A 64,526-nucleotide genomic window follows, 5' to 3' on the forward strand; every position below is an offset into this window, starting at 1 on the left:
AGGACATTGGTCATAATATTTTGTTTGCTGACTGGGAAAAGTTGTGGACCACCGGGATGAAATTTACGGCATGTAATGCCTTAAGAGAAAATATTATGAAAATGATTTATAGGTGGTACATAACCCCAGTCAAGCTTGCAAAGATTTACCATTTGTCTGATAATAAATGTTGGAAATGTAAAGAAAAGGAAGGTACATTTTTTCACCTTTGGTGGACGTGCCCGAAGATTAAGGCATTCTGGGAAATGATCTATAATGAACTTAAAAAGGTATTTAAATACACCTTTACTAAGAAACCAGAGGCCTTTCTCTTGGGCATTGTCGGCCAAGGGGTGTTAAAGACGGATATAACTTTCTTTATGTACGCTACAACAGCAGCTAGAATACTCATTGCAAAGTACTGGAAGACACAGGATCTACCCACACTGGAAGAATGGCAGATGAAGGTGATGGACTATATGGGCCTGGCAGAAATGACGAGCAGAATCCGAAACCAGGGAAGAGAAGCGGCGGAAGAAGAATGGAAAAAGTTTAAGGACTATCTAAAGAAATATTACAAAATTAATGAAAGTTAGAATGATGTTGGACTGGAAAGTAAATGGTTACTATTAGCAATGGTTAAGACAAGGAGAATAAGGAAGATTAGCTTAAATTCAAAGTAAAATAAGGGAAGATTTGCTGAGTAATTGATTAGAATTTGGAATACAGAAAAGGGAGGCATGAGGAAGTCGAGGAAGAAAGGTTTAAGAAATTAGGATATGAAATGGTACTTGTTTTTTTTTTGTTTTTTTTTCGTTATTGTTTGTTTATGTATTTGTTGTTGTTATGTATTGTTTGTGTGATTATAAAAACTGTTTAATAAAAATTTTTTTTTTTTTAAAAAAAAGAGAATGTGGCCTCTCCCACGGTTTTTGTGGAGGCAGTCTTGGTTTGGGTTGTTTGGGTGCTTTGGAAAAATGAGAAATCATATGAGCAAGTATAATGCATGTCATCTAGTATTTAGGTGGATGACATCTTCAGTCAGACTGACATTTATTTTAACCTGGGGTGATTTCAGACCATTGCTATTGTCAAGTGGGATTCAATCGCGCCAACAAATTCAAGATGTGCAATTAAAGCTGATTTGGCGCTATTACACAACAAACTGGCTTCCTTCCAAAATCAACCTTTCCGTGATTAGGAAAAGTGACGGGGAAATGCACTGGAAAATGTGGGATAATATTTGTTTGACGCAATGTTGTCTATCCTCCCTGCAAACAGAATGAATGCACAATAAATAGGCAATGACATCTAACGTCCCCACAAACTTTGTGCAAACAAATCAGGATGAATGCTTGATGAACAGGATGCCTGGAACTGACTCTGGCCTCAGCCTGAGGTCATGTGAGGAGGGGCCTAGAGCTCAATCAATGGAAAAACACCTGCTTTGCATGTAGAAGGTCTCAGATTCGATCCCTGGCATCTCCAGTTTAGAAAAGGGTCATGTAGAAGATGAGGGGAAATATTTGTCTGTGACAGACTTAGGAAAGCTGCTGCCAGCAACGTAGACACCACTGGTCTAAATCAGGGGTGTCAAACTCAAATTCATCGGGGGGCCGCATCAGCAGTTTGGTCACCCTCAAAGGGCCGGTTGTATCTGTCACATCACAGGACGGCATGCGATCAATATAAAAACAAGTGGAGGTTTCCTGAATGCATGTAAAGTGGAGGTTTCCTGTGTAGAACGGCCGGCGCTACACGGGCCACATGACGAGGTCTGGCGGGCCGGATTCGGCCCGCGGGCCTTGTGTTTGACACCCGTGGTCTAAATGAACAAATAGCCTGATCTGTTACTAAGCAGCTGCCTCTATTCCTATGGACTATGGAGTGATAATAAAGAAAGGGCATCTGAATGCATGCTAAATGTCCCCCCCCCCCTTCTCAGCAGTGAATAATCATAGCCAGTGCCAACACAGTAGGCATTAGGGCAGTGCAGAGTGCTTTTTGAGACATGGAGTCTAAATTAAATGAAAGAGTGCCTAGGAAAAGGGTGCAGGTCCTCACTTTTATTATTTGCTAATTCATCCCATTTTTACCCTGCTTTGCCTCCCAAAGAAGCCCAGGGCTGTGTATAAAGGGGAATTTTGGCAGTTGCTGTTTTTCTAAACCCAGCAAGCCAATCAGCACTTGCCCCTTGCCTCCAGGAGTCCAGCCCTCCTTTGCACCAGGTCAGGGTTCAAAAGGAACAAAGCAGCTGCTGCCAGCTGCAATTCAAAACCGGAGGAAGGGGGCACTGGTTAAGGCAAATGTGGGGAACATCACACCCAGCAGCAGAAGGCAGCCCTCCGGTCTTCTCCATCCGGCCCCGGGGACTCTCCCCAGGCCACAGCCCTCCCTGGGTCCGCTCCACAACCTGAGTATTTTTGCCCGGCAGGATTCAGGAATGTGTCTTGCTTGCCTGGATGGAGGTCAGCGGAGATGCAGGCAAAAAAAATTACATTTGTTGCTCCTCCCGCTTTTGCTTCTGGTCCCGCCCCCCCTTGGCATGTGGCCCTCAGAAGGTTTCCCAGAAGGGAATGCAGCCCTTGTTCTGAAAAAGGTTCCACACCCGCGGGCGAAGACCAGCATGTTTGCTTCCACCTTAAGTCATCAGAACCCGCTCCACCTTAAAAGCTGTAGCATCCTGGCTCCAGCTGCCCATCCCTTTGCTCGCTGCTGATGCTGCCGATGCCTGCAGCAGGAAGGAGGGAGATACAGGCACTGCAAGCAGCATCCCAAGGTAACGCAGGCGCGGAGGACGCACCAGCCCAGCTGAGAGAGCCCCATTGCTCTGCTGCTGTGGGGTGACAATCCAGGGATCTCGCTCTCCCGTTCTGCAATCTGCTAAAGCCCGGTTGCACGCCGCCTTCACCTTTCTCTGCCTCTCGACTCCCCTGGGGAATTGCTTCTCCTCCACCTCTTCGCCACAAAGGCTGCCAGGACGAACAGGGAGCCCAATTGCCCAGCCAGCATGACGACAGAAGTCAATGAATGTAGCATCAAAGTGCTCTGTAGGTTCCGGCCCTTGAACCAGTCGGAGATAATACGGGGAGATAAATTCATCCCAGTTTTCCAGGGGGATGACACCGTCATCATTGGGGTAAGCAAATGCTGGGGGGGGGCTGGGGGAGCAGCTGCAGGGATGCTTCTCAAAAGAAGGGGCATCACCTCCTCCATCACTGCCCTCAGCCAGGCCTGTTCAATAAGGTGGGTCCATGTCCTTCAAAATCTCCCGGATTACAGCAAAGCCCACCTGTAAAATAACCAATAGCGTATCCATTTGCCTAGAAAATGGGTGCTGGTGATTGTGACTTTAGAGTTTATTTCAATTGTTTGGCTGCTACTGCTCCATCCTTAGTGCTGCAGCCTTAAAACCACTGGGTGTGGCTAGTTGAGCTGTTGGTCTGGTTACTCGGAAGAAAGGAGGGATCCCTTGGAGCTGGGAGGAAAACAGCAGCAACAACCATGTCTTCCCCCTCCTACACAAACCCTTTGTACCCCATGAATTTATCTTCTGTTCCCAAATTTTAAAACTTAAATCCTCTGAATCTGCACAAATTATGCTGCCTCCTCTGAGGTTATTCTCTTGAAGGGCTGCAAACTGACCGGTTGAGATAATCTCGTTTGATTCCCACCATCATCTGTTTTAAATCCAACCCCCACCGCCACCACAGTGAATTACACCATGTTAAGATACACCAGTGCAGTATAAGGAAGGGGGTTCAAAGTGATGCAGGTGGCTTGCTGAGGAGCCTGTAGGTTGTTTACTCAGAACTGGCAACGCCCCGTCCCCATAGTCTCTGTGTTCATCACTTGGTACAACGCTTGGCTTTTGACATCACGGTGCTCACTTCTTTCAATTGCTAAAGACACCCTCCATTTCAGGAGGGCAGGAAGCGGGAGCTGGTTCTCCTGAGGGGTGGCTAGTGACGTTCATGTCAGCCTCCCATGATGAGCCATGGCCACGGAGGTTTTTAAAATATCTATCAGTGGTTCGGTATCACGTGGGAGGTGTTGCACAGTCTTGGGTATGTGTTCAAAAGGGAGGGTGTTCATTTTGTGGGGGGCCCAACAGATGGCTACCTACCCAGTGGCGTAGCGTGGGGGGTGCAGGAGGGCTGGCTGCACCGGGCGCAACATCTGGGGGGGCGCTCGCACTCGCAGCTCTCTGCCCTACCTGTCTCCACGGGTTAGGGGGCGCAAATTACTTGCCTTGCCCCGGGTGCTGACAACCCACGCTACGCCACTGTACCTACCTCACCCATCATGTTTGAAGAGACTGATCTGCTAGTGCAGCCATGAGCAACTGACCCCATTGATTCTTGTCCATAAAGTGAAAAGGGTAGGTGTAGGACCTCCCCAAGGTGACCCCAGCTGTTGAAGGCATATGCGGGAATTAGAAACCACTTGCCCACTCCAAGTCTGTTGTACAACTCTCTGTGGTTTCTGGGTGCCTCTCAATCGCTCTGCTGCAGAGAAAGTTATTAATCTGTGCTAATGGGACTGCCTGACTCCTCTCTCACTGCACAGGCGAATGAAGCCCTGGGATATCAAGTTTATTTTCCACCTGGGCACCAAGGGCATCTTCTCATGCCTGGGCTTGGAACAAGACGGTATTTTGGAGAAGCCTCTTGATTTAGCACAGTTGTGCTGCAAAGTCATTCCTGCGGGTGTTTGAGCAGAGATTTTCCATGGAGCTTCTTAAATATCAGGGGCCTCTTTCCCCCAATTAGCATAGTTTATTTCTCTTTCTCTTGACAATTCCTGGGCTGCAGTTGCTACCTGGCCACTTCAACCCGGCTCAAACCATTTTGAATGGTTCCCCCATCCTGTCCACCCACCTGCTTTGTTTAAGGCCAGCCTCAACACCAGAGTGTTTAAAATCTGCTTATTTTAAGAGGAATTCAGGTGTGCAAATTAGCCACGGTTGGGTTTTTCTGCTTTTTACCCTGGGAAGCAGCAACCCTGTTCTCTTCTGCCTCTGGAACAAAGCGCCAGAAAGGCACAAAAGCCGCTGCAGGGAGCAGGCAGCAGGATGCGGTGCCGTCTTGCTTGCCTGCCTGGGCTCGGCTGCTTCGTCATCCCTCAGAGCAGTGACAGGGAAGGAACTGCCAGCTCCTTCCTAGGAACCACTCCCCTCCATTGTGCTTGACTGTGGTCCATCACTGGGCAGCCCGTTTCCATAAGGATCCCTTCCTTCAATGCCCTCAGAATCTGTACTCCTTCTGCCTTGCAGCACTCCCTTCCGGACTAGATTACACAAGCGATCTTGTATAAACTGCAACCTTTGGATGTGGTGGCAGCCGAAGCTGCTCGGTGTTTTGCAAACAATGGCTTCTCACTGGCTCCCAGCTCCATTACCAGCTTCGTACTTTAGGGTTCTTGTGATGGATGGGCTGGAAGGGAAAGTGTGGGGCGGGGGGAACATGCCATTCTCATCTGGTTGATCAGTGTTTCTTTTCCTTTTGTTTTGGCTGAACGATTTTATCCATCTGGTGCCAAACATATCCAGGCTGGAGGTGGCTCTTGCAGGGAACCACATCAGCTGGTGCTGTTATAACTGGAAAATGTATTATGGGGAACCTGAAAGCAGCTCACAATTTTGTGGCATTTCCTCTGACCCTAATATTTTCTAATGGACCAGCATAGCTACATGTCTCCTCCTGCCATCATGTATCAGGTTCGGGAGAACTGGCCTACAGCATCTAGACTGGGTTGGGAAGCCTGTGGTGGTTCTTACATTGCTGGACTAGAGCCTCCATCATCCTTGCCATGCTGGCTGGGACTGATGGGAGTAGGAGTCCAACAGCATCTGGAAGGCCACTAGTTCCCCACCCCTGACAGAACAGCTACAGTGGAATCATAGTTGGAAGGGACCCTGAGGGTCATCTAGTCCAACCCCTTGTAATGCAGGAATCTCAACTAAAGCATCCATAACCGATGGCCATCCAACTTCTGCTTAAAACCCTCCAAGGAAAGAGAGGGCCTGCTGCTTGCTTTGGAAGGGCAGCTCTGTTTCCAGAAGGAAACATTTTGGTTTCCTGGCTTGGCCTGGCTACATCAGCATCCAGTGGGACACAGTCATGATGTGGGAAAATATTGCATTCAGACAGGTGTGTGGTGGGGAAAAGGATTCTGGTCTGCTTTGCTATGGTACTTTTGGTATCTTACTCATTTCTCTACAGCTCTTTATATACAAAACACTTTCACAACTCTCATCTTGTTTATCTTTGCAACAACCCTGTGAGGCTAGAAAGAAAATGAGGAATAGCCTGCCCAGCCAGAGTCTGTTAATTGGTCCTTATTTTATTCGTCCTCAGAGCAGCCATTTTAGGTAGGTTGCTTAATAGCCCCTTTTTACAGGCAGGCAACTAAGGGTGAGCTGAGAGTAAGAGTGTGACTAAGCCAGCAAGAGGTACCCAGTCTGCAGGTGGAACTACACATACACACAAGGTTCAGTGTAAAGATACTTGAAGAAGTCAGGCTTTGCAAATCCCTGCACAAACATCCTGAGCGTGGACTGGAGCTTACCTCTCCAAGAGACCTTTGTCTGTGTGGTAGGATCACTTGAAGACCCTTCCACTCTGAAACAGATGCCAGTCTTCCACTTTGTCCCTTTGATGGCATTCTTTGTGCACTCATTGATGTAACTGCCTAAAACCTACACTTCAGATTGCTTCGTGTTACACAGAGAGAGACCCTAACCTGGTGTGGAGTTAGCTAGGGAACAAAACCTCTGTAATCAGAATGGCAGGGCCTTTGACCAGCCTATGAGCCCATTTAATGACCCTAGATCATTAGTTTTCAACCAGTGTGCTGTGGCACCCTGGGGTGCTTTGAATGATGGTCATGGGTGCCACAGGCAACACTGGCCTCTGTCCCTCTTCCTTTCTCCCCCTTCTCTGATGCCCTCTTGCAAAGTCTTGCACAGCTGTTCGTTGCAGCAGCCCTGGCTACAAGCTCCCCAGGCCAATAGTGCCTCTGGGGCTGGCCAGGGGGGCTTCCCAGGCCCTTGTGGGGCAGTGTGAAGAGGCACCTCTCTTTGGGGGCAGGGTGGAAGCTCAGAGACCAGGGGCAGCAGCTGTGGCTGCCCAGACTGCAAAGGAGGCTGAGGGAACACTCACAAGGGATGGTGTTTGAAATGAGGTGAGGGGCTGCCAGCTCTGAAGGCAAAGGGTGACATAACTAGGCTCCTGAGCCCCACAGGGGTGCCCCAGAAAGAATGTAGTTGGTCAAGGGATCAATGGACTCAAAAAGGTTGAAAACCTCTGCCCTAGATCTGGGGATGGGGATGTGCTTTTGCAATAACAAGATTTCAGTATAAGTATGGCCTACTTCTCACAGGGCTAGTAAGCTTACATCTGGGCCATGTCATTGTAGCCTACAGGTGGGAGGGTTCTTTAATTTTAATTTTATTTCAACGTCTGTATCTTGCCTTTCTATTTAAAAAATAAAATTAAATTAAAGGCAGCAAACAAAACACACAAAGCAAAATAATTACCCAGAATCATTACAACTCACAGTAAAACAGCATAACAATTAATAAAAAATTAAAAATGGTTCTAACTTGAACAATCAGAATCTGGTTTAGAAAGTAGTGCTTTGCTTGGCTGCCTACCAAAAGGGGAGCAACAATGGGGCCAGTTTGGTACAAGATATTGCAAGATCTTGGTGCCTACCTTGAGTATTTCAGCTGGCAGGGGGCAGGGACAGAACTAAGAGGCAGAATCTTGGTGTTTCACATACTGAAATGATCCTGTGCACATATACAAATCCCTCCACATAGACTAGAACATTTCCACCTGATTCCTAGTTTTCTAACTTCCCCTTGACATGCTGGTTTTCACTGTGCAGGGATATGTACGTGTTTGTACGGAGGAACATTTTGGCAGAGGAGCTCTCAGTTGAAATCTGAAACAGCCCTGCTGCTTCAGACACAAATTGACCATACCGTAAGACGCCTAAAAACAAACAAATCCCAGCTCTACTACAGATTTTTCAGTCATTGCTCTTGTGCTATAAACTGCATGTGGGGTTGCAATTGTAATATCCGCTCTACAGAGTCCATAGGGGGGTTTTTTTTTGGGGGGGGGGGTTGGTGCTTACAGCATTCTGCTGTGTTTGCTCCAACTGCAATGGCAATAGTGACATACGTGGCAACGTATACATTCCTGATCACCTGCCTGATACATTGCTGGACACATCAATAACATCCTTCTTAGAGCCAAACCACCTTTGAGCTGTATGTAGCTGCTAATCCATCTGTCCTCCATTTGAATTAGACCAGAGTAGTCCACACCCACATGGATTTGAATTGTATGAGGAGCAACTTTGGTATTTCCCTCTTACTGGTAGGCCTCAGCCTTCCCTTTCTTATTTGTCTCTGCCATCTGATTGGTTGATTCTAACATGCCAGTTTTATGTTGAGTCTAACATGCCAGTTGCATAGGGATAGGGCATGTGTGCACACCTTGTTTTTTGTTGGTAAATCCTGACCAAGAAGTGTGTAAAAGCACACAGTGGGGTGTTGGAAATTTGCCTCTGCAGTTTTTTGGTTTTGTGCAAATCTGATAAAGAAAAAACCCAGATGTGCTGGAAGCAGTTATGTACATGGCAAGAAAATAAATAAGTATTTGAGGAAGGAGAATAGCAGAAAGTAACAATTGAGACACCTACACCAAAATGCCAAAACAACTTCTGTGATTCCAAGTGCAGTGGTTTGGAGCCCAGTCCGCCCCGCCCCCCCGCCGCCCAGTTTCTTGGATCATCCCCTTAATTTACAGGCAAATAGTCCCTTCCAACTCTACAGTTCTATGGTTGTATGAGATTGGTGTTGTCTGAGGGTAATGTCATGTGCACTACACACATTAAATAGGAACCAAGGCAGCTGCAAAGACATGGTGAACTCTGGGGGCATAGTAGACAAGCCCTAGTTGTGGTATTATGCTTGTGAGTGGCTTGGTTTCTATGTACTAACTATCCACTAAGAGAAAGGAGACAATGGACTGGGACTGCGGTGTTGTGGCAGAGGGGATGATGGTTCCTCATCATCCTGGGAAAAAGTGACAAGTGGGGTGCCACAGGGTTCTGTCCTGGGCCTGTTGTTGTTCAGCATCTTTATAAACGACTTGGATGAATGAATTGAGGGGATGCTCATCAAATTTGCAGATGACACTAAGCTGGGAGGGGTAGATAATGCCGCAGAAGACAGAATCAGAATTCAAAATGACCTTAACAGATTGGGGACTGGGCCCAAGCTAACAAAATGAATTTCAATAGGGACAAATGTAAGGTTCTGCACTTAGGCCGGAAGAACCAGATGCACAAATATAAAATGGGGGACAGCCTCCATGACAGCAAGGGATCATCGGCGAACAAAAAACAAGGATGACGGGTAAATCATCCTTGCAAATTCCCTCCAAGGACAGGGGGAATGGGCTTCACTCACAGTCTGTCTTGGTACCTGGCTCTCCGTTAGGCATGGAATGTGGGAGGCCGGGAGCCGCTGAGTGCAAAAGCACTTCACCTGGCGAAAACCCTCCTATGCAGCCCTTAAGAAGCAGAGGTTCTCTGTTTAATTGGATCTTTAATTGGTTTAAAGTACTGGCACATGAAGGGAAACAGCTGCAACAACATACTTCGGAATATACCAGCTACATGGATCAAAGGTTTGAACTGAGATAAGATTTTCTTCAGTGTGAGAGTTGGTTGGAGAGAGGGAAGCCCATGGTTTGTTTACTCTAAGCTTCTTTTAAGATTTAGCAACCCTCTCTGGAATATAAGATAAAAAGCTATTTACAAGTGAAGAAGGGACGTTGGCGTAACATTGATATTAACAAGCAAAAATGGAAACTGTGTGTGATCTGAAATGAAGAAAGGAGGGTGAGGGAAAGCTCAAGTATGATTGTGCTGGAAGGACAGAGTAATTATCCTCCGTTTAAAAACAACAGACAAGGAAAAAGAGACTGAGATTTGTGTGTGTTATTTACAGAATATAATCTAAGATAAAGTTTGATTGGGCCATAAATCTCTCACTGGAAGGAAAAGAATTTGGGGGCTGTGATAAGAACGTTGCAGAGATTCTGGGAGTTGGAAAGGAGTATTAAATCTTCAGCGCATTTGAAAACTGCCCACCTTTTCCTAGGCTGAGGGGGAAATGGCGAAAATCTGTGACATGTTTTACTAGAGAGACAGAATGGTTTCTAGCAGACTGTTGCCTGTTCCGAGACAGAAGCAAGGGACGGAGAGATAAGACCTCTGAGAAGCTTCAAGATTTAGTTCTGCCTCAAGCCATGATGGGAGAAAGCAACAGCTCTCCATAAATGGACAGAAGGAATCTCCATGGATAGAACAGTTTTCACACGCAGGGCAGAATAAAGGAAATAGTTTGAGTTCCTCACTTGAAGCTTTATAAATTTATATATTGTAACATCATGAATGGAAATCATTAATTATGTAGCTATGGACTAAGGGATTATTATTATAAATGAAATCTAACTGACATTAATTAAGAACGCAGTGATGTAAGATTGGGAATGCACCCAAACCATCATGTGGGGAGCCACTTTAATTAAAATGTATTAATTTGATCTCGATTGGCATTTTGAGAATTGTATAATTTGGGAATTAATTGTTATTGTTATAATTTGGCTATTTTGGGGGGTATAAAGGAAAGCTAATTTAAAAAATTTTAAACATAGGGAAATAATTTCTGACAATATGAGCTATTTGACAGTAGAACAGTCTCCCTCGAGAAGTGGTGAACTCTCCTTCCTTGGAGTCTTTAAATCAGAGGTTGGGTAGCCATCTGTCATGGATGCTTTAGCTGAGATTCCTGCATTGCGGGGGGTTGATGACCCTTGGGTCCCTTCCAGCTCTGCAATTCTATGATTCTAACTCACAACCACAGCTGCTGTTTTTCCCTAGGAACTTTATTCCTGGGGCAAATAGCAGCTGTAGGGGCTCCAATCTGAACTGGGACACTGGTGGGCCAAAGATTTGAATTGCTTCTCCTCTATACTGCAGCCCCAACCTGGAACATCCCCCTTGAAGTCACTATTTAGTAAATAAAAAATAACATAACTTCTAGTTTTGCCTTTAAAATACAGAAGAGGAGTGCTAAGGCAGCCTCCCCAAATCTGGCACGCTTGAGATGTTGCTGGATTACACCTCCCATCACCCCTGACCACCAGCCATGCTTACTGGGACTGATGGGAGTGGTCATTCAACCACATCTGCAGAACATCAGGTTGAGGAAAGAATTTTGTTTGGGGAGCATCTGCAACTAGCAGGCTGCAGTTGTAGAAGCAGCATTGTCAACAAATCTCTTTCCTACCCCTGTTACAAAGGCACAGGAGACCTGGAACTTTTCCAGTTGTAGCAAGCTACAAATTTGCTAATAGTGGAAAGGTCAGGAGGAAAGGAAGTGTCTGATTCACCCAAGATTGTCCCATCAGACGTCCAGGACCTGGAGACCTCTTAAGAGAGCTGGTTTCAGGAATACATTTTTATAATCCATCTCAAATGCGGTCCCACCTGGTTTAAATTCAAGTCTGGCTTTGCCTCAGATCATACAAATCTTTTGCCTTTTAAAACAAGTCATTTCCCTTTGATCTTCTTCTCTGTTATATAATATCATCAATTTGGATAGTGACTCACAACACAGGTCTAGGCATTTCCATTCAGAACAAAGTCCTGTTGAGTTCACTGGGACTTTCAGACACGGACACAAGACTTGCATAAGATACCCGATTCTCTTGTGGGCCATTCATACGGATTAATATGAAAGTGGAGAGAGAGGGGTAGGTGGCTCTATGGGGTGGTCTTTAGCAGGGCTGGATTAGTTGTTACATTAAATGCACTTCAGATCAGAGCACCAGCCCAATTAGGGTTCTTTGCTGCAGTTAATTACTGCAGTATGTGAAATGAGTGCCCACTTTTCACTGTGCTGGATTTCTTCAATATTCTGTGCAAACAGAATATTAGGCTGCTCTAAGGCAGAAGAGCAGGGGCCAAATCCTACTTAGATGGTTTTTTAAAAAAGAATATTTGTAGCCTAGCAACCACAAAGAGATTACTCTCTATGCTGCAGATAATTTCACAGTCATGGAGGGAAAAAGGTGAGGCTGTATGGCTACACATTTGTAGCCACCATAAATGATAAAATGGGCCGGTTGTTTCTCTGCACTTCTAGCACAGGTCATCATCATCACCATCACTTTTAATTTGTATACTGTCTTTCTATCTTACAATACCCAAGGTGGTTTACAAGCTGAAGAAACAAAGAATGTACACCTTATAACAATCTAATGTAATACAAAAACATGATAGTAAAATATAATTTAGTGTATTTTTGGTCTTTGTTGAAAGCCACCGAGAGTGGCTGGGGAAACGCAGCCAGATGGGCGGGGTACAAATAATAAATTATTATTATTATTATAACTTTAAAATAAGCAACCTACATCAAATAAAGTAACATTCAACAATCACTAGAATAGTATAGAATAATAATATTAGCATATAAAAATTAAACAGAAATCCACTCTAACAGAAATTACAATAAATAAATAAATAAAATAAAATTACAATAAATAATTTCTAAACTGCAATCAATAAAACAACGGCAAGCCACAGTGCATAAAATAATACAATACAAATTGAGCTGCAGAGACTGGAGGCTGAGCAAGGCAGGTGGAAGGAGGCCTTGCCTGATGAAGTCTCCCCTCCCAGTTCTTCCTCCAGGCGCAGCTCCCTTATGAGGACTCCTAGGGCCGGAGGGAGGGGCAAGGCAGGTCATCCTTAGATTTAGACATTTTGGCTAATTTGCTTGGTGTCAAATACCACTTGTGGATCATATTTAAGTAGTTCTCTTTTAGCGCGTAACTAGCTGTGAATTTTAAGTTTATTTCCCACAATGGTTCCCACAGGTTCAAATCAATGTTATGACCCACATCTTGTGCCCATTTAATTATAGAAGATTTCACAAATTCTTCTTTCATTTCCCAATCAAGTGATATTCTATACATTTTAGATAATAATTAACTCTAGATCTTAATATATCTTCTTCGAATTGTAATGTTTTTTCTGCAAATCCCAATTTCTTGTCTACCTTAAATTTTGAATTGCTTTGATAATAATTTTTAGCCAGTCCAACACATATTCTTTAATCTCGTCATTTTTTTTCATTTTTTGGTTCTCCCAGATGATGCCGTGTTGACCATGCACACGTGGCTGTAAAATGGAACAAGTGCATGGAAGATAGCTATCTATCTGATAGCCGCTGATAAATCTATTTAGCAATTTGCCTCTGAGGATCAGAAGTCAAACAACAGGGCTGCAGTCTTCATGCCCAGCTGACAAGAGTGTTGGAAGCATTTGCCTGGTCACCATTCCAGGAAGAGTTCTATGATGTAATCCTCCAGGTGTCATCATATTCTGTGACTCATAAAAGGAATACAAATATAGAATCTGGCTTATGGTGGCAATGCATTTGACTTCTACAGGCACTGAGGACCAACAGTTATATGGACAAAGGCACTGTCAACCAGAAGAAGCAAGGGGTTACTAGAGGATGTGGTGGAGAAAAACCCCAAGCCAGCTTCCAGTCTCAGTCCCAGTTCCTTCTCGACTCCACAGCTACAGGCTGCCTGCCCCTCTGCACATGTGCAGAATACATTTCCCTTCCCCAGGGAATAACTGCTGCCTAGTTCCAATACGTACACCTAGGGTGAGAGGAGACTTGATCCTCAGCACTTTTCATTTCCAATAAAGTGGTTGCATGAAACAAAGTTCACTCACCCAACAGAACTTTCCTCCCTCCTCTATACTCATGAATCTGCTCCGTAGGATTGGGGGGCAAAAGGGGGGAGGGAAAGGGGGAAATTCTAGTTTCATTTGTGGATTTCGTTCCTGTAATAAACAAACATCTGTCCTTATTCCCTTATGGGGGACACAAGAGCCCTTATAGAGTCCTTTGTAGGTTCTCCATCGGTTGGAGAAAATAACAGGCCAACCAGAGAATATTGAGAAGCAAAGCAGCTAGTAGGCCTGATCTTTATTGACAGTTGCAACAGGGTGCTCCCCTCACACACAGGAAAGGAGGAGGACCCAGAACAAAGGGGTACCTGCCCTGATATAGACATTTTAAATTGCCTTCCCTGGAACTCAGGACCACCCCTCCATACATCATACATACATCACAGAAGGGGTGTAACCCAAGACCACCCCCCACAAACATCATACCTACATCACAGAAAAGGCGGTCTACAACAGAAATCTGAGTGTGTTGTTTATCTCCTGTCTGGCAGGTTACCTGTTAATGGTCACTTGATTGGATACCCTGGGGAGCCTGGCCAGTCTTTTGTAATGACAAATACTTAGTTCCTGAGCCAGGTCACAGGCTTACCCTATTCATACACAGACATACCCTTCAGACAGGATTTGTGAACGAAAAGGCAATGGGGAGGCTTTTCCATTTTCCTTCGACCTTGCAGAGAAATATTTGAGGTCAATTTGGGAGAGACAAAATGGTTTCAGGACTTTTTTTGTGGGGTTTCAGACATGTGGTTTATATATGCAGTTATGAACATTTATCATATATATATATGTGTGTGACCTTAATTTTTTTATTTCAGTTCCCCACATAAATAGCCCACTTAGTGCTATGTATAATTCCACCCGTAGAAATAAAGGGTGGTATTCGACTAAGATTTGCTCAGAGTAAACCCACTGAAATTGATGAACATGACTGAGTTAGGCCTATTAATGTCAGTGGCTCTGCTCTGAGTAAAACTTGGTTGAATCCCACTCTAAATGTTGCCAATGTGCCCATGACTGGCCTCCCACTGATCATCACTGGGCAATGCTTTCAAAATCCCTCCTCTGTGTTTGTGCATCTTCTCATTCTCTCCCAGCTCTTCCTCTGGTTTCCTCTGTTGCTCCAGCCAGGGGTCTCTGTAATGCCACACCCGCCTTGTCCCCAAAGCCACTTTCCTGTGCCAGCATCCCAACACAGCTGAGCTCTGATTAGGCCACTCAGCGCCAGGCGCCTGGGCTCTCGCTAAGCAGATTAGAGGATTTCTGCTGCTTCCTCCATCCCTGGGAGGAGCAGGCTAAGAGGAAATTGATTCTAAGCTTAGCAGATCCAGCTTTGGGTGCCACAAAGGAGAGTGGTGGCAATGGCAGCTGTAAATGGAGAAGGGACCAGGAAAGGAATTCCACCACTTCAAGTTAAGGCAGAAACAGGACACAGATTAAGCAGTCTTGTATTTGTGTCCAAAAGGAATATTATTCTCATTTTTTTTGGTCTTTTGGGCCTGGTGTGTGTGTGTGTGTGTGTTAGTTACAAGGTATTTGAAGGATCTGAGACACAAAAGAAATGTGCGTAAGTGTATAGCGTGCCTCTGGTCAATCTGCAGCATGCCCAGCTGTTCTGTGAGCTGGGGATGGAGAACCTGTGGCCTTCCAGAGGTTGATGGACTCCAGCTCCCATCAGCCCCAGCCAGCATAATAGCCAGGGATGATGGGAGTTAGAGTCCAACAACAAATGATAGACCACAGATTCCCTGGCATTGCTGTGAGCAAAGTAAAAAAGGTGGAATTCAATCTCACACTATTACCATTGTTCCATCAGCACAAGCATTTTGTTTGCCAGACAGAACAAACTCCTCTCTCCTACCTGGAGCACTGCTCTGGGTGCTATCCTGCCTCCCACAGCCAACTGGGGGGCACACGGGGGGAAGAGAGGAAGGAACTCCTATTGCACTGGCTCTTGATAGCACAACTATTTAGTTTAATTTATACCAATTTTTTAAAACATTGAAAAGAAATGGATGAGGGGCAGAACATCCGTGTCTCAGTACAAAATAATTTGGGCCACCCCTTTCTCATTCTAGATTTTTTAAGGTAGTATTTCTATTATAAAATATGAACAACTTTATAATGTAATAATCAAATTAGATGGTCAATATTGCTGAGTCTTATTACATCCATATGCCTCAAAATATCTTCTCAAAATCCAATTATGTATTCCAAATTCATTATTGTTACCCATCTGACTAAACTGACGGCATTTGTTGCATTCCTTGGGAGATTCTGTTTTCAGCTGTTGTCATTTTATGGTGCCAGAAAGCGCATAATGGTTAGTGCCAATGCAAGTATCCTATAGGCTGGGCATAATGCTAATAGATGGTTCAGAATGGATGCCAGTTTCTTACTGCACCAGACCTTTGGGAGGGGGGCACATGTCAGTGGTGGGTGGGGGCAGAGGCAAAAGTGGGTGGAGACACTAACACAAATTTTACCTGTGTACTGCAGGCCAGTTTCTCCACACATTCAATACCCTGCCCCAACCCAGAGGTTTTTTCAAAGCTGAAAGACACACTCGAGCCAGCCCAAAAATAGAATTAAGGAGAGGTGTACAAGGGGTGGTGCATGGTGTGGCCTGGGGAGAATCCTAACAGAGAACTCTGGAGGTGCTGAGCCCCTCCTCTTGCTCCATGCCCCTCCCTTAACCTTCTTGCTGCTCCTGTCTCCCTCTCTTTGCGGTTCTGCTCATCTTATTGCTTTATTTATTTGATTTGATTTATATACTGCCCTTTATCCAAAGATCCCAGGGTGGTGTACATTAAGAACGTAATTTATGCAGGATAATAATAAAAACGTAATACACATAATGCAGCACAATAATAACATAATCATAATAGCAAGCCATAGATTATTTAATGGCCAAGGGCCTGGGTAAAGAGGAATGTTTTTACCTGGTGCCTAAAGACCATAACGATGGCACCATGAGAGCCTCTCTGGGGAGAGCATTCCACAGTCAGGGAGTCACAGTAGAACCAATGGCATTGCTTTGATTAAGGCCCTGAGTAAGCATCTGGTTGGGTGGCAGCTGTGGCCCGAGGCTCCTCCGCCTCCAGTTGCTTAGATCTGGTCATGCAAGGGAGCCAGTCTTTCAAAAGCTCAAAGCCCTAGGAAGATCTACACTCTATTACTCTGCTAGTTCCTGCCTGCTGGGTGGCTGGGCCCAGTTGCTGCCCTACTCAGCAGCATCTGCAGCAGAGGCAGATGAGAGCCAGCTGGCTGCTGGCTCTTTCCCCTCCTCTGGCTGGACACAGGCAGCAGCATCACAATAAGGAGGCAGTGTGTGTCTGCTCTGACAAGGCTGCTGCCATCACAATCCTGCTCCCTTTTACTGTTGTTGCTCATCCCATCCAGCAGTGCCAGTTTAGATGCCGAGAAAACAAGAGAGCTTGAATATAGTTGCTTCCTGCAAGGCAGTGAGAATTAGTCAAGCGCTGAATTATCTCATCACTATCAAACCTCCCTGGGGGAATCGCATTGCTGTAAGTGATCTAAGTGCTTATTCCCATTTTAGTGATTACAAACCAGATGATTCTTTTGTGACCTTTTCCCTATGGGGTCTACCCCAGCCTGGAAACATAAGTAAGCGCCAGAAGCCCAAAGGAGCAGGAGAAGATGCTTCCCCAGCTGCTAACCTCCTCTGATGATCCCCATTGCTCTAAACCAAGAACTCTTGTGCTGACAATTTTCCAATGAAAGACGGCAAAGAGGCTATGGAGGAGTTCAGCACATTGTAATGGGAATCTCAGTGGTCTGAGGCTGGCGCCTGCCTAGTATAGTGGGCTTTCTGGACACAGTGTGTCTCCAAGCCACAGAAAGTTGGTGGGGAAGGTTATGCAACATCAGCCCTTGCCACTGGCTGGCTGGCTGGTAGTATGAAGGTTCTGGATTGTCCAGGCTTGCTGTAATTGATGAGTGACCTGGCTTTCTGCCCTTGCTTTTTGCAACGAAGAGTCGCACTACTACAGGAACCTGCTACATGAGGTTGCTTCCATCTTCTTCATTCACAAATCCATTTCATCACATTTCCACATTAATCTGTTTTTTAAAAAATTAAAAATACAACTTAAGTATGTATTTTATTAGAAAATGCATATTTACATATGTATTTTATCTCAACGCATTTCTAAGGGTTGTAATCAAGTCCTACTCAGAGCAAATCCACTGAAATTAACAAACCTAAATTAGTTGTGTTCATTAACTTTTATCACAGTGGCCAGCTGGATGCCCCAAAGGGAAGCCTACAAGCAGGACATGTGTGAAATAGCGCTCTCCTCATTTGCGATTCAATGAGTCTACTCTGAGTAGGATGAGCATTGAATTCTACCCATTTTTAACATGGTGGGGGAGGCATTCAATGTCATGCACAAACATTTCTGCTTGCCTGGTGGAACAATATCACCTCTTCTTCCCCATGAATACACACCTGAGCCAATTGGGGAGATGTGGAGGGAGAAGAGGGAGGGGAAACCCCTTCTGTGCTAGAGGAAGGCTTTGCACAGGCTTCTGCTAGTGGGACCAGTTAGCTGAATCCACCATTGCACGGGCATAGCCAAGGGGGGATGGGCTGCCCCCATCAATACAAATCAATATAAATAAATACAAATATGAGGTTCTGCCTTGCCCCTCAAAAAAAGCCCGCCCTCCCTAACAAAAATCCTGACTATGCTCATGCACCATTGGTACTTTTCCTTGAGCTGAGGACTATTGCACTTGGATTCTGATGCCTGCCAAAATGTACCTGTGCTGCCTAAACAGGGTCGTATGAGGCTCATAGGGAACTGCACCCAGCTTTGTTCAATTTCAGAGCTGGTAGGTGCAGGGGACAGCTTTCTTGGCCTTTTGTCATTGATGCAGGAGTGGCTTGCAGGAGTGGCTTACCAAGAGGGGCTGGCACAGTGCAGTTAAACCAGTGGAGCCAATCCAGTGCTCCTGCCAGTGCATTGACACCAGGATGGCCTCCAAGTCATCTTGCCCTTCTTCCTCCCAGTAAGCACCAGCAGCCTACCTACCAGGAAGCTACCTTAGCAGCTCTGCCCCACCTGGCAAGACACTTCGGAAAACAGAGCATTTTTGTTCTTAACTCATGGGGTTTGTTTTAAATCAGGGGTGGGAATATTGTTGGACTCCAGTTCACATCATCCCCAACCAGTGTGAGCAATGGTAAAGAATGATGCAATTTTTGTCAATGTTTGGAGGGCCACAGAGTCCCCTATTCTAAAACATGCCTATTTACTAGGAATAGTCTAGAGGACATTTCCCCCCTGTTCTTGTGAATCAGCATTGTCTTGGCTACCTGCATTGCTGGTTGTCAGATGCTAGTTTTAGTACCCTACAAAAACTAAGCACCTGAGCTCTGCTCTGATGATGGTGGGGGTTGTCTTGCTCTCAATAAAAGCGTAGCATGGGAGCATATTTCTAAAAAGCAAAATAAACTTTAATCATTTGATCATATCTAATAATACAGGTTGGTGTATTAATCCAGGAAATGAAAGAAGAAAAAGTCAGGGCTTGTGTGTATTCCACACTTCAGGATCACACCACACTATTGCAGAATTCAACATTGGGCACAATGCAATATCCTGATAATTGCTGCACAAGCCCTCCCTCAAGCATATTCTAGTCAAGCCCTTACCACTGCGAGGATAGATACGGTAGATCTGAAAATGTGTGGGCGATGACTTGTGAAATCTTAGAAGCCAGAGCAGGGACTAGCGTCTCTAGACACCTTCTCATTGCTCTATGTCTTACATTGCTAGTTGATGCAGAAATAAATTATGCAAACTTGCTCCACTTTCACTCACAAAACTTTAGCATGTTTTGGTACAGAATTCATTGTGAGTGCAGTCCTCAGTGCATCTACTTTTAAAGATCTCAATTTTTCTCCTAATCTAAATTTAATTATTTCTCTGGCTCTCTTGCTAGCTGTAATTTTTACAGCCTAGTCAGAAGGGTTTTATTCTTTATTCTAGTCTAGACTATCTTTGTTTGGTACTGAAATTTCAGTAAAAATTAATTTTTTTCCTGCATGAAGCAGTACAGCAGTTGGTTTGCACATTGTGCCTCTTTAAAAATTATTGTTAACTGATCAATCAATCAATCAATCAATCTCTGATTAAGGGATTAGTTGGGGAAATTATTTCACAGATTCAAACTTCAATTAGAGTAAGACGATTGAGCTGTTCTCATTATTTCCCATTCCAGCTGCAAAGGATTCCTAGAGGATAACAAGGATTCCAGGATAAGGACTTACTGAAGGTTGGAGGATAGTTTCATCAGTGCCAAATATTAGGTTGTGCTAATTGTTGTCTAGGCTTGTTGGCTTCAAGCAAGCTTACTTTCAAGTAAGTCTGCTTGTGATATTGCCTAACGGAGAAAAAAGCATCAACCTTTCTGATTGAGGGGGCAGGAATATAAGCAGATTTGAAAAGCAGTGGAGAGCCTGCAAGAAGCTACAATGGGTGAGCGTATCCAAGCACTGCATGTTTGTTGTTGTTGTTGTTGAGTCATTTAGTCGTGTCCGACTCTTCATGATCCCCTGGACCAGAGCACGCCAAGCACTCCTGTCTTCCACTGCCTCCCGCAGTTTGGTCAAACTCATGCTGGTAGCTTCGAGAACACCGTCCAACCATCTTGTCCTCTGTCGTCCCCTTCTCCTTGTGCCCTCCATCTTTCCCAGCATCAGGGTCTTTTCCAGGGAGTCTTCTCTTCTCATGAGTCTTGGAGCCTCAGCTTCAGGATCTGTCCTTCCAGTGAGCGCTCAGGGCTAATTTCCTTAAGAATGGATGCGTTTGATCTTCTTGCAGTCCATGGGACTCTCAAGAGTCTCCTCCAGCACCATAATTCAAAAGCATCAATTCTTCGGCGATCAGCCTTCTTTATGGTCCAGCTCTCACTTCTATACATCACTAGCACTGCATGCATGTTAGAGAATCCATTTTCTCTCCTGCCTCCTCTGCCTTCATTGCTTTGACAAGGAAGTTGAAATGAAATCAGTGATTCACTCATCAGGCTGTAAATAATGAAGAGCTTTTCCCAGGCTAGTTAGTTGGAAGGGGGCTGTTATCTTAGCTTGTCTCAAGCGGCAGTGTAGCTGTCTCAAGAAAATGGTATGGTACATCAAAGGAAAATCACAAGAGCATCACTTCCTATTCTTCTACCCCCTTGCAAACCCCCCTCTTTCCCAGGTTTATTTAAATAATGTTTCTCCTAAAAATAGAACAGAAGACTTCTGCATAGCTTTTTTTAAGGGAAATCCCCTTAACCCAAATAGGATTCCTCGCAAGAAAAGGGAAAAGTTGACAGCTATGGACTTCTGTGTCCACAAATCGTGATAAGGAAAGGAAGCAGGTGCAGAAGAATGATATAAAATAGTCTACTAAATTTGCAGAGAATGAAGTGTTTTCATGGGTTTGTGCTCAGATGGACTGTGTGATGTTAAATGCTTCAGAGTCCATGGTCTCCAAGGATAAATAAGTTCAAAAAGTAAGCCCCGAATGCAGACCAGACAAGCCAAGTGCAGCTACTTGTGAGGTTTCTCATTGCATACAGGATCAGGCTCCCAACTCTCACCCGCCTTTCCTAGGTAGAACAATCACCTCTTCCCAGCGCATGCATCCCAAACCATCCTTGATGGCACCTTTCCCAAGGCTCCAGTGTTTGTAGAATGAAAGGTCTGGGGTTCTGCTGCTGGACCCTTTTTAACATAGCCCAAGGCCACCCTCAATGGCCAGGTCATCCCAAATCCTAGTGCAATATAGTTGGGGGAAACTGGGGAGGTCTTTTCTCAGGGCTCTCTCTGCAAATGGCAGAAGGGACTGTAGTGGTGGTCTCAGTCTGGCTCTCTCCTTCTCCAGGAGGCCACTTACCACCTTCCCTCTAGGCTATTTAAATTCCTGAGCCTCCATAGCCCTTCAGTAGGCCCTGGTGATGGCAGCTGCTCCCATCCCCACCTTGCTTCAGCCCTTACTGACTGAGTAGCAGCAGGCTTGGCTCCTGGAGAGGCAGACTGGTGGCTCCTTAAAGGGAAAGTCAGACAAATAACTTGCCCATGAGGGCATCTGTGCTGATGGGAAAGCATCTGACTGTGTCCAGCTGTCTTGTGAAACAACTCGAAACAGAGAAACCAAACTTTTTAAAGGGCCCACTGCTGTTAAGCTCCTTCATTATTCTAGCTCAGTTTCAGTTCAGGCACTCAGATTTTTAATAACAATTGTGACACCTTAAAGGCTAACAAATTTATTATATCATAAGCTTTCATGGACCACTTTCCACTTTTTCTGAGTTGAAGATATCTATATACAAGTGTTTCTCAACTTACACAGGGTTACGTTCCAGGGATCATGCCAAAAGACAAAATTGTGTATAGTCAAAACAGAATGCATCAGATTGTTAAGCAATTACTGCACAGAAGCACTTCAGGTACAAGTCATAAGAACAGAAGGAGAGTCTTGCTGGATGAGGCCTGTGGCCCATCTGGTCCAGCATGTTGTTCTCACAGTGGTGAACCAGATGCCTGTAGGGAAGCTTGCAAACTGAGCATGAGTGCAACAGCAGGTTGAAGTGGACTGAGCGCCCCAAAGAGCTGGTAAGATGCTTGAGCTATGGCTGTGCTGTAATCTACACATGATGGAGGAGCAACATTGGTACTGGGAAGTATTACATCGCATGTGCCTGATTTTAAGAGTCATCTTTTGATAGTTCTTGGGAGAACCATATCAGAGCTATAGCAAATGGAGGGACAGAGGCCACGACAAAGAGGCTTGGCGTTAAGAACAGCCACCAAATCTATGTTTAAAGGCATCTAGCAGTTGGACAGCTCCCTGTTCTCAGAGCAGTCTGTGCGCAAGGGCAGAAACTCAGCCAGTCCTTCCCATGTGGGCTCCTTGACACACGTCTTGTGGCCTGGCCTGGCTCTGCTGGACCCTTTCTGATGCATCAGGGAAGAGCTGCAGACCCAGAGGATCATTTTACACAAAAAACCTGCCAATTGTCAGAACCATAGTGTTTAGACCAGCCTTTCTCAACGTTGGATTCCAAACGTATGTTGTTGGACTACAAATCCCATCATCCCTAGCTAGCAGGACCAGTGGTCAGGGATGATGGGAGTTGTCATCCAGCAGCATATGGGGGCCCAAGGTTGAGAAAGGCTGGTCTAGACTGAATAACACATACCTTTTGGTAAAGTAACCCTCTGGTGCCTTTGTATGATTTCACTGGATTTCCACCTCCTTCTGGCTAGGGGGGGATGGGACTTGCTTGCACAAAAAAGAGTGTGGGAGCAGTATATAAAAATGAAGCATCTCCACAAAGCACATAATGCTATTTGTTTTGTGGCAAGACCTAGCAGAGTAGCATAGCACCAGGGATAGCAGCAGGACAAAAAGGCAGTACTGAGGGAATGGGGGCTTTTTAAATCCACTTTTCTTATCCAAGCTCTGTAAATAATTAGATCTCCCAGAGGTGAGCTGTGGTGTAATACTTTGGAAATTCCAAGGTAAGACTATCTAGGAGGAGTGGAAGAAATATGTATATAGCATGTATGTATGTGTGTAATTATAGATCCCCTATACCTTCCATTGCATATGGGTGTCTAAATAAACAATGTAGTCATAAACAGTAAGTGGGGCGGGGGGGGGGGGACATAAAGCATCTGAACAGCATAATAATAAGCAAGAACCAAAATCAATCACAATTTAAATTTTCATAAAGCCCTCCCGCATCTAAACAGGTTCGTACCAAAAACAGCTGGAGGCCCAAGGTTGGGAAACACTGGCCTAGGTGCCCCTGATGATAAGGCCTTGTCATGACATTTGGAAAACAAAAGTAGGGTTGGGAGGGTGCTTGTAGTAGGAGACCCTTCCATATTCAGGTCTGTGCAGATTTACTTGGGACGAAGGCACACTGGAGTTGGGTTTGCAAGTAAGAATGCATAGGATTTGGTTGCTGTTGAGCTGGTTGAGTATGGAAACAGACTAGGTGGACGGTGAGGTGTGTGCTGCGTGAGTTAGATGGAATGGGCATTTCCTATACGCCTCTGGGTGTTCCTAGGTAGCCCTTGACCTCTCTTTTCTCTCCCTTCTAGGGCAAGCCTTATGTCTTTGATCGCGTCTTCCCACCCAACACTACCCAGGATCAGGTGTACCATGCCTGTGCCATGCAGATTGTCAAAGGTTAGTCTGGGTATTGGTAAAATGGTGGGCATTTAGTAGGAGTTGTATAAAGGGGCAGGAAGGGCGAGGCAGAAAGCCAACTGGGGAAATAAATGAGTCCTCTTTCTTTCTTTCTTTCTTTCTTTCTTTCTTTCTTTCTTTCTTTCTTTCTTTCGCAGATGTGCTGGCTGGGTACAATGGCACAATCTTTGCTTATGGGCAGACATCCTCGGGAAAGACTCACACCATGGAGGTGAGAAGGCATATAGTACAATATAAGGCATGGGAAAAACTAGGTCATAGCTAGGAAGCCACTGACAAGAAGGCCCTGTCATAAGTTCAAGAAGCAAAAGTGGAACGGGGTGAGGAACCTGCAACCCTCAAAATGGTGGTGGACTTCAACCCTCATCAGTCTCAGCTGGCATGGAGTTATGGGCATTGTAGTCCTGGGGTTGCAGTACATCAACAACATCTCGAGAGACACAGGTTCCCTACCCCAGTGGTAGGGGATCCTTGCCCCCTTACCACCTGGAGATGGGACTATTTATCCCCTAAAAGCTAAAGCTTAGCTCTAAAACATTTGAGGAGATCCGTTTGGCTCATTCCTGATGTTTCTGTTCCTCCAGGGTAAGCTGCATGACCCCCAGCTCATGGGAATCATCCCTCGCATTGCCCAGGACATCTTCAACCACATCTACTCTATGGATGAGAACCTGGAATTCCACATTAAGGTCAGAGGCATACGGAATAGCGGTGGGGCCAGGGGTAGGGGCAACAGTGGTCAGTACTGGGAACAAAGAATCTGGGTGGGGTGCTCAAATGAGAGGTTGGAAAGGCACATCTTGGTCAGGGAGTCAGATCCTCTGGTTCAAGGGCTGGCAAAGGATCTCAGGTAGTTGTCAGCTGGTGAACGTGGAGGGAAAGTTCAATAATATTTCTTGGGCATGAGCTACCCAGACAAAACTAGTGCAGAGGATCCAGAAGCTTCACAGGAACCGTAGCTCAGTGGAAGAGCACATGGTTTCCATGAAGAAAGTCCCAAGTCTGATCCCTGGCATTTTCAGTAAAAAAAACCCTAAAAAATAAAAATCAGGTAATGGGAAATATTCTCTGCCTGAGATGATGGAAGGAGCCACTTCCAGTCAGAGCAGACAAAGCTGGGCTAGACAGGAAAATACTCCGGCCTGGTATAAGGCAACTTCCCATGTTCCCATAGGCAGCAATGACATGGGACAGGTGCTTTGGGGTCCTAGGACCAGAAGGATTTGGGTCTTATAGGGTCCTGCAAATCAGCAAGCAGAAGGTTAGTCTCCACTCCTTTCACCCTCTGGAGCAGGGAGCCAAGGCCTGACACAAAGCGTTCCAGGGAAGAATGGCTTATTCACACTTACCACCCCACCCCCACTTTTCAGACACTGGTCTGTGCTTAAAAGCTCTGTGTCCATGTGTGTGATTTATTTCTTTTAGCTTTCCCCTTGAAAACCCACTTTGTAGTGCTCAATTGGAGTAAATACCAATTTGGGTTTTCCGTGGGTGACTGTTTGCTCTGATTCAGCTTTAAAGAACAGGTTTTCATGGGGAAAGCTCTGGAGCAACAACAACCACAAAAGCAGGGATGCTTGGACATGGAGCTTTAAAGCATGGACCTTTGTCTGGAGAGAGTGGGGCAAAAGGTAAGTGTGGAGAAGCCCTCAGTTCCACTGTTGTATTTAAAGAAGCTATAAAGGTCAGGACTGAACAAAGGGGCCAGTCCTCAACCGCAGGGCTCAGGCTCCCCCTCTGTTTTCTCAAGGAATTGTTGGCAGTTTCACCCACACCCTACATGTAATGCATATGGCATCCCCAAAAGAATCCTGGGAACTGTAATTTGTTAAGGATGCTGGGAATTGCAGTTCTGTGAGGGGTAAACTACAACTCCCTGGATCCTTTGGGGGAAGTCATGACTGCTCAGAAGCGGCATAAATATGCTTTAGATTTGATGTATGGTGTAGATGCGTGGCCAGAGTGTATTACTTATTCTCACTTTGAGCACAATGGTTCTCAGAAAGGTATGTGTTCACAAGGAAGATAACTGAGGGAAAATTGAGGGGCCCCACATCTTTATGTCTGTTCTATTTACTTACTCTCTCTCCCCATCCCAGGTTTCCTACTTTGAAATCTACTTGGACAAAATCCGTGATCTGTTAGATGGTGAGTTATCATCAGGGATGTTGAGGGGAAATGGTACAAACAGGGCATTGAAAGAGTAAAGGAGAAGGGCTTGATAGGAAATAGTGACATGGGGGGGATTTTGTCAGGCGTGCTGGCCCTGGTGAAGGACTGGAGTGAAATGTATGCTCCTGGATCAACTGTGCCCTCTCTGAATGATCTCCCCTCCTTGCCCATAGTGACCAAGACCAATCTTTCCGTTCACGAGGACAAGAACCGGGTGCCATTTGTGAAGGTGAGATTCCTGGGAAAGTGTCACACTCCTGGCCAGAATGGGAGGGAGAGAGCACTAGTGGCCTGAGTGTTGGGTCTAGCCAGTGGTTACCTCAGGGGTGCATTTTCAAGCTTTGGATGGGGAGGCAGGGTTTACAGTAAGATTCAAAGGCTTGTGCTTGGATACATCCAAGTTTAAGTTAACAAAAAGGCAGTGTGTTTTAAAAACAGTTACTGTGCTGATCATTAAAAAAAATCTCATAATAACTAGAGGTGTAGATACTTTTGTATAATTACCATGGTCTAACCACTTTGTGGGGTAGAAAAGCAGTCCCCACAATTTTCTCCCTCCCTCAGTGGAACCTTTGTGTATATCCTAAGGCCTCCTGCCCCAACTTGTGCCTTACAGGTAGTGATGAACTCCAGCTCCCATCATCCCTTGCCATTGGCCACGCTGGCTGGGTCTGATGGACATTATTATCCTAAAAAATGCAGAAGGGCACTAGTTTAGAGAAACCTACCCTAGGGCATCTGTCTACGGCCAGAAGACAGGGGAAGCTGCCCAGGTTGAGCTGCATGAGGCATGATGGTGGTGGCAGCCTGGATTAAAAAAAAGAGAGATGAGGTCATCACCATATATACTACGACAAATGCCCTTTTCTTCTTCCCCCCTCAGGGCTGCACTGAGCGCTTTGTCTCGAGCCCTGAAGAAATCCTGGATGTCATTGATGAGGGGAAATCTAACCGTCATGTGGCTGTTACCAGTGAGTTCTGAGAAATAAAAACGGGCCGGAAGGATTATGATGGTGTGGTTGGGTGAATGGGGAGCTCTGAACTAGCTCAGTACAACTTGTTTGTTTTAATCAAACCCCTCAGTGGTGTCTGCCATGGCAGGCTTGGTGGGTTTCAAGTCATTACAGGCGTGGTCTGTATCCCAGGAAACACTGGGATAGTACTATGCTCATGCTAAGGGAAGAAGGCCTGAGTGAGGTGGGCTCAGATTTCAAGCAGAGAGAGCTACTCCTAATAGATTCTCACACTTTAATAAACAAAAGCCACATTCACAGCATACATTTAAGACACCATGATGCCACTTTAAACAGCCATGGCTTCCCCCCAAAGAATCCTGGGAGCTGGAGTTTATTAAGGCTGCTGCATGTTCTTAGGAGATCCCTATATTCCCCTCACAGAAGGGGAATTATCTGTGAAGAGGAACTGAAAAATGTAGTTCTGGGAGGGGAACAGAGGTCTCCTAACAAACCTCCACACAGCAGACTGAAGCAACCAGAACTCTTTGGAGCAAGCCATGAAGGTTTAAAGAGGTATCACGATGCTTTAAATATCAGGTGTGAACACAGCCTAGGGGTTGACAAGCAACACGTGCTTGATCCTTGTTAAACCTTTGATAGCATCTACACTGAAAAGTTGTGGGCCCTTCCAGACATCCTTTTTATTGTGAGTTCGTGATTATTTTTCCTCAGAATGCTATTGGGGTGGTCAAATGTGATCCCTTTTTCAATACTGTTGGTGCAGGAATGGCTATTGAACCCTTTTAAATCTGTGACATGGAAATACTCCTTCTGCTCCAGTGTCTCAAACACAGGAAAATAAAAATTACCAAGAATTAAATATGACTTCTCTATTTACTTATTTACTTTTTTAAAAATTGAGCCTGGTCATGGAAATGAAAGGTGTCAAATTTGAAATGTCTGAGATGTGGAGCCTGAGATATAGATAGTATTGTTTATTCATTCACTTATGACATATATATCTTGCCTTTCCTCAAAGGAGTGAACACAAGTCTCCACAATTTTTCCCTCACAACAATCCTGTGATGTAGTTTAGACTGAGAAAAACTGATTAGTCTGAGGTCACCCAGCAAGCTTTATGACAGAGTGCTGATGCGAACCTGGGTCTTCCCAGTGCTAGCCTGACACCCTAACCTCTGGGCCACATTGGCTCTCAGTCAGAAGTGATGGGTGATAGCTCAGTCAGTGGTGCATGAGACTCTTAATCTAAGGTTTGTGGGTCTGAGCCCCAAATTGGGCAAAAGATTCCTGCATTTCAGGGGGTTGACTTGATGACCCTCATCGTCCCTTCCAACTCTACAGTTCTATGATTCTATATGGAAAGGATGGAGGTTCCCATCATGGACTTTGAGATAAAGAGGGCCAGTGAGCTAGACTGTGATAGTTGAGTAACATACCAGGGAGCTGTGGTGGCAATGGGGCTTCTGTGTAGCATCCGTGCTTTGGGAAGGTGTGTTCTGGCTTCTGTGAATCGCAGCCAAGACTTAACAGAGTCTCTAATCTGACTGTGAAGTCATAAACAACAATCTTGCTGCACCCTAGAGGCAGTGTGTGGTGTTGCAGCCTCTTGCTCCCAATCATGCCTAAGTCACAAAACATGGACCTGCTATTACACAAACAGCATAGAGTGTGATAACATTCTTCCTGGGCTTACAATTTCAGCTGCGAGTCTGCATGACTGAATATTCCCTCCTTGATCAAATAAACCCTTTATTTTTCTTAGAAAAATAAGATAAGCATTCTAATATAGCCTCACATTTTGTGTTTTCTGAGCACAGTCATTCAGCCCTCGCCCCAGCCTTTGGGAAGTAAGAAATATTTGAGAAAAATGTTTATGCATTTGTATGTGTGGATTCCAGGCCACACACAATACCCCCTTTATCCAGAGAGTTGGACAAGACATGATCAGGCCATTGTTGCTCATACTGGGCATGCAGTGCTTCACAGATGGAGGCAAAGCGCCTCTTAATACCAGTTGCTGAGAACTGCAAGTGAGGAGAGTGGCTGATGCGCTCAGGCCTTGCTGAGGGCTTCCCACAGGCATCTGGTTGTCTATTGTCAGAACAGTATGCTGGACTATGGTGAGCCTTTGGCTTGATTCATCACGGCTTCCTTGTGTTCATGTCATTCTTCTATCTGGTCAAATGGCTCTTTGAGTGGTTTTTTCCTAATGCATTGACATTTGTCCAGAGACCACAGTGAAAAAGACACACATGTGTGTACAAACAATTGGGTAATAACACCTCTATTCTGCCTGTGCAACTATTTAATTGAATACCACCCTAGGCCTAGATAGGCATCGAGTTGGGGTGTTTTTCCCCCGTGCAGGAAATCCCTGCTCAGAATTTCCCTATAGGGAACTGGCTTGGTTCTAGCGCTCCCATGTTCTCACTGTTTTGCCCCTGCAGACATGAATGAACACAGTTCCCGCAGCCACAGCATCTTCCTCATCAACATCAAGCAGGAGAACATGGAGACTGAACAGAAACTGAGTGGAAAGCTTTACCTGGTGGATCTGGCTGGCAGTGAGAAGGTGCTGGAGTTTTTTCAAGGGGGTGTAGGTGCCAGGTATCCCTGGCCCAGTTGTAGAGTCAGGCAAGGTCTAATTTCTCCCATAAACAAAAGATTTAGCTGTCCCATGTTGGAAATCTATACAGATCCCAGCAATGCCTGAAATAATTATCTTCAACACAGTAATCAAGCTTCTCTTTTTTCCTGGCAGGTCAGCAAGACTGGAGCTGAGGGAGCTGTCTTGGATGAGGCCAAGAATATCAACAAGTCCCTGTCAGCGCTTGGCAATGTCATCTCTGCTCTGGCTGAGGGCACGGTGAGCACTGGCTCCTTGGAAGACAATAGCTTTGCACTATTTAGACTGGAACACCAAACACATGAAGCTGAGCATGTTCAGCCAGCCTTAAATAGAACAAACTAGAGCAACATACAACCAGCAATGCTCAGCAAGGCAGGGCAGCGGTGCTTACCTGACCTCCTGTTACCTGCCTCACTGTGTCGTCCTGGGAGGGATGAAGTGGTGGAGAGTTTGGCGAGGTGCAAATTCTGTCGGAGTGCCAGATTGGCCTCACCAGCCTGTTTGCACCATGCTGACCTTGCCACCACCTCTTCCCTCCTCCTCTCCCTACCAGTACACTGCAAGGACTTGGATAACAGGAAGTAAGCTAAGCCACCTCGTGGACCACTGCTGCATACATCCTGTAAGCTCTCCACAGGAGACTTGTATATCCTGCAGGCTGCTATTAGAGCTCTGAGAGTTTCCCACAGAGGTACGTGTGTAAATGTGGAGGCAAATGTGTTGTATTCAGGCACAGGAAAAGAAGAGTGGGCAGTCTCCTTAACTACAGCCCAGCTTTCAGATACCCACTTAGACCAGGATAAACCCTGCCGCAGACTTGTGTTGGGAGGTCTGTCAGAGAGCTGTATATAACCTAGTAAATAAATTAATTAATTTATTTAACCAACATCTGTATATAGCCTAAATTTAGTAGTCAAAGTTCAACAGACAAAGCAGCAAACTAGTTAAAATCCAGAATCAACAAGGTGTTATATCATTAAACCTCTGTATTATTATCTGAAGGTAATTGGAAACATAATCAGTATACAAGTGGATGTTATCTTGAATTGTCTCTCAGCAGTAAAAATATTGGTACCATGATATTTGAAGAGAGCACATATGCTTTCCGTTAACTGGAAAACAGCAAGAATGTGAAAATTAACTGATTAGGCAAGGTTTCAAGAGGGAATGATCTCCAGCATGGATTCATGGCAAAGGCAGCAGGTGCTTGTGAGATTTAGGGTATAGAGGTTCTACAGTTGTGGGGAGTTCCCCCTTAGGATATGTTTTCTATTAAAAAACCCCCAAATAAATTAAATTCTGCAAACCTTTGATTCTCCCAAACCTGTTGACCCCTCTGTCTTGTGTATGGATTGTGCCATTTGGCTATATGGACTGGCACTTTGAGATCACTATGAATATACAATCCTAGAATTGTAGAGTTGGAAGGAACCCAAGGGTCATTTAGTCGAACCTCATGCAATGCAGGAATCTTAACTAAGCATCCATGACAGATGGACCTCTTTTTGCTTAAAAACCTCCATTGAACAATGATCACTGGTCAACAACTATAATGAGCTAGCAGCTTCATGCCTGATGTTGTTTGGGTATCCTAAGAAACCAAAAAGAAAATTGCCATTTTGAAAACAAAGGTTAAAATCAGTGCAGTTTTGAAAGGTTCGGTCTGGCATCTTGATTTAAAATGGTTCCCAGTTGTATACAAACATAGATTAAAACCTGCTTAGGAACCATCATGCAAACTTTGGGTTACAACATCTTAAGAGGTTTATTCAAATGCATATTGAATAAACAAAAAAGCAACTTTCCAAAATATATAGTAGATTAACTACCATATTGGCCTGAATATAAGCTGCTCTTTTGGTTGAGAAATATCCAAATTTTTATGGATAAATTTATATTCAGTAGTAGATTGATTCCAAAATGACTTGGGTAAAATGAATTTTCCTTTCCCTTCTAAGAGGGTGCCGTGGAGTGTTTTGGGGTGTCTGGTGGCCAGTTTTGCCAGTGCACGAATACCAGTAAGTCAAATGTGCCTGCTTCATATTGTCTTATGCAGAAGAGCTACGTGCCCTACCGGGACAGCAAGATGACTCGCATCCTCCAGGATTCCCTTGGTGGAAACTGCCGCACGACCATGTTCATCTGCTGCTCACCTTCCAGCTACAATGATGCCGAGACCAAATCTACTCTCATGTTTGGGCAGAGGTAACTACCCAGCCACATCCTACCCCTTTCATTGAGTTCTGTTGCAGGGAAAGACAAAAAATGAATGTAGCTGAAAAAGTTGCAAGTCTTAGAAACACACACAGTTTTTCTTCAGGCACAGGGAATTTAAGAGCAAAAGTTTGGGGAAAAGTAGATTTTTACCTGGCAAGGCAAAATTCCTAATCACTTGGAATAGATGGGGTATGCACTACAGCTGGAAATTTAGCTAACAATAATTCCTTCTCTGCAGGGAGCCCTGTATCTCTCTGAAGGGTATTTGGCATCCCTAACACAATTATCTGCATAAAGGATCTTACACTTAGTTCTGCCCCACTGCAGGGCCAAGACAATCAAGAATACAGCATCGGTGAATCTGGAACTGACAGCTGAGCAGTGGAAGAAGAAGTTTGAGAAGGAGAAGGAGAAGAACAAGGTCCTGAAGGAGACAATTGCCAAGCTGGAGGCTGAGCTGGGGCGCTGGCGCAATGGTGAGCAGGAAATCTGCAGGCTGTGTTTGGATTGCAGTTCAATCTACTTCTGTTGCATCTTTTTAAGAAGGCATGGGACTTTCTTTCTTTTTTATAATGCTTTTTATTAGTTTTCTTACATTTTACAAATTGTTCCATTTCTTACTAACAAATAACAGACACAAACACAAAATTGAAGAAAATAGGAAAATAATAAAAAAGGAAGAACACACATACATCCATAAGTTCTTAAAAGAAAACTTATGCCACCATATTCTAAATTTCCAATTACTTAGCTTTCCCAATAGATGTCTCCCAATAGATGTCTGTCTTATCATTTTGTTAATCTGCTTCTTTGGTCATTTCCCCATTTCCTCTGTTATCTATATGCTATATTTATAATCTGTCTTGTAATTTGTGAAATTTAATCAAAGTATGTCCAGGTTTTTACTTGGGGACATTTTTTTTTTAAAAAAATATGCTTTATAAGTTTCCCACTCCTTTTTGAACTTTTGGTTTGGCTGTCTCCTAATTGTCTCTGTCATTTTTGTCAATTCCAGATAATCAAATAATTTATCCTGATCCTGCCACTCCTCTTTTGTTGGTATTGATTCTCCTTTCCATTCTTGGGCAATCAGTATTCTCGTTGCTGTTGTAGCCTATAGAAATATTCTCCTTTTTTCATCTGGAATATCTGAATTAAAATGCCCAGGAGAAAGGCTGCTGGTTTCTTTATAAAAGTTTGCTTAAACATTTTTTTTCAATTCCTCATAAATAATATCCCAGAAATTCTTGATTTTTTTGAAGCCCCACCACATATGAAGCAATGCCCCTTCTGCCTGTTTACACCTCCAGCAAGTATTAGATCTCATTTTATACATTTTGGCCAGTTTGCTGGGAGTTAATTACCTATAGAACATCTTCAAGTAATTTTCCTTTAGTGTATAACAGGCTGTAAATTTCCATTCTTTATTCCATAATCTTTCCCATGCCGACAATTGGATATTCTTGCCAAAATCTTTTGCCCACTTAATCATTACTTCTTTCACCTCTTCGTCTTTCACCTCCCACTCTAAAAGAAGCTTGCATATTCTAGATATTACCATTTTCTTATTTTGTATTAATTATTTACCTAATTTTGATTCTTCTGTTGCAAAACCATTTTTCCTGTCTATCTTAAAAACCTCATTTAATTGGTAATATTGTAGCCAGTCCGTTAGGTGATGTCTGATTTCTTTGAATTTTTTCACTTACAATTGATTATCTTCTTCTAATAGGCCTCTGTACATGGCCCAGTTTGTTTCCATATTTTTTCTTTTCACTGCAATGGCCTCCAGAGGGGATAGCCACCAGGTAGTTTTTGGTTCCGATACATCTTTATACTTCTCCCATAACTTATATAGTGACTTCCTTATGATATGATTCAGGAAGCCTCTATGAATTTTACCTTTTTCATTTCTCAGACAGGCATGCCACCCAAAGCGATTATCAAAAGCTTCCAAATCTAGTAAATCTGAGTTCTGCAATGTCATCCATTCTTTTAGCCAACAAAAGCAAGCTGATTCGTAATAAAGTTTCAGGTCTTTCAAGGGACACATCGCCATCCACATCCACCCCATGTATTTGGAGTGGGAGGTGTCCTCTGGCACAAGTGGGCTTGTTCTTGTTGAAAGTTTTCCCTTTGGGAAACTACCCCACCTTCTTTTAAAATGATACAATAATAATTGCACATCCTCCCATCATAGCGGCCATCACACAGACCAAAATAGTGGTGGTGGAGAAACACTTGTAGCAAGAATTATGACCAAGAAGAAGAAGAAGAGTTTGGATTTCATATCCCACTTTATCACTACCCAAAGGAGTCTCAAAGCGGCTAACATTCTCCTTTCCCTTCCTCCCCCACAACAAACACTCTGTGAGGTGAGTGGGGCTGAGAGACTTCAGAGAAGTGTGACTGGCCCAAGGTCACCCAGCAGCTGCATGTGGAGGAGCAGAGACGCGAACCCGGTTCACCAGATTATGAGTCTATCGCTCTTAACCACTACACCACACTGGCTCTCTTCTGCATCTGGGGACAACCACAGCTGATCTTTGCTCCCAGCAACCTAATATCAGTTTGTTTCAAAACATAGTACAACATTCCACACAAGCCATTTGTTACAGCACTACTAACAGTATAACATTTTAGATTCACTGTAAAATAGGTGATATTGATCACTAGAACACATATCAGTTGATATTGTTTAAGTTGAAATAAATAGACTAGAGTCATATATGATAGCACTTTTCAGGGCACTTGGGTGTTAATACAAAATTTAACCACTTTCCAATTCTTCAAAGTGCCAAGGGCAGGAAATGGCAAACAGGTTTCTTAGAATTGGAGTGGCCAATGTTGTGGGGTGGCACTGCAGAGCTGCCTTCATGACAGCATCCACAGAAGGTGCTGCTGCTTATTTAAATCATGTGGGGATGGGACACAGTGGGGTTTTATTATTATTAATTGCTTTTTTTAAACAATCCTCCCAGGTGAGAATGTCCCAGAAACAGAGCAGCTGAGTGATGATGAGAAGGTGGTCCCTGATACCTGTGATGAGATGCCTGTGAATGATAACAACTCCTCCATTGTCATCCGGATCTCAGATGAGGAGCGGCACAAGTATGAGGAGGAAATCCGCAAACTCTACAAGCAACTTGATGACAAGGTCTGCGGCCTCCCCTCCTTCCTTTATGCTGTTCAGCCTCCCCTCCACCTCGGGTCGCTTGGATGCCTGAAATTCTACCCTCATCTCAGACCCTGAACTTTTCTCTCCATGCCTGGTATCTTGTGTCTGTGGCAGAGCACATGGTGGCTACCACCACTGATATGTTTTTTCCCTCTCCATCCAGGATGATGAAATCAATCAGCAGAGCCAACTGATGGAGAAGCTCAAGGCGCAGATGCTGGACCAAGAGGAGGTGAGCAGTGCTGTATGTCTTTGTTTACACGAGTTTGTTTATATGTTGACATGTATGGGCATGCATGCTGGAGTGAACTTTGTCTCTCTCATCGCTGTGTTCTTTCTATTGAGTATATCATCTTTATACTTGCATGCTGCATTCATACCTGACCTGTCCTTCAAGGAACTTATGGTGCCCCTTCCTATTTTGCCTTCACAAGAACCCCATGAGGTAGCTTAGGCTGGGGGATTTGAACTCTGGTATTCCAGTCCAATGGGACGTGGGTGGTGCTGTGGGTTAAACCACAGAGCCTAGGACTTGCAGATCAGAAGGTTGGCGGTTCAAATCCATGCGACGGGGTGAGCTCCCGTTGCTCGGTCCCTGCTCCTGCCAACCTAGCAGTCTGAAAGCATGTTGAAGTGCAAGTAGATAAATAGGTACCGCTCTGGCAGGAAGGTAAACAGCGTTTTCGTGTGCTGCTCTGGTTCGCCAGAAGTGGCTTAGTCATGCTGGCCACATGACCCGGAAGCTTTTTTTTTTAATGATATTTATTAAAGTTTAAAAACACAGCAAAACAGACAAAAGAAAAAACAGCAACAAAAATACCAAGGAAAACAAAAACAATCAAACAACAAAAAAGAAAATACATAAAAGTAGAATAAAACCTTATTGACTTAACTTCCTTAGCTTGTTTCTTTGACCTCCTCCCGCCTCCCTTTTTTGTATTCTGCTTCAATTAATTATTTCAGCAAGTTCTTTCCATCTTTCCCAAATTGTTAAACAATAATTTATCTTAACATAGTAAAATTTACTTTCCCTCATTTCCTTTAACAGTCTATTTAACTTAAGTCCTTTATAGTATTTATACAAAAGTCACATAGTTTCTTTCCAGACTCCTTCTAAACTTCCTCAATTTTACTATATTTTTGTAAATAAGCCTTGAATTTCTTCCAATCTTCTTCCACCAACTCTTCTTCCTGGTCCTGGATTCTGCCCATCATTTCGGCCATTTCCATAAAGTCCATCACCTTCATCTGCCACTCTTCCCTTGTGGGTAGATCTTGTGTCTTCCAATATTTTGCAATCAGTATTCTTGCTGCTGTAGTAGCATACATAAAGAAAGTTCTATCCTTCTTTGGCACCAATTGGCCGACGATGCCCAAGAGGAAGGCCTCTGGTTTCTTCAGAAAGGTATATTTAAATACCTTTTTTATTTCATTATAAATCATTTCCCAGAAGGTCTTGATCTTTGGGCATGTCCACCAAAGGTGAAAAAATGTACCTTCAGACTCTTTACATTTCCAACATTTGTTGTCGGGCAAATGGTAGATTTTTGCAAGCTTGACTGGTGTCATGTACCACCTATAGATCATTTTCATTATATTCTCTCTTAAGGCACTACATGCAGTAAATTTAATACCTGTGGTCCATAACTGTTCCCAGTCAGCCATCATGATATTATGTCCTACATCTTGTGCCCATTTAATCATAGCTGAATTCACAGTTTCATCCTGGGTATTCCATTTCAACAGCAAGTTATACATTTTTGACAAATTCTTACTTTTGGAATCTAGCAACGTTTCCAATTTTGATTTCTCCACCTGAAATCCAATTTTCTTATCCGAATTGTATGCCTCCATTATTTGATAATAATGGAGCCAATCATGCACTTTGTTTTTTAATTTTTCAAAACTCTGTAGTTTCAACCTATCTCCCTCTTGTTCCAGAATTTCCCAATATTTCGGCCATTTGGCCTCCATATTGAGCTTTTTCTGAGCTTTCGCTTCCATTGGAGACAGCCACCTTGGGGTTTTATTTTCAAGCAAATCCTTATACCTTGTCCATACATTAAACAAAGATTTCCTGACAATATGATTTTTAAATGCTTTATGTGCTTTGACCTTGTCATACCACAAATATGCATGCCATCCAAATACATTGTTAAAACCTTCTAAGTCCAACACGTCAGTATTTTCAAGAAGCAGCCATTCTCTCAGCCAGCAAAAAGCGGCTGATTCATAGTAAAGTTTAAAGTCTGGCAGGGCAAATCCACCTCTTTCTTTAGCATCTGTTAATATCTTAAATTTTATTCGAGGTTTCTTGCCCTGCCAGACAAATCTTGATATATCTCTCTGCCACTTCTTGAAACAATCCATTTTATCTACAATTTGTAGTACTTGGAACAAAAACAACATTCTAGGCAATACATTCATTTTTATAGCAGCAATTCGGCCCAGCAATGATAACTTCGGATTTGACCAAATTTCTAAATCTTTTTTCACTTCCATCCAACATTTTTCATAATTATCTTTAAATAGATTCACATTTTTTGCTGTCATATTAACGCCTAAATACTTCACTTTTTTAACCAATGTTAATCCTGTCTCCTTCTGGAACCTCTCTTTCTCAATCTCTGTTAGATTTTTCTCAAGAACCTTAGTTTTCATTTTGTTCAGCTTAAAACCTGCTACCTGACCAAATTCTTGGATTAATTCCAATACTCTTTTAGTGCTAGGCTCTGGCTCCTGCAGTATCAATACCAAATCATCAGCAAATGCTTTCAATTTGTACTGTTTAGCTCCAACTTGTATACCTTTAACCACTTGGTCCCTTCTAATCATGTTTAAGAGCACCTCCAGGACCGATATAAAAAGCAATGGAGAAATTGGGCAACCTTGTCGTGTTCCTTTCTCTATCTTAAATTCTTCTGTCACTACATTATTCACAATTAACTTAGCCTTTTGTTCTGAGTAGATTGCACTTATACCACTATAACGCCGGCTCCCTTGGCCAATAAAGTGAGATGAGCGCCGCAACCCCAGATTCGACCACGACTGGACCTAATGCTCAGGGGTCCCTTTACCTTTACCTATTCCAGTCCAATATGCTAACCACTTCCCCATTCCAGCTTCCATGCATTCTCTCTCATGCTCACTCTCTTTCTCTTCATCTTCGGGCTCATCCACACTTACCGTTGTGCCACATTTCTAGGCACCTGTCTGAGCACGCCTTTTCTTTTGCCCTGGAGCTTTCTCCTCAAATACTCACTCTTTACCACTGAATCAGAGCAAATGACAATCCATGGAAAACCTGCATTGCCCTTTGTCCCAAGTCAGAATTAAAGAGCAGATTTTCCTGGGGAAAGTGGCATGGCAAAACAAAAAAGCACTTGGACACAGATTGGGAAAGAGCAGAGCTGTGTGTAGAAAGCATGGGATAAGTGTGGACAAGCTCTCTCTCTCGACACTCCTCTATCTCGCTCTGTTCGGACGCCTGTCTATCCCATAGCATCGCTATTTGGGCCTCCTGTTCAGTCCGTCTTGCTTCTTTCTTGACTGCCCTTGACAACTTTTGACCTACTGGGTCCTTACTTATCCCATTCTCTGCCTCTTCCCCACCAGCTGCTAATGTCAACTCGTGGGGACAATGAAAAGGTGCAGCGTGAGCTCAGTCACTTGCAGTCAGAGAACGACTCAGCCAAGGAGGAGGTCAAGGAGGTGCTGCAAGCTCTGGAAGAGCTGGCTGTCAACTACGACCAGAAATCCCAGGAGGTAGAAGAGAAAAACCAGCAGAATCAGCTGCTGGTGGATGAGCTGTCCCAGAAGGTGGTAAGTGCTGGGATGCCAGGTCCTTCCTTGGGCTTAGTAAACCTTGAGATCCCTTGGTAGAGGAGGATCAGGACCACATTGAATCTTGGCTTAGTCCTCAAGAGTGTAGTGTGTGTGTGTGTGTGTGTGTGTGCGCGTGCATATACTCTGCAATTCTGCAAAAGCATAAGAAAAGTGCACAGTGCAGAACTGGGTACAGAATTCACCTTCCTGAAAATTTCAGCTTTCATTTTAAAATAAGAATCAAGTATCTACCCCTTATGGCTGCAAAAATATTATTGAAAGCATCTGACCAATGTCTGCTAAAATCTCTGGAGTCTGAAGAGCACTTAAATAAAATTTCCTGTTTGTTGGGGATTCAGTCCTCCACATAGCACCTTACTCCTCAGCATAACTAGTACTAGCATTATAAATTACTCAAAACAGTAAAAAAGAAAAACTATTAAGAGTATGAGAAACTGGAGCTTGATTTGCAGAATTTATACAGATTGCAGAATTCATTTATTCTTGGTGCAGAATGCTAATCTTTCATCTTTTGAGTGTGGAATGCACTCAGTCCTGCCTTTGAGTGAAATTAAACTCACAACAGTCTTTCAGTGAGGCAGAACTGGAGCAGAGAAAGCCCCCATTCACCCTTAGTCTTCTGATTACTGAGGCCCTCCAGTTTAGATCCAATTTCAGGTCCATTGCTTTGAGCCAAGCGCTCCTTGCAAGTGCTCCTTTGAAGGCTTTGTCCAGTGGCGGACTTTGGGTTCTCAAATTTCAGTGACATCCTGCGAGACGCTAAAATTCAGTGCTCCTCCACCTCTCACACCCTGTTCTACAGCATTTCTTTGGTGCCCCCTGCAGTGCGACACCCAGTGCGACTGCACCTGTCACACTACACTAAAACTGCCTCTGTTTGTCCTGCAACATGTGAATCAAGTGTTCCCTAGAAAATGTTGACCTAAACTTTCAGTAATGGATTGTACTAGCATTGTGATACGGCATTTATTTCCCTCCGAGGCTTGTGTTTGCAGAATCTGGTCCACTTCAAATGACAGAGCTGGGAGGGAAGCTTTAACCCAGCCTTTGCCAACCTGGTGTCCTGCAGTTGTTCTGGACTATGACTCACATTGCCCTAGCCATCCCATCAGACTCTGCTGATGGGAGTTGTAACCTAACCCTTTATCCTGCCAAAAGGGAGGGTTCTGTGTTTGCAAATCAGAAGTTCCGTTTTCTTGGGTTGGCTGAACCATCTTCTCACCCTGCAGGCCACCATGCTGTCCTTGGAATCAGAATTGCAGCGGTTGCAGGAGTTCAGCGCGCATCAGCGCAAGCGCATTGCTGAGGTCCTCAATGGCCTCATGAAGGATCTGAGCGAGTTCAGCGTCATCGTGGGCAATGGTGAGATCAAGCTGGTAAGAAAGAGGGGAGACACTTGGGAAGAACACCTGGTGAGAATATACAATATTGTATGTATTATGGACCTGCAAGAGATTCCTAGCTTCAGCATTGGCCCTTCCCAATTTTACTTTTATTACAGAAAATAGCAACACAAGGGTTAACTGGAGTTGATGGTGGTACTTCTGGGCAGGCTGGTACTATAACTGTGTGTTAAGTTGTGAGGTGGGATTGCTACATACCAGGTCTGAAAAGAAACAGGACAACCTGGAATAGCATTGGAATCCAAGTGTTGTATCAAGTGTTAGCCTTACTCAGAGTAAAACTCACTGAAATTAATAGATATGGCTAACTTAGGTCCATTAATTTCAATAGTTCTCCTCTGAGTTAAACCATTCCCAGTTCAAAATGAGGGAATGAAGGGTGGCAAATCCATATTAAATAGCTAATGTAGAAGCAACCAGTTTGAATGGCTCTGCTTGCAAGGGTCATGTGGTTGAACTGTGTGCCCCAGACAGGGGCTGCTTCAACACTGTCAGTATGTTGCAGGGTGGTTTTCAGCCATATCCCAGCAAATTTAGGGTATTCAGTTAAACTGGTTTTGGTGCTCTTGTCCATCAAGCCCACTTTTTAAAAAATGAACTTTTTGTGGTAAGGAAAATGATAGGAAAAAGCCCCAGGAATCATGGGATAACAATTGCTTGAAGTGATGATTTATACCCTATGGGCAGACATTTTGAAAAAGAGTCAGGATGAATGCTCAGCAAACAGATCTGGCTGGAAGAGGCTGGTCAGTGCGTTCATACCCCCTCTCCCTCGCCCCCATTCTCAGCCAGTCGAGATCAGTGGTGCCATTGAGGAGGAATTCACCGTTGCCCGGCTCTACATCAGCAAGATCAAATCGGAGGTGAAGTCTGTTGTGAAGCGCTGCCGGCAACTGGAGGGCCTTCAAGTCGAGTGTCACCGCAAGATGGAGGTGACAGGGCGAGAACTGTCTTCCTGCCAGCTCCTCATCTCTCAGGTCAGACCTGGGGGAGCCAGGACAGAAGAACTGCAGTCATGGGGAAGTGGGGCTTTGAGAATGTGGAACAAGTTAGGGAACCTTTTTTGGCTTGGCAGGCCAGACCTTTATTTCCCTGCCCCAACTTTGACAGGTTGGTGATCCTGCCCACCGTTCAAAGCTGGCCTGTGCAAGGAGATTGTGATCAAGGAGGACTGATCTCCTGCTTTCTGAGGGGTGCACCAAGAGTGCCCCATGAGAAAGTCCCTTGCAAATCCAAACCAAGCAGGAATTAACTCCTCATTCATCTGCAGATGTATGAGGAGTTAAATCCTGTTTCCTGCTGCGTGAGCAGCCAACCAGCCATGTCTCTACTGCTACACACCTGACAACAGGTGTGAGGCAGCTGGATGTGGTTTGGAAAAAATGGCCTCACAAGCTGAATGAGCCAGATCTGACCTGCGGACTGAAGATTCCCCACCCCTGAGGTAGAAGGATTGTGGGGAGGCCCTCAGTGTTTCCCAGTACTAAAAAACAAAAACAAGCGGAAGCATAGGCACTGATTGCCCTTACCTTGACCCAGGGAGACAGGCTGGGCTTTGCTTTGATCCAGGGCAAATGGGGGCAGCTAGAGTAGTGCATCTTTCTCTTCTTCAAGAGCAGCACTGGGGCTCCTGTGGTCCTTCAAGTGCTGCTGGACTCCCAATTCCTGCCATCCCCAGCCAGCGTGGTTAGCAGTCAGGGATGATAGGAGTCTTAATCACTTGAGGACCCACAAGTTCCCCCTTGCCTGTTCTAGAGCCTTATAAACCAGAGCGCAAAAGGAAAGTAAATCTGACCAAGACGATATCTGACTTAACAGGCTTCATCTTTCCTCCTAGTGAGGGCAGGAAGGAGATCACTTATAAGGTGGTTCCATCCCATCTGCTCAGGTGACTTCTACCTAATTCTAGCAGCTTTTGTGGTCTTGGATGAGTTACTTTCCAATTCAAAGAAAGCATTCCAGCAGGGTTGGATCCGTTAGCTTACCTCTCAGCTGAAAGGGATACATTTGGTTGCATTCCACAAAACTAATGTTTGGGGAGGCTGGCAAGCCTGTCTCCCCAATGTGAGGACTTTGAAAGCCATTGCACACTCAGGTTTGCTGTGGGGTACACCCTTGACAGTAGCTTCAACCTTGCTCTCTGAGAAATATGCTAACACCTATTCACTGTCCTGTCCTGGCCATGGGGCATGGCAGGTGCTGTAGGGTGGCTCAAGGTCAAACTGGATAGGCTGTTAAATGCACCTTTGTATTTGATGTACCTGTAAAAGTTATCTCTTGCTTGTTCTCCCCCCTGCAACCCCCCAGCATGAGGCAAAGATCCGCTCACTCACGGAGTACATGCAGAGTGTGGAGCTGAAGAAGAGGAACCTGGAGGAATCCTACGACACTCTGAGTGAAGAGCTAGCTAAACTGCAAGCCCAAGGTTAGGCTATGCCTTGGCTTATATCTGATGCAGAACATGTGAATGGTTGCAACATTTGCGCCAGAAAATGGTATTTGTGTGTGTGTGTGAGAGAGAGAGAGAGAGAGAGAGAGAGAGAGAGAGAGAGAGAGAGAAAGAAAGAAAGAAAGAAAGAAAGAAAGAAAGACGGAGACAGCTGCATAATGTGGTTGGCTGCTAAAAGCAGAATCCTTGATCATCTCATTACACTGGGGTCTGCAATCTAGTTTGCTGACAAGCAACCTTCAGCAGATTCAAGTTTTTTTTTCATTTTCAAAGTGTTTTCTGTTCTTCATTGTTTACCCTCACAACAACTCTGTGAGGCAGGCCATTTTAATTTCCACTGTACAGATGAGCTAGTTGATTAGTGGTGTTATTCTTTAAATGGACATGGACTCCACCCCATGGCTGCACAGAGGCTGAGAGATTAAGCTGTGACAGTGACTTGGGCGCTCAAGAGGTCACAGGGTAAATTCAAGGGATAGGATGGCCATGTCTCTAATTCTGGCTGTACCCCAAGGATTATTTTTCCTCCTTCTCTTTCACAGAGACTGTTCATGAAGTGGGCAAGGAGAAGGACTTGATCCAGGATACAGATGAAGTGAAGGTTCGTATCACAGCAGTGGCCTGCCTGGTTCAATCCCGGCGTCTCCAGGCAGGGCCGAGGTAGCCCCCTGAAGAGCCACTGCTAGTCAGTGTGGACATTACTGAGTTTAGATGCACCAATGATCTGAATCAGAATAAGGCAGCTTCCTCTGTACTTGTGGAGAGGATCCAAGGTGTGTGCTGCCATGTTCCTGGGTTTGGCTTTCTGCCTTTCTGACCTGTTTCATCCCTATCACACAGAAGGCTCTGGAAGTGCAACTGGAGAGCCACCGTGAGGCCCACCACAAACAGCTGGCGCGACTGCGTGATGAGATCAACCAGAAGCAGAAGATCATCGATGAGCTCAAGGAGTGAGTCATCCTGAGGATGGGCCAAGTCTCTTCCATGGGTGGGATGTGGTTCACCCTGTAGGGTGGGTGAGTCTCATGATGAGACAGGCTGTGCAGAAGTTGGGAGACTTGGTGTACTAGCAGGGCCTGGGTGGGGGGCTGTTGCGGGCTGGAGCTGAGGCAAGGCTTGGAAGGACTGGGCTTCTGTGAGAAGCGGAGGAGACAAACCAACCACAGCCGTGTAGCTTATAGGAGGTAGGAAGCGGAAGGAAAGTCAGAACCAGGAGTGAGGCAAGAGCCACTTTGGGGCTAATGGCAATGCAGCCTAGGCTCAAAGCTGTTGTGGTGTGGTGGGATGCAAGTCCATGCCCCTTGTGTGATATAAAGCTAGCTGAGTGGAGTGTTTAGGAAGCACATATCCAATAAGGAGCTCCAGGCGGCCAGTTCAGGGCTTGAGCCAGGCTCTCACAGCTTGGGACATATGTGCACCACAAACCTGAACCAATTTTAAATGTGATTGTTCCCCCTCCTAAGAGTTGGGGTTCTGACAAGGAAGCTGGGATTGACCAACCCCCTCCCCCTGAAACAAAACACCTTCCACTTCCTAAAATTATTGGGGGGGGGTTAACCTGGTTAAAAATCAGGTTGTTAGGGCTAGGAATGTGCACAAGACTGGTAGCAATGGAAAGGCTTAAGCAATGGGTGAGTCAAGCAGCAGCCTCTGTGCTTTGTCCCAATTTAGGGGCTCTCAAGGACTGCAGGCCATGGCTCTTTCGTCTCTCTCTGCCTCAAGCATTTAACATTTGCTTCCTGTGTTGATCTGAGGGGGATAAGACCTTTAAGAAAGCACGGGAGTCAAGTGACATGTTTGCTGTTCCTGTGTTAGTGTCCCTCTTTTTCTCTCTATTCTATCCCTGCTTAGCTTGAACCAGAAATTAGAGCTTGAACTGGAGAAACTGCGTGCTGACTATGAGAAACTCAAGAGTGAGGAACAGGAGAAATCACAGAAGCTACAGGAGCTGACGTGAGAAGACCCCCCTGCCCTTCCTTTCCCAGACACTTTCAGCGGACTCTGCTCATCCCAACCAAGGAGCAAACCACAAGAGAAACAAAAGCCAGCATCTGAGAGCAACCACCTCTGTCTAGACCAGCCTTCCCCAACCTGGTGCCCTCCAGGTGGTTTGGACTACAATTCCTACCAGCACACGATGCTATCTGAGGCTGATGAGGATTGTAGTACAAAATATCTGGAGGGCACCACAGAGGGAAAGCTGATATTGACCTACTGTGCTTAGAGGGTGGAGGGGGCATAGTTAAGTGGTGGAATACATGCTTAGCATGTAGAGGTTCCCAATTTCAATCCTTCACTTTAAAAAGGAGAAATTGTTGGGAAAGATTCTCTGCCTGAGACCCTGAAGAGCTGCTGCCAGTCAGAGTAGACAATACTAGCCTAGGCAATCTGACCCGATATAAGGCAATGTCCTAGATTTCTCCTGCTTTGACATGCCACTTCAAAGGCTGATTTCCCATGCCTTATGCTTGACAAGGTAGTTTGGAAGTGTGAGAAACGTGTTCATAAATATGTGTGTATTATATAGGAATACTTACCACGGAAGCAGAGTTGCCTGCAAATCTCTTTTGCATGCATACTTGGTAGCAGGCTTGTGTGGAATGGTCCTCTATTGCAGTTACAGATAGGTAACTTTAAAAGGAGGAAGAGAAATGGGTGTAAGATTGAGCATTTTCCTGGTAAAAGAGGAGACCAGTGCAAAGCAGGGAAATTGCTCCTTGGTGTAGAAGCTAAATGTCAGAATGCTCTTCTCATTTCTCACTCCTGCTATACTGTGCACCTTTCCCATCCCACCGCTGACCCAATCGCAGGAAATGTGGTGAGAGCTGACACTCTTCCTTCCCCAAGCATTGGCCCCAGTGTTGAGAAACTCTTAACAGATTTTAGGAGCGGGCATTAGCCAAGATTCCGCTTTCCTAAACCAATGTGCACAATCTCCCTCTCCTCCACTTCAAGCACCCCTAATTAGAGATAAGCACATAGCTCCACATGCAGCTTCTGTGCCTCTATGGAATAGGAAGAATGCTCTGTAACATTCTAGAGCTCTCGCTAGGGAAGTGGTAACTCAAATTCCCTCTCTTGAGAGATTTCTACCTGCCTGTGCATGCCTTGAGACTGGGGGTAAGCAGCTTCCTGCTCAGTTCTCCATTTTTCTTCCACCACCAAGTCACACCCCCCCCCAATATCAGTGCCCTCATCAATGGGTGATGAGGACCAATGGGCGAGTCACCAATATGGAGGCTGTGGGCACACATGTGTCTGCAGAAGCTTTCATTGGTGCCCACAGGGTCTCCTCCAACTTGCTGGAATTAGTCTCAAAAGAAGCTTTCTTCTACCAATAGATTCCCCCCCCCGCCTAATTTGGGAAAATTCAGGGGTGTTACAGATGGGGAGGAGAGTGTTGCAGCATGTGTGTGGCACCCGCAACAGTTTATCTGGTTTGCAAATATGTCTAGGCCCCTCCTAAAATTTGCCCACCTCTTGATCATGGTGATCAGGGGCCTGATTTGTGCCTGCCTCCCTCCCTTGCCAGATGCTGGGGTCTAGTGCTTGACATATGGGACAGCAGATCCTTGCACTGCCAGTTCTGCTTCAAGGAGCGCAACTGGACCCTTTCTGCCATGAAATGACTTCTTCCCACACTCCACGTACCCCTTTGACCATCACTGTCTATCTTCTTCACAGATTTCTCTATGAGCGACATGAGCAGTCCAAACAGGACCTCAAAGGGCTGGAGGAGACTGTTGTAAGTAGCTAAAGGAGAGGTGAAGGATGGGAGCAGGGAGCTGGGCTGAAGCCCCCAGCCTGGTCTCACCACCTCATCCCTGCCTTTCTTCTCGTACCCCTCCAGGCCCGTGAACTCCAGACCCTCCACAACCTTCGCAAGCTGTTCGTTCAAGACGTCACGACTCGAGTTAAGAAAGTATGTTGTAGTTCTTTTAGCCAACTTCATTGTTTATTCAGCATTTATACAGGGTCCCTTAGCGAAATAGGGACGCGGGTGGCGCTGTGGGTTAAAGCCTCAGCGCCTAGGACTTGCCGATCGAAAGGTCAGCGGTTCGAAACCCCGCGGCGGGGTGCGCTCCCGTTGCTCGGTCCCAGCGCCTGCCAACCTAGCAGTTTGAAAGCACCCCCGGGTGCAAGTAGATAAATAGGGACCGCTTACTAGCGGGAAGGTAAACGGCGTTCCGTGTGCTGCGCTGGCTCGCCGGATGCAGCTTTGTCACGCTGGCCACGTGACCCGGAAGTGTCTCTGGACAGCGCTGGCCCCCGGCCTCTTGAGTGAGATGGGCGCACAACCCTAGAGTCTGTCAAGACTGGCCCGTACGGGCAGGGGTACCTTTACCTTTACCTTTACCTTAGCAAAATCTGTTGCCCTCCTGACTCCCACCTCTCATCAGCCTCAACTTGCGTGGCCCAGGGATCAGGGATGATGGGAGTTGTAGTCCAGCAATATGTGGAGGACGACAGGCTCCCCACCAACACTTTAGAGGGTTGAGAACCCTTCACGTACACTCAGAAATCCTTATAACAAATGTTTAAAGGCATGTTAGTGGTGCTAGCCCTATGCTGCACCCTGGGGGAGTCGGCTAAGCCTGGGAGGTGGTGGCTCACCTAAGGCCATCATGGCAGAGGCAAGATTTGATCCAAGGACCTCCCACTTCACTAGCTACTTACTTCTAAAACCCTTGGCTTCTTTCAGCAGCACAAAAGGAAATCTGGTTGAACCCTTAGTCAACTCTAAAACTGACCAGTGCTTTGCTTTTAAAGAGGGAGCTATGGGGCCCCAAACCTGCCTGCAGGCCACATTCCCCAGGAAACCCATTTCCATTCTTACTGGAAAATCAGCAAGTCACGCCACATCCTCTGGCCCATTCAGAGCCAGCTGTGTCTCCCATTCCAGGATACACCAGTATGCTGTAGCACTGTCCTTAATCCTATGCTAGCCTCATTATACCATTAACAACAACAACAACAACCATAATAGCCTCCTTATTATTCTGGAGCAATCCACCCAAGGAAGTCTCCCAGAAGCTTGCCTATTTGGGGCTGGCCAGTCAAACGAAGGGATTAGGTTTGGATTCTGGTTGTGGGCTGCACAACTTTGGCTGGGTTTCCTATCCCATCCCATTCACCCTCTTAGAGGTACAAGTTCACTCTGTATTTGCCTTCCAGAGCGCGGAGCTGGAACCCGAGGATAGCGGGGGGGCTCATTCCCAGAAGCAGAAGATTTCCTTTCTTGAGAACAACCTGGAGCAGCTTACAAAAGTTCACAAACAGGTGAGTGGGTGGATGGGAGCTGGAGAACCATCGTAAGTGGGGTGGGTGGATGGGGGTGGAGAACCATCTGGGCAAGGTAAGACAGCTGGTGAGTGCAGCCCTGTTTGTTTATTTATTTATTTATTTATTTATACTCAGCCCTCTGGGTGGGAAGCCTCCCCCCCTCCTTCCCCACTTCGCATTGTCTCTGTGTATTGTAGCAGCTGTGAATGTTTCTTCATGACACCCTCTACTTTGCTGGAAACGCTACCTGGATTTTCTCCCAGTCCCACCCCCCCCTCCACTCGCAAAACCAGCTTGGCAGAAAGCACTGCATGGGTGGCTCATACACTCATCCTTGCTAGATATATTGTCTCTGTGGCTATCCCCTTCCCCGATCAAACCTTGCTTACACCATTTAGTATGGTGTTTGCTTAGATCAGGGACCAGGGGACCTGTGACTCTCCAGATGTTGTTGGACTCCCAACTTCCATCAGGTCCAGCCAGCATGACTTATGGTAAGGGATAATGGGAGTTATAGCCCATCAATGTTTGGAGGGTCACAGATTTCCCATCCCTGACTTAGATCTTCTCCCCCTTCCACCATACCAGAGCCACTCCTGCCAACGTGGCTCTGGTATGGTGCCAGATTTAGATCTTGGCCAGCTCCTAAATAGGCACAGACTTCCAGTTTGTGCTGAGCCATCTGCACTTTTGTTTTGCCCGCCTGCAACATTCTTCCCATCTTACTGTGCCACTGCCAAGAAATGCTTGTCAAGCAACCCCCCTGCAGTGGTGGTGTTTGGGCTGAGAGTGGCGTTTGGGTCTAAGTGGGAAGGCTCTGTGTTGTTTATGTATCTTTCTTCTGACTGTGTGTATGGGGTGCTGATGTGGGCAGGGGTGACCTGTCCTATTTTGCAACCTGAGGTGAAGCGGGAATGTGCCACCTCCTGCCCTGCTGCCATGCCGCAAGATTGCTAGACATCTCGGAAGTAAAACCCACCCTCTGGCTGATTGACACTCCAGGCTAGCCAGTGGTTCGAAGAGAAAGAGGGAACTGTTTCCTGGAGCAGCAGTTCAGCCAAAGAGTGACAATGGCAACAACTCATTCAAAGCCAAGTCTTTGCTCTGCCTTCTCAGTAAGCGGCTTGCCCAGGAAAAGAGCTCTTCTAAAAGAAAGCAGGCAGCTACCCCTCCCTCACCCCCCCATTTCTCTCTCACTCACACTGGTTTTCTTTTGCTTCAAACATAGTTAGAGAGCTCATCTCAGCTAAAAGAAAAGAACTCACCCAGAAACTCACTTACAGATGGTGCCTAACAGAAACTAGCGCTGATATGCCCAGGAACCTCCCCAAAATGGTGGAGAGGCTGCACCTCCATAGGCCCATACCTTCACATGTGGTGGGAATGCCCCATAATCCAACCCTTTGAAACAGCAGTCCTACAATAAATGTGCAAAATAACTAAACAGGTATTAGAAGTCGCCCCAGTACTAGCCCTATTGAACATTTTCCAATATAATAATGCCCACTCACATTATAAAGAGCTTATAACCCACCTACTCAGTAGCCAGAAGCACCATAGCCGGGCACTGGAGAGACTGTTAGGAGTGAACATGGACCAATGGTATCAAATAGTATGGGAAACACCCTTACTTGAAAAGCTAACTAATAAACTGAAACTGACACAAATACGGACAAATAAAAGAAGATGCCTTCACCCCAGTATGGTTCCCCTTCATCATATACATAGCCCAACAAGACAGCAATAAGAATACGCTGACAGCATATGACTCAATATGGCCAACCTGATCCAAAAATCCATCCCCTCACACACATATAAACAAATCTCACTACAGCCAACCAAAGACAGCCAACCAAATCCTAGGCCAGTCCCAACTTCTCTCACCACCAAGGAAATACAAGAAGTTAATAGTAAGAGAATCCACACAAGTGACGCTGACACAAAACCCGACACATACACTAAGTAGAAGAATAGAAGCATTACCACCCCACCCCACCCTCCTCCCTTTCCCCCTCTCTTCTTACAAACCTTATACTGTATGCAACACTAATATCCCATAACAAATGAAACTGATCTATAGGAAACACAGCTTGAAAAAATAGACGATGCACGTATTTTTGTAAACTAAGAAATCTTTAATAATTAAAAAAAAAAACCCCATAGAGAGCTTTCTCTCTAACCTAAACTTGCTGAGGTAGCCAGTGGCAGAGAAACCCTCAAAGGAAGCAGGAGGCTGTCCACCTGCCCCCCCCCCCGGGCCAACTCTCTCTCTTTCCAGATTCCTCCTATCTGTCCCTTATTTTGCCTATCCAAAGGTGGCAACTCTATTTAGAAAAGTGAAGTATGTGTGCATGTTGCTCTCTTTCTTGACTATATGTGTAAAGTGCAGGGAGAAGGGTAGGGAAGTGATCAGAGAGAGTGCTACCAATGTCACACATGAAAAAATCCAAATATGCTCACTGGCCTAAAAGGTGGGAAACCTCTGGCATAATAGTCCTGCAGCCACAGAGACAACACTTGAGCAGCTTAGTAGGGGAAAGGTAGAATATACACTTTGCCTGCAGAAAGACCCATGTTCTTCGATTCCCAGTATCTCCAGGCACCTTTTTATATACCAGTGGGCATGAGGGTAATAGGCTTAGAACATGTAACCTGGTTGCATGCATGTGTGTGGTCAAGAAGGCATCTTTGGTTCTTTTTCACTTCTCATGGCTTCTTACATTTTATTCTGCACCTTCTCCAAGGCTTCAGAGTAATAAACATGGGGTCAGGCCTACACGGTTGAGCGAGTCCAAATTCCATATGTGGCCTGAAAGAGCTTGCCAACAGCAAGGGAAATAAAATTCACTGGTGGAAACTTGCAGTCTGAGGGGCACTGATGCCAGGGCAGACTGGTGCCAGGACTGCCTAGGGGCAGCACCAACCCAGTGCTGATGTTACAGATGTGAAAGGGGATTCTATGCCAAATCCACATGCCCCTCCCATCCACTTCCTCTCCCAAAATGATGTTATCATCTACAATCACCTGTGCTTTTTGGGGGGGGTTGTAGAGGGGGACACAAGAATTACTTCCAGACATCCTGTTTAATGAGCAGCCAACCTGATTTGTTTGCAGAGAGAGAAGTCAAAACTGGCTGCTTATTGAGCATTCATTCTTATTTGTTTTCATTGATGTGATGCTGCTTCAAGAGTTACCCCACCCCTTTCCAATGCTTTCTCCCACCACTTTCCTTATTGCAAAAAGTCAATTTTTAGGGGAAGTGAGTTTGTTGCACAGGAGTGCCAAATCCTCTGTAACTGCCCAACCTGAATTTGCCCATATGTGATAGAATCCCACCTGAAAGCAGTGGCAGTCTGGAAGCACCCCAGGGTTCCTCATTTGTCCCCTGGCTGCCATGTGATCAGCCATTAATGATGACTAATGTGAGTCAGGCCACCTTATTTTCTTTCTCTATTACAAACAAGACTCCTGTGCAAACTGGAGGGGGTTTTGGTAGCTGGGTGGGAGGAGTACGCAGGCTCCAGATCCTGAATCAAATGATGGCGCAAGGAGGAAGTGGATATTGATCATGAGGGCTTGACATGTGTTTAGAGGTGAATGGCTCTTTTACAGTTCTTTGGAGACTTGTGTGCTAACCACTGGAATGGACTGGTTCAGTCCAAGGTTGGGTGGGAGAGTAGGAAAACAATGAACCTCAGAATGGATGCTGAACTGACATTTGCTGTATTCATTTCCTGCCTTGCTTCCCAGCCCAGACTTTCTCTGGATTGTTTGTGTGTCTAAGCTTTCACATCCTTCCATTATCCCTGCTGTTATCTCTTTCCCCCATAGAATTCTCTGTACTTAGCAGATGTTGGGCTGGTGTGTCCTACCCAACAGTTCAGCCCCCAAAAGAGGAGTTGCCTTGCTTGCAGCTCTAGGAATGGGTACCGTCTTCATACAGTCAGCCATAGGCACACTCTCTTGCTGGGGTGTTTAACTTGTCCCTCTCTGAGTATACAGAGCAGGGTTTGGCTGGGGACTCTGTCAGGGTGCTCAGTCACTGTCTGTGTCCCCCTTTTCCCCTCGCTGCTGCACCCTAGTTGGATCGCTGGGTCTCCAAGGTACCGTATGGCCTCTCCCCCATGTTTATCTGCCTGCTGCGCTGGGCAGGAAATGTTTGCACTTGGTGACCAAATTGGGAGCACATGCATATGGGGGGGCAGTCAGGTGTCTGTTTCCTCCTCACCATTTCACTGCCATGGCAAGCCTATCCACGTTGACAACTGTGGCATCATCTGGTACTAGGCCTCTCACTGCTACCATGACAACCCCAGCCACTGTGGCCTGCATGGCTGACACCATGGCCCCATTCTTGGCAATCTCATGTGTGTGACTTCTGTGGCATCTGGCAGTTCTGCTGCCATGGCAACACTGACCAGTTTTTGCCTGTCCACCAGCAGCTGCTACAAGGGAAAGAAACAGTGAAATAAAAGTGAGTTGCTCCTCTCTAAATTCTCAACAGCGGCTCTCTCTCTCTCCTCTGCTAATAGCCGTAAATAAATTAAAGTTAAATTAAAGTTAAAGTCTCCTCTGCTTCAGGAATAGCTGGGGGTGTTGTAAAGATTGGAAATAGCTAGTTTTGGACTCTGGAGAAACTCACAGATCAAGGCCCTGTGGTTTTCTGGAAAGGCATGATTCAAAAGCCCCCAGCCCTCCCCCCACCCTCAATATCAATCTCTCAGATGTGGGAGTCAAATGTTATCACCTCAGATATTTTCTCCCTCTCCCTTGGAGGCTGTGCTAACCAGTGGCTCCCCTGCTATTTTTTTATATATAATCATGCTGGTGGCTGCCCCCCCCGCGCTTATTCACCTCTTGCTGCCCTGCTCTTGACCTCCTTGCATGCTGCTCACCCACCTGCCTGTAGATTAGTTTGTGTTTGATGGGAGAGCTGAAGGATTGCCTGGGCCTGGAGAAATGAGGCGCTCACCTTCAGACCCTCAATTTGCACCTCATGGTATTCTCCTGTGCTGCAGCATGGTGCACGGCTTGGATCTGTGACACTTGGGCAAAGACTGGGACCCACCAGCTTAGAGAGAGCCAGGGGTGGATGCTACTTTGAATGGACGGGAGCTTGTCACCAGCATCCAGGCTGAATATAGGTTCTAATGAATACAGGTTCATATGTCTTTGATCACAGATGGAGTACATTTGGCACTCCAGGTGTTGTTGAACTCTAGCTCCCACCTGCCCTAGCTAGAACAACCAATGGTCAGGAATTATAGAAGTTGGAGCCCAGCAATATATGAAAGGCTATAGATTCCCCAATGCTGCCTTTAATACAGAGGTGGCTAACCGGCCACTCTCCAGATGTTGTCAAACTCCAGTTCCCATCGTCTCTGACCATTGGCCATGTTGTTGAGGGGCTGGTGGGAGTCTAACAACATCTGGAGGGTGACACTGGTCAACTACCTCTGCTTTAATAGATGTGCAACAGGAGGAATGTCCCCCCCCATACTATCATAGCCCTGCTATGGTGGCAGAAACTATATTTACTAAAAATGCCCTTCTGTGCAACTATTTCAATGTCTGAGAGCTCTGCCATCTCTTCAAACTAGGAGGCCCAAGACTAGTTCCACAGTATGGTCACACAGATGTGGTAGATTCACTAGCTGGGTGTTCAGACACAAGACAAGAGTACGAATCCAGATGCTCAGAGGCCACAGGTGCCTTCCCAGAGATGAGGGGTTGTTTAACATTCTTGCAGAACATTTATGGTGTGAGAAGTGGGCATGGGGGGCTTCTGGGACAGGGTCCAAAACAGGGCGCAAGTGTTTTTCTGGAAATGGGAGGCAAATGCCTGGAGGACTAGCAGAGTAGAAATGCATGGGAGTGAGGGCAAGGTCCAGTGTTTTGGGTCTTCAGAGGCCCCTCTGGCTCATCTTCTTTATCCATACTCCCTGTTTCTCTTCTCTCCCTGTGAACTCATGGGGCTCAGCTGGTTCGCGACAATGCAGATTTGCGTTGTGAGCTTCCTAAACTGGAGAAACGTCTTCGGGCTACGGCTGAGAGAGTTAAGGCCCTGGAGGGTGCACTGAAGGAGGCTAAGGAGGGCGCTATGAAAGACAAGCGTCGCTACCAGCAGGAGGTGGACCGCATCAAGGAGGCAGTGCGCTACAAGAACAGCATGAAGCGCAACCACTCTGCGCAGATTGGTAAGCAAGCAAGCAGCAAGTGGGGGGGGGGTTGCATGTGGAAATTGCTGGTACTGTGGTAACCTTATGTATGCGCATTCAGATGTTGCATCTCACTGTGTTCAGTGAGGATGGCTCTCTGATAAGAATTGATTATTTGATTTCTACTCTGCTTAATATATTTAAAATATTTCTAAGTGGTGTACAAAAAAGAAGCAACAACAGACAACTTAAACATCTTACAAAAATAGGCAGGTACATATAATGTTACATTATTACAAAGTTAATACTATATAAAAATCAATATCAGTTCATTTCCATCTCAGCCTCTGGATTCTCACCCAGCGCCAAACAAACTCAGCTCACCCACAAAAGTCTCACAATGAGATGAGTTCCTGGAGACTGTGGAGATCACCCTAGTCTTTGATTCTAGACCCGCTTTTTATGGGCAGGCTAAGGTGGGAGGAGACGGAGGGTAAGTTCTGTTGCACAAGTGCAAGTCCTTGTACAAATGGGATTACTTGTTGGCTATAACCCTGAAGTGCTTGTGGTAGCTTACGACACATTTAAAATACAATAAAATGGACAAGAGTTACTAGAGTGTGACATGGGTATTGACATTCCAGCTGAGTCTTCTGGTCTGTTAATGGCTGCCAAGTAATCAGAAGCTGCGTACTTCACAGGGCGGCACATCCTCATTGGGTTGCTCCAGATGTTTCTCATTGTGGCTCTGGTGTCAGATGCAGGAGGCACTGGAGGAGTAAAAGTGCTAGAGGCCTCCCCACCCCTCTTCAGATGTTCCAGCTATTAAACTCTATAAAATACCATGTATGTTGATGCTGCTGTAGACACTGGTAGGAAGGAAGAAACTTGCACACTGGCTGTTCTAAGAGCCGTTGGCTAAGCTACGCGGGGGAGGAGAAGCTCAGAATGAATAAATGCTATGCTAATAAATGTTGTGCTATGTCTGCTATCTGTGTCCCTTTGCAGCCAAGCCAGTGCGGCCAGGGCACTACCCAGCTTCATCCCCCACCAACGCCTATGGTGTCCGCAACCCTGAATGCATCAGCTACACCAACAGCCTCTTCCAGAACTATCAGAATGTCTACCTGCAGAATGCTGGCAGCACTGTGCCTGACAGCTAGTGAGTATCCTTCACCTGTTCAGAAGAATAATGCGCAAACTACTTATGGCTCACTAAAATCCCACCCTCCAGCTTAAATCAAGGCCCACTTGATAGGTTTGCCTAGTCCTATTCCCAGGCCAACTTTTTTGAACAAAGAGGCAAGGCTTTTTGTCCCCTGGTTCATATTCTGTTTTCCACCTCACATCAGATCAGAAACTCTGGCTCACCAGTAAGCAGCTGCATACCAAGGATAAAAGAATTTTATTAGACTGAGCTGTTGCTAGAGATGATTAAAAAACCTCAGCTTGTACAGTTCAACCTACTTTAAAAAAAATAAATCTTAATAAATGTTCATTGAGATTGAAATTATTGAAATAATTATTGCAGTCAGGAAGGAAAATTGTGAAATGGACTTTCTTGCTCCCACTGATGATTTTATGAGATGTGTACCCACCCCGTTTCCAGACTATATGCTATCTACAGGAATCCAGCAGTGACTCCCCCAATGGGCATATGGTCTCCTATTCACTAGTCAGATCTTGCAAGCCCTCATAATCCATGCCTTTCCTCCCCAAGCCCATTAGGAAGCACTTTGCTTTGCAGGGCTCCAATCAGCCCTTTCCCCCCACCCACCAGACCATAGGTGGAAAGAGTCCCAGACTTCCATTCAGCCCTCACAAATCACTTTCTCTGCTTTTCACCCACCCAGCTTTACCAATGCCTCTTCCAGCAGTGGAAGCAGCTCCTCCAGTGCCCCTCTGACCTCCTATCAGAAGCTCAATGTGGATAACGGTAAGGGGCTGGGGCAGTGAGAGATGCATGTACGTACATGAGGCAGGAGAGTGCCTCGGGGAGATGTATACATTCACTTCTTTGAACTGCCTGTAGTTGCCTCTGATGGCTGCCTGGGATCTTTGTAGAGCCCACCAAACTAAGAGTAAACTTTCGTACAGCAGTATTGGGCATATTGTGGACAGAGTTTATCCTCTTGGGAGTGGGATTGACTTCTGTTTGAACACCTCAGGGTCCCTTCCAACTCTACAATTCTGTGATTCTAACTTTAATGCTGCCGTTTTTATCCTTCTATGTTATTCACCTGGACCATTGCCCAGGAAATGCCACAGACATCAATGATAACAGGTGAGAAACTGCAGGGTGGAACTCTACTGAGGGAGGTTCCTTATAGATTGAATAAAATAGTTCCCTTGGTCATTCAGGGTGGCTGGATACCAAAAAAAGACTATCACCTTCTATGTGCAGGCGTAGGGGGGAAAGTTGAATAAGTGGGAGAGGGGATGTCTGAGCTGCCATGCATTAAATTTCCCTTCCTGTAGAAGTGACCTGCCCTGTGGGGTTGAAGCTGATGAACAAGCCAAGCTCTTCCCACTTCACCAGGAGACTGCAGCCAGCTAATAGCAGCAGCAGCACCAACTTCCCTATCGGGCCTCAACACACCATCAGGTACAGCCTCTCCCCTGTTCTCCACAGCGGCTCATCCGCTTTTCTGTCTTCTCAGGAATCTAACAAGCCTTTCTTTCAACTCTCTCCACCTATGCTGTTGCTTTCTCTCAAGATTTACCAAGCTGCACAGGACCATAGATAAGAACACAAGTACACTCTCATTATGTACAACTTCAGAGCCCAAACCCCCAACATAGTCCCTAAGAACTAGGAGACCGCTTCATTAAAAAGAAGCCTGGCACAAGTAGGACACCCTATACCTAAAGCATCCTTTAAAAGGGACTCCTAGAGATGGTACAGATCCCACTATTAACATTCCACAGCTTGCCCACCATCTGACATCCCACCCACCCACCCACACAAGCAGGAAGCCACAGCAGGACTATCAGCGACAATGCAAGTGTTCAAATTTTCTCTTTAAATGTTGCATCAAAGGTAACATTACAGAGAACGTGTACATAGGAATATAAGGATATAGGAAGTTGCTTTGACCAAGGCAGACCAATGGTCCATCTGGCTCAGTATTGTCCATGCTAACTGGCTGGTGCTCTCCAGGGTTGTAGACAAAGGACATTCCCAGCCGTATTTGGAGGCATTTCCATCCCTACTCCCTGAAAGACTGGGGAGGGATATATATTTGCCTTCTCCTTTATTTTCTTGTTAAAAAGCTCTCTGCCTGAGACCCTGGAGAGCCACTGCGAGTCAGAGTAGTCAATGCTCCATCTTGAAGAAGGTAGTGGTGCGTTCCTTCCTTATGAAGACCTCCCTGGACCCATAAGTGTTAAATCACCCAGTAGTGAATACCTCATTTTGAGCAAGGTGTTAGAAAGGATGGTGGCAGCACAGCTTCAGCCTTGCTTGGAAGAAATTGAGTATGCATCCCAGTATGGCTTCAGGGCTGGTTATGGCACTGAAACTGCTTTGGTCACCCTGGTTGATGACATTTGTCAGGAGACAGATGTGGGGAGTACAGTCCTACTCATTCTCTGTGATCTCTTAGCGCTTTTGATACTGGTGACCATGGTATCCTTCTGGAGTGGCTCAGGGAGGTGGTGTTGCAGACACTGTACTTCCATGGTTCAACTCTTACTTCCAGGGGCATTTCTAGAAAGTAGGTCTGGGGGGCACCTTTCAGTGCCATGGGAGCTGTCCTTTGGTGTCCAGTAAAGTTCCATCTTGTTCCCCATACGCTTTAACATCTATGTGAAGCTGCTGAGCCGTTATTAGGAGATCTGGAGTGATGTGTTACCAATATGTGGACCCAGTCTAGTTGTGATTGCAATTTGATTTGAACTGTTGCTAATACTGTATTTTTTATTACTGTAACCCACCCAGGGACCTTCTAGTGGTGGTGGGACTAGTAGCAGCAATAAAAATAATAATAATAATAAATTTAATATTAATTTATTAGGTGGAACCAGTACCTTGGTGCAAGGCACCTTCCTCTTTTCCTATACATGCAGCTGGAGTGCAGGAGCCTGGTGTCTTGAGGCCATCCCTACTTACTCTTCCCTCTCCCTTCTTTTTCTCTTCTCTTTTAGTTTCTAAATGGGACGGAAGCCTCAACTCTGCATGCTGCAGCCTGGCTTTCCATGACCTCTGCTGCAAATGGGCCCTGTTTGTGTGTCCTGCTCTCTCCATGTCCTGTATATTTATCCAGCTGCTGCTTCACTCCCACTGTTTCTCTGTTCTACTCACTTAACTAGACAATGATATATTTGCTTCTTTCATCGGGCCCCCTGCTCCTTAGTCCAGGAGCCTGGTGCCCCTTCTTCTTTCCTGCCTCAGTTGCCTTAAGGGACTGGCTGCCACTGAAGAACCCAGACATAGAAGCACCCTGCTGTAGGAACAAGTTTCTGCCTAAGAGAGGGACAATAAGGCATCCCCCTCAAAACTTACTGATCCTAGCCTGGCAATGCTGGACCCTGGTGTCAACTGGGCCTTGCCATGCCCTAGGAGAATTGATACTCTCCAGGTTACTAGCTAGATGGGCTGAAATCACCATTTGTAGTGTTAGCTGACTCTGCAAAAGAAGGCCTGGAGCTTCAACACCCAGCTGTTAGTCCTACTGGATGTTTCCCAAAGGGGATAAAACTTGGGCAAGTACCTTTAGCTCTTTTGGAGCCCACTATGGTGCTTGAGCCTCAACCTTCAAGGGATTTGATTTCCAGTTTCCCCTGCATATGCCTACAGACTGAGGTTCGTTGTGGCACTTTAGGGATGGCTAGGAAATGGTTTTCTGCAAAACAGAGCTGCTTACTTGTTGCTTTCAAAGCTCTGCTGACCATCTCCTTCAGTAGGTACAATACAAATGCTGCCTATTCTTTGTGAATGAGCTGATCCCTTGTTAATGAGGAAGGGTGATCAGCTGATGTTTTACCATTGGGAACAAAGGAGGGAGCACATAATGGGGACTGTACGGTGGAGGAGGAGATGGGCAGCCCCTGCTTAAGCCTGCAACTGGGCATGAGGAACACAGGGGCTCCATTCCATTCTATAAATGGGGAGACAAAGTTGTTTGGGGGGGGAGCGGGGGAAGAATACAGTTTCCAGAGCAGACAGACTGGATGTGGTTGTCAGTTCTGTAACATGTCCCAACCAACCAGAAACACTACACATCCAAGTAGGCAGGCTAGGGGTCTAATGATTCTTCAAAGTGGGACTAAAACGAGGCTGCTATCAACACATTTTTGGTTGCTCCTTTTTTGTGTCTCTTGATAGCTGGGTCAGTGGCCTTTAGTCTGTTATTTCTATTTATGTCCCTAAGGGGAACAGTGAGTCCACTGCACATCTTCAATTAATGTCACCACTTTTGAGTCACGCAGAGCAGACAGGGTTGTGGGAGCAGTGGGGAGATGGCAGCTCTTATGGGGGACTTACAGGTCTGTTTGCTGTCAAAATGCTTAATGGCAATAGCCTTGTTTTGGCTGCCTTGCTGGAGCTGCTAACACCCTGTAACTTTATTCCTGTCTGCTCAGATCACACCAAATGTTGCATGTCAGAATATTAAGAAGTTTATTTAAAAAATAAATGAACAAATATGTTAAAAAATAACAATTTTGCATTCTGTCTCTTCTTGTACATAAGTTGAAGGAGTATAGCTGCACAGGATGAAATGCAAGAGGAACAAAAAGGTATCTAAGGTGTGTGAGACAAAAAATATCAACTCAGTAGGTAGTCTGGCTGCAGTCTTTTTCAAAGATTGAAGATATGTGAGAGGTAAAATGCCATCTTTGGCTAGTCAGACTTAGGTTGCTATATGAGCTTCACAGAATTCTTCAAGATACCTGATGGGCATAAACAAGTTTTGAGATATTCAAAGAATAAGAAAGATGGTGCTACCTTCCCTCCTCAGAAGGAGGATGGGGAATTCCCAACATAGAATTATATTACATTGCCAACTAAGTGCTCCACACAATGCTATACATCCTAGAACAGGCATAGGCAAAATCGGCCCTCCAGATGTTTTGGGACTACAACTCCCATGATCCCTAGCTAACAGGACCAGTGGTCAGGGATGATGAGAATTGTAGTTCCAAAACATCTGGAGGGTCGAGTTTGCTTATGCCTGTCCTAGAAGACAAAACGAAACAATGGGTTCACTTGGAGACAGGCACAATCGAAAACACCCCCACCACATTTCTCCAAAACAAACTAAAGAAAAAGTAGGTAAACTGCCCCCAATCCCATCCCCACTAATCCCCCCGGCTCATCACCCACCATTCCGTCATGCAGCACAAAACCTCCAAATAAAGACTGGGCAAGCCAAAGGCCTATACAGTGGTACCTCGGGTTAAGTACTTAATTCGTTCCGGAGGTCCGTACTTAACCTGAAACTGTTCTTAACCTGAAGCACCACTTTAGCTAATGGGGCCTCCCGCTGCTCCTGCGATGCCGGAGCACGATTTCTGTTCTCATCCTGAAGCAAAGTACATAACCTGAAGCACTATTTCTGGGTTAGCGGAGTCTGTAACCTGAAGCATATGTAACCTGAAGCGTATGTAACCCGAGGTACCACTGTACTACCTAAAACACCTACAAAAATAACATACCCATATCAACACAAGAAATACAAGACAAAATAGGGGACATTCAAATACCTTTGCTAACACACTACCAACTTTCACACTTTCTTAAACAATCCCACAGTAAAATCAGCAGTCACTAGGCCCTTGACCACCTTCAAAAACTTTCTCCTGGCAGCAGAGGAATATGGCAGGGGGTTGGTATCCATAATATACAAAATACTGCTTTGGAATCCCTCAAACCCCCTCAATGCAATCAAAAAAACAATGAGAGCATGACATAGGCTATGAAATGAACCCTATCCAATGGACTAGAATGTGGTCTATACCTCCCTTTAAAGCCATCTCAGCCAAAATAAAGGATATCACATTGAAACTTGCTTACAGATGGTACCTAACGCCACAGAAACTGGTGCTGATACACCCAGGAACCTCCCCAAAATGGTGGAGAGACTGCACCTCTACAGGCCCATACCTACACATGTGGTGGGAATGCCCCTTTGGGGCAGCACTCCTACAATAAATGTGCAAAATAACGTAACATGTATTAGAAGTCACCCCAGAACTGGCCCTATTGGACATTTTCCAATATAATAATGCCCACTCACATTATAAAGAGCTTATAACCCACCTGCTCTCATCAGCCAGAAGCACCATAGCCAGACACTGGAGAGACCTGTCAGGAGTGAACATGGATCACTGGCACTAAATCAAATGGGAAACACTCTTACTAGAAAATTGCTAACCAGCAGACTGAAACTGACACGGGGACAATTAAAAGATGATGCCTTCACCCCAGTATGGTTCCTCTTCATCATATACACAGCCCAACAAGACAACAATAAGAATCCGCTGACAGCATATGAATTAATATGGCAAACCTGATCCAAAAATCCACCCCCTCACACACTTCGAATGTAACTGATCTATTTAAAAAAAAAGACTCTATGACCTGAAAAAGAGACAATGCACGTACGTAACCAAAGAAAATGAGTAATAAAAAATATTTTTAAGAAAAAAGAAAGGTAGTGCTGAATTCCCAAATGCAGATTGAAACAAATCTGCATTAGCAATACTGTTCTAGAAAATAGTAGTTGGGAGTGGGCAATTTGCACATTTAAGTTACAAATGATACAGTCCCAGGGTATGATCTGAGAGCACATGAGACCACTTTGTAGGCTGAAGCTAAGCAGGTCTGGGTCCGGTCAAGGCTTAGATGAGGTGACCTGGGAACTGCATGCATGCCACCTTCGGTTCAATGATGGGAGAAAGGTGGGATATAAATGTAAGGAAATAAAATAAAATGGCTAAAGTCATTTACATTGTTGATAATGGACATCTTACAGAATGTCTCATATTTGCAAAAAAAGAATTATGATTCCAAAAGTGGACACGTGGGTGTGTCTTGCCAGGAGAGGTTTTTTCTTCCACTTACCCACAGTCTTCTTTTTGCTGATGTGCAGCTGCAGACGCCCCTCCTGGATTAGCTGGTGCTCCATAAGGTCAAGGTTTTGCCCAGCAGGGGCAGAAAAAAGGCAGCAATTCACAGAGGGGAAGAGCAGGACAAGGCCAGGGATTGGAGGGGAGGCCCTACCTGGAACCACCTGCCAGTGGCTGGCTGCTCTTGCGCAGAGATTGGTCGTCCAGGCGGTTGGTAGACTTGCAGCTGCCAGTGGTTCTCTGCCTGCCGCAGCTCCTCCTGGATGTCTTCCAGGGTCTCCTTGACCTCATCGCGGGCCAGGCAGAGATACTGGTGCTCATAGGTTGACTCTGAGCGAGGAAGGTGCAGAGAGAAGAGAGTGGGGCACAGAGGTTGCCTGCAAAGTTGGTTTTATTTAAAGCAACTCCCAGCACAAACTGGAACAAGGCTGCATTTAAAAGCAAACAGGTCTGGAAGGCAGATGAGCAGCAGCAGCCCAGATGCACAAGGCAAATGGATCCTTGTTTGCTGGTAGGAACAAAGTGGGCTGCTGAACAATACCTATGCCCTACAGCCTCAGGGGGCACTAATGCAAGTAGACGGGGGTTGTATAAACACACACCATCATCTCCCCCCCCCCCGCCCTATCACCCTCTTGGATGCTGGCTTTCCCTAGTAAGGCAGGCTCAATGCAGCTCACAATCGCCCAAAGATAGAAAGCATATCAACATTGAATCATGCAGAGATGCAGCTCTCCTGGGACACCCTCCCCACTACACAAATGTGGCGGGGGCACAAATCTTCAGGATGCCTCCCCTCTTTTCCATGACTTTACCTTCTATGCCACCAGCGGCACATTATGTAAAAGATCTTCAGAACCAAAAAGGCCCAGAAAGTCAGTCAAACAGCTTTCAAGACAACAAAAGAAGAACGGATGCTTTATGGGCGGCTGACTGATCCAACTGGCTTTCAACTGACTCAGGGATCCTTTTAAACAACTCACCTGGCCTCCTAGGAAACCAAACATTCTGAAGGATTCCACAGCTGGATGTGAGGTCAGAGCCTGAACAAGGACTGGAGCCAATGGGCTCTGGGCTCCAGGAACGCTCTCTCTGCCAGGCCCATGGCACCACTGGGCAACCTCAGGAAGCTGCCAAGCATCTGGCCCACCCCTGCATTTACCCCCAAGCAGAAGGCTCAGGAAGCTAGATCTAGGCTCCCCTTAAGAGTTTCCCCCAATTCTCCCAGCTTTGCATCCCTCTGGATAATCAATAAAATAAGGCAGGTCAGGGCTGTGGTCCAGTTTCTGGCCCCTCCTTAAAACTCACCTGTTTGCCCAGGTGTTGGCTGGCTAGACGTTCATCATTCGGTCACGGTGTATTATAGGTTCCAGTGGGCTGAATCTTCTTTTTAAAAAAAATTGTTGGGGGGGGGCACTTCACTGTACTATGAAGCCACCTTCTTTGTCTGCCTAGGTCAGGGGTCAGCAAACTTTTTCAGCAGGGGGCCAGTCCACTGTCCCTCAGACCTTGTGGGGGGCCGGACTATATTTTGGAAAAAAAATAATGAACGAATTCCTATGCCCCACAAATAACCCAGAGATGCATTTTAAATAAAAGGACACATTCTACTCATGTAAAAACACGCTGATTCCCGGACCGTCCGCGGGCCGGATTGAGAAGGCGATTGGGCTGCATCCGGCCCCTGGGCCTTAGTTTGCCTACCCATGGCCTAGGTGCTCACCCACATTTGCCACCTCTAGGCATCTTTTTAAAATATGTTTGTGCATCTGTCCCCTTCACACCTAGAGGCCTTTCTTGGTGCTTTATTGTATTATTACATGAAAACTCTACATCTTCTCCAAGGAACTCAAAGTGGTGCACAAGATGCAATTCCTCTCTCCAAATTATCCTCACAGTAACCCTGTGAGGTAGGCTAGGCTGAGAGCCCAAAACCTGGTCCAAGGTCACCCAGGGAGCTTGATAGCCAAGAGGGGGCAAATCCTGGACACCTTTTAGTTCCTTTCCTTCCCCAACAGTGCCAGTGTGGTGTAGTGGTTAAGAGCAGTAGTCTTGTAATCTGGGGAACC

The 64,526-nt window shown here is 45.5% G+C and overlaps 1 protein-coding gene across 3 annotated transcripts; it reads left to right on the plus strand.

The window, feature by feature from the left end:
• The first annotated feature begins 2,608 nt into the window (after positions 1 to 2,608).
• On the plus strand, positions 2,609 to 60,049 carry KIF5A (kinesin family member 5A). Of its 3 annotated transcripts, none has more exons than XM_053370769.1 (30): positions 2,609 to 3,118; positions 23,966 to 24,053; positions 24,212 to 24,285; positions 24,659 to 24,763; positions 26,174 to 26,222; positions 26,420 to 26,475; positions 27,130 to 27,217; positions 29,671 to 29,795; positions 29,985 to 30,089; positions 31,909 to 32,057; positions 32,397 to 32,545; positions 35,051 to 35,226; positions 35,411 to 35,479; positions 38,863 to 39,069; positions 40,323 to 40,469; positions 41,285 to 41,473; positions 42,804 to 42,921; positions 43,488 to 43,546; positions 43,786 to 43,895; positions 44,797 to 44,898; positions 46,630 to 46,690; positions 46,796 to 46,867; positions 48,121 to 48,225; positions 52,312 to 52,332; positions 54,210 to 54,426; positions 55,396 to 55,549; positions 56,241 to 56,323; positions 56,644 to 56,671; positions 56,866 to 56,992; positions 58,534 to 60,049. In XM_053370769.1, exons 1-29 carry the CDS (start codon positions 2,990 to 2,992, stop codon positions 56,942 to 56,944), a joined length of 3,114 nt encoding a protein of 1,037 aa, XP_053226744.1. In that variant the 5' UTR covers positions 2,609 to 2,989; the 3' UTR covers positions 56,945 to 56,992; positions 58,534 to 60,049. The 3 variants fall into 3 exon arrangements, with proteins under 3 accessions (XP_053226744.1, XP_053226760.1, XP_053226751.1); XM_053370776.1 differs by lacking the exon at positions 2,609 to 3,118 and adding an exon at positions 17,233 to 17,363; XM_053370785.1 differs by lacking the exon at positions 52,312 to 52,332 and having other exon boundaries at positions 2,611 to 3,118.
• Positions 60,050 to 64,526: the final 4,477 nt, after the last annotated feature.

Source organism: Podarcis raffonei, chromosome 2 (genome assembly GCF_027172205.1).
Source record: "Podarcis raffonei isolate rPodRaf1 chromosome 2, rPodRaf1.pri, whole genome shotgun sequence".
NCBI classification, from domain to species: Eukaryota; Metazoa; Chordata; class Lepidosauria; order Squamata; family Lacertidae; genus Podarcis; species Podarcis raffonei.

Excerpts from the sequence above, each read along its gene's own strand:
- KIF5A (XM_053370769.1), top strand. The coding sequence starts at position 2,990 with ATGACGACAGAAGTCAATGAATGTAGCATCAAAGTGCTCTGTAGGTTC. Across the intron at positions 24,054-24,211 it reads TGCCATGCAGATTGTCAAAG|ATGTGCTGGCTGGGTACAAT; the intron begins GTTAGTCTGGGT and ends TTTCTTTCGCAG. Across the intron at positions 56,672-56,865 it reads ACAGACATCAATGATAACAG|AAGTGACCTGCCCTGTGGGG; the intron begins GTGAGAAACTGC and ends CCCTTCCTGTAG.